The sequence below is a fragment of the Phaenicophaeus curvirostris genome, chromosome 31, assembly GCF_032191515.1.
Source record: "Phaenicophaeus curvirostris isolate KB17595 chromosome 31, BPBGC_Pcur_1.0, whole genome shotgun sequence".
Taxonomy (NCBI): Eukaryota; Metazoa; Chordata; class Aves; order Cuculiformes; family Cuculidae; genus Phaenicophaeus; species Phaenicophaeus curvirostris.
Genome location: NC_091422.1, coordinates 2,851,660 through 2,922,272, shown reverse-complemented (window position 1 = coordinate 2,922,272; position 70,613 = coordinate 2,851,660). Strand labels below are relative to the sequence as shown.

At 47.6% G+C, this 70,613-nt stretch overlaps 2 protein-coding genes across 2 annotated transcripts; one reads left to right on the top strand and one right to left on the bottom strand.

Moving 5' to 3' along the window:
- The first annotated feature begins 13,499 nt into the window (after window positions 1–13,499).
- On the top strand, window positions 13,500–37,033 carry LOC138732434 (AT-rich interactive domain-containing protein 1A-like). The gene is given in 17 exon segments (XM_069879049.1): window positions 13,500–13,657; window positions 14,214–14,236; window positions 20,546–20,713; window positions 21,250–21,565; window positions 22,707–22,852; window positions 22,939–23,048; window positions 24,977–25,186; window positions 26,005–26,212; window positions 29,404–29,536; window positions 29,862–30,032; window positions 30,205–30,357; window positions 30,481–30,609; window positions 30,707–30,803; window positions 32,732–32,984; window positions 34,018–34,039; window positions 36,729–36,900; window positions 36,956–37,033. Coding segments are annotated over 17 exon segments (2,547 nt in total).
- Window positions 37,034–51,895: 14,862 nt separating this feature from the next.
- On the bottom strand, window positions 51,896–62,430 carry LOC138732438 (uncharacterized protein C3orf38 homolog). Its single transcript, XM_069879053.1, has 3 exons — window positions 62,298–62,430; window positions 58,273–58,493; window positions 51,896–54,333 (listed from the first exon to the last, which is right to left on the bottom strand). Exons 1-3 carry the CDS (start codon window positions 62,428–62,430, stop codon window positions 53,776–53,778), a joined length of 912 nt encoding a protein of 303 aa, XP_069735154.1. The 3' UTR covers window positions 51,896–53,775.
- Window positions 62,431–70,613: the final 8,183 nt, after the last annotated feature.

Here is a 70,613-nt window from a genome sequence, read left to right as displayed (position 1 = left end):
AAACATATTTTGTTAAAGCACAATGCTCCGTAATAGTGGTGCAAGAATAAACAATACAAGCAGGTATGCCAAAGTTTGCAACCCAAGTGTTCTCCAGCAGTAAATCAACCTGCTCGTCTCACAGAGACTGTGAGCACAGGCTGCTGAAAGGAAGAACGGCAAAGCCGTGAGCAGTGTCGGATCAATCTAAGACCAAATAGCTTAAGTTTCCACACAGTGTAAATCAAGATGAAGGGCTTTGAGATGCAAGTGGGTTTCACTTCAGGGAAGAATGATAGGCACACAGCTAATACTAGAAAAAAAAAAAACTAAAACCAAACACACAAAAAAAACCCAAACAAAATAACCCCAAACAATAAAAACTCACCAACCCCCATAAAACTACATAACTGAATCCAATTCACAGAAATACATTTTGGAGGAGTAGTAAGGGTACTACTGTAAAAGAAAGGGATTGACAAAGACATTAATTGCCACATTGAAAGAATCTCCCCTCACATCATAAATTCACATTCTGGACTGCAAGGTCCAGAAGAACAGAATTGGAGTTTGCACTTGGATAACGTTATCACGTTACCTCATTCAGACTTGCAGGTGTTAAGACTAGAAAAATTTTGGAGCCTTGTGACAAGAATTACAGAACAGAAGTAAGCAGAGCATCTCTAGGTGGGTATGGGAAGAAAGAAACGTCTCCATCCCATCTGGAGGCAGATTCTGCCAGGCATCATTCCAAATGACTGCACATGCAGGGGAGTGAAAATAAAATATTGTCCGATTAAGATCTGTGCTTCGGGCCAGACTGAGATACAGAGATCTGATGGAAAGGTGGCAGAATCCCATGACGCTATTGAACTCTTTTGGTTTTTCTCAAACTAGCACCTTAAACATATGTGGTTGCTGGACAGCAGGACATGGCATTCAACTTCTTCTCTACAACCCTACCTCCCAAATCAGAGCCAAAAAGCCTAGAACCAGGGCAATAAAGCATTACAACACAAAAAGCAATTTTCTACTCATTTTGTTTTTTAATTCAGTTTTGTCCTTTTCCAGCTAAGTTAGATTCCTTGGAGCAAAACCAGTAATGCTCTAAGGATAATCAGAAGAGAGTCCTGTAGTCCTGGCCATAGAGCTGTGTCAGTACACGAACAGGAGCCCAAGCGCTGCAAGTCCCCCAGCAGGCAGAGTGCTAACCCATGGTCCTAGGGTGGGAACAAGCATGTGTCGGGGTAGGGGCAGAGTTCAGGGCTAGTTTGTTTTCTTGTCAATATCTACACGGCTAAAATAACAGAAAAAACAACCCCAAGCACAAACAAACAAACAAACAAAAACCAAACAAAAGCCCACAAAAAGAATACCTGGAAACAGAACATCTGTTCCAGATTGAAATGTTCAAACTTGCAGTCATGTCCTAAAGTTATTGACAGGCCAGCCGTACAACACAGGTAGATCTTTACTGCCTTTTTGGCAGATGCTGCACTTACGTTCTTCTTAATTTGCACTTGTTACATAGTTCTGACAGCTAAATGCCATTGAAATCTTAAGAGACGTGCACCTTTACATTCTTTTCGCAAGCTTCAGCACAAGGCATAAAACCACCTTCTGCACATGTCCAAACAGCTGGGAACATCCACCCTGAGGAAGACTTTGCTAGCATAGATCCATGTTTAGTTTGAACGATCACAACCTCGAACATGGTTCAAGAAGATAAAAAGCCATTCCTGCCTCAACCTGCTTTCAGTGCAGTTCAGGTCACATTCAGGTTCATCGTGATGGCACCTGAAATCCTGCAGCTACTAAATATCGACAGAAGATGCTGCTGCCCTAAGTGTTCCATCAGAGGAGCAGATGAGTCCCAAGTCCTGACAGGACGTTACTGAAAGCAGACCCTATCAAAATACCCTCTAACCACCCGCATGCTCAAGCTCAGGAATGTCTGTGTGGCAGAAAAGATAAGCCAAGACAAACATCCCTTTTTGCGTCATATTTTAAGGCACATCTGATTATAAAAAAGCATACATTATTTAAGAAAAGGGAAAAAATACATGTGTATGCATACCTGCTGTCAAATACACAAACACAAGTAGAAATACATGCTATGAGATATTTAGATCCAAATCACCCCTTTCCACTCACACTTTTTAAGCAATCGTGTTTTTCCCTCACTTTGTACCCAATGCAACAGAGTCAGAAGTAAAATGTCATGATTGCCGTAACGTGGGTTTTGAAATACTGGAGCCAGCTCCTAACCTTTCTCTGAGGAAATCCTTCCAGCGTCCTGGAGGTCCCAACTGGAAGCTGTGGATACTTTTGAAGAGGACAGGATGCCAGGCAATGGATAAAACACTGACATCTGTTCATCTAATTAATCCAACCCCCCTGACAGTAATCCAGATGGGCAGAACACAGAGTGATTTTGGGGGACAGGAGAATAAAAACCCTAGTACTCCTGAACCACAGATTTCAAACGGCTTTTAGCTTTGCTGCTTTTATACGAGTAAGCTGTTTCCATATGAACCAGCTCGTTAGCAGGTCCCAGCTGCTCCATTAACCAGTACGGGGAGATTTGGTATCACCCTAAGAAAACAATAAACTGCTACAGAAAGAGCTTTCTGGACCAACGGAGCAGCCTCACTGGCCTCTTCCAGAAGGAAACCTACCTCTCAGACTTCTCCGCAGGAAGGTTTAAAGCATTACAAAGTTCACAGCAGAGTTGAATATGTACATAAATACACGTTCAGATGTATTCACTAAAGCAAGAATGACTAAAAATAAGCTTACTACACAGTTGAGGCTGCAGTGGTCAGGCTCTGTTCTAAAACGCAAAAAACCAGTTCCATCTGCAATGCCTTTGATAGTTCACTAATTAATGATCAAAAATGCATGTGCTTCAGCATCATTTTATGCTTTTATATGGATATCTTATTCCATTATAATTATCACAGACCATAGAAGTCTATCAGGGCCAATCATTTCTTAATGCAATTAAATTCCCAGGGGAACAATATGAAGTAGTTTATATTGGGGAAATCTAGGAGAGCTTATAACCAAATGGGAGCCTACTAGTCTACTGCAATTATTCCAAACTAGAAAAGTAAAACGAACTGCATGAATTTTTAACAGATTTTCTGGAATACTTGAATTAAAACAATCAGTAGGTGTCAGAAGTTGCAATATGAGCTCATCTTCAGACTCCTCCTACATCCTCTAGCACTCACCTCTTCAGGGAAAGGATTATGCAGCCGCCTTCTCCTCCTGGATGAAATCCCCCACTCTCAAAAGAGCTCTCGGGACTATTCGTCTGCTTCCCAGTCCTGTTAACACAACACCTTTAACTCTTGCTCTTTCACAACGCCATGACAATTCCTATTAAAACGAGCCTTGAAAACCACTCCTCTACAACGCAAATAATTATTAGTTCTTTCACCCAAAGGTATTAACATGAAGATTGGAGCAGAGAAACAATAAGAAGTCTCTAGGGATGGATTCTATCTACATACATCTTACCCTGTTCTTTTAGTCAGTTTTAGAATACCTCCATCCCGGAGCTGGTAAAACAAATTATTCTCTTTCCCATTCTTTCACTCCCTCTCTGCTGACATCCTGACGGTGATGCTTTTCTTCCTCTGCCCACACAAGAACCTTTCAGGCTTTAGTATGCTCTTTACCCCAAGACCTGCTTAAGAAAAGCGATACATAGCACGCTGATGGGGGCCAGAATGTGATTTATTTCCCATTTCATGGTTTCCCCCGAGGACCCAAGTAATCACTGTGAGAACATCTCGTCGCTGCCACTGTTTTAGTTCCATTTGCTCCCCCTCGTAAGAGCCATGTTTGATTTAACATCTTGCATTTATCCAAGATAATACTGAGGTGTTCTAAAAAATGTTGAATTTTGAGAAATAAATCTTCAGCACATCAATCTACATTGGGCAGCAGTTTGCACAGCTCTTTCCAAACAACACACAGTTCCACTATTCCTTACATCATTTGCTTGTCTAAGCATTTTGTAGTTCCATTGAATAAAGCCCAGTACCTGTTATGACGTACAAGGCTAACTTCATAAAGGAACTTCAAAGACAACTTAGTCCTAAAGAAGATATCTTACCTCTTCTTAACAAACACAGACCTAAGAAAATTGTCTGTAGAAGAAGAAAAGGCAGATTAAGAAAACACCAGCCAGCATTAGCTGAAGTGAATAGCCTCCTTCTCCAGGCACCTACGCCAAGTGCAGAAAGCAGCACACCTCTGCTGGGATATTTTCACCAGGGAAGATTTTATAGCAGGAGTTCAGGAGAGCAGGGGCAGACAGTGGGCACTTGGAGCCAGGAGAGCTTCGCTGCTGTCAGCTGCCAAGCGGGAACAGAGTAGGAGAATCACCAGAGAGGTGGAGCAGAAAAAGGTTGGCTTCAATAGAACTCAGCCTTCTCTGATTGTTCCTATGAATTACAGAAGAGAAATATCATAACAGTAAATCATGACTGGCAGTGAACTATTTTCCTAAGTACACTGAAGAGCACAGGATATAAGAATTTCTTCTTGCATCAATATTCCACGGCAATAGCTTTTCTCCCGAGGCTTAGAGAAATCCTTCCTCCTCTAATCCTGTTTTCCAGTGACAACTTAAGAACTGAAATGGCAACAATTACCCCTTTCTAGTGCTAATTAACAAATTGCAAAGATTTCATGAGTGGCCCCCCCCCGCCCCACAGACCCCCCCTGCCCCATAGATCCCCCCCCCCCAGCCCCACGGATGCCCCCTAAGTGACCGCCCCCCCCCCCTTCTTAGACCTTCAGCCTCCTTCTCACCTTCGTCTTCGCCTTCGATGCCTTCGTCACCTGCTGAGCCAAGATGGCACCCGCCGGGGGGCAGGGTGGGTGTGGGGGGGGATCTATGGGGCAGAGGGAGGGATCTATGGGGCAGAGGGAGGGATCTATGGGGCAGAGGGAGGGATCTATGGGGCAGAGGGAGTGGTCTATGGGGCAGGGAGGGGTCTATGGGGCACAGAGAGGGGTCTATGGGGCACAGAGAGGGGTCTATGGGGCACAGAGAGGGGTCTATGGGGCACACCACCCCCTTTCTCCCCCCAGATGCCGACTCCTCCTGAGGTGACGGCCCTGCCCCACGGCGCTGCCCCATAACCAGCCACCCCCCACCCCCCCGCCCAGCCCCATAAGTGTGGGGCGAGCGTCAAGATCTCAAAGCTTCTCCGCGGTCGTGGTCTGTGTGGGGATCTATGGGGCTGGGGAGGGATCTATGGGGCAGAGGGAGGGATCTATGGGGCAGAGAGGGGGGATCTATGGGGCAGGGGGCTCACAGGCCGCCGTCTGCCCCCCAATTAAGAGCCCGGGAGCCACTTGTGGGGCAGAGGCCTTTATTGGGGGGCGCCTTCCTCCTCCTCCTCCTCCTCGTCCTCTTCTGCTTGGGGGCTGCGGTAGCCCCAGAGGCGCACGGTGCCGTCCCACTGTGGGGCAGAGCCAGAGGGCCTGCCCCACACATCCCAGCCCTGCCCCATAGATCCTCCCCCTGCCCCATAGATCCTCCCCCTGCCCCATAGGGACCCATAGAACCCAATAGAACCCAATGGGGACCCATAGAACTCAATAGGGACCCATAGAACCCAATGGGGACCCCAATAGGGACCCATAGAACCCAATGGGGACCCAATAGAACCCAATGGGGACCCAATAGAACCCAATGGGGTCCCATAGAACCCAATGGGGACCCCATAGAGACCCATAGAACCCAATGGGGATCCCAATAGGGACCCATAGAACCCAATGGGGACCCACAGAACCCAATGGGGACCCAATATAACCCAATGGGGACCCATAGAACCCAATGGGGCCCCCATAGAAACCAACAGAACCCAATGGGGACCCACAGAACCCAATGGGGACCCATAGAGACCCCAATAGGGACCCATAGAACCCAACAGAATTCAATGGGGACCCATAGAACCCAATGGGGACCTCATAGAACCCAATGGGGACCTCATAGAACCCAATGGGGACCTCATAGAACCCAATGGGGACCCAATAGAAACCAATGGGGACCCAATAGAAACCAATGGGGACCCAATAGAAACCAATGGGGACTCAATAGAACCCAATGGGGACCCATAGAAACCAATGGGGACCCAATAGAAACCAATGGGGACCCAATAGAACCCAATGGGGACCCAATAGAACCCAATGGGGACCCAATAGAAACCAATGGGGACCCAATAGAAACCAATGGGGACCAATAGAACCTAATGGGGAACCCATAGAACCCAATGGGGACTCAATGGGGACCCATAGAACCCAATGGGGACCCATAGAACCCAATGGGGACCCCATAGAACCCAATGGGGACCCCATAGAGACCCCAATGGGGACCCATAGAAGCCAATGCGGACCCATAGAGACCCCAATAGGAACCCCATAGAACCCAATGGGGACCCATAGAACCCCATAGAACACAATGGGGACCCAATAAAGACCCATAGAACCCAATGGGGACCCCAATAGGGACCCATAGAAACCAATGGGGACCCATAGAACCCAATGGGGACCCAATAGAACCCAACAGAACCCAATGGGGACCCCATAGAACCCAATGGGGACCCCATAGAACCCAACGGAAAGCACCGGAAGCCGATGGGGCCCCCCGGCTGCCCCATAGCTGCCCCATGGCGCCCCCCCAGGTGCGCACCGAGGCGCTGGCGAGGCGCCAGGGCTGGGGTCCCCAGCAGACGTCGCGCACGCAGCCGCGGTGCCGGCTGAGCCGCCGCAGCACCCGCCCCGTCAGCACGTCGTACACTGCGGGGGGGGGGACGGGGGGGGGAACGAGGGGGTCAGGGGGTGCCCTCTGCCCCATAGATCCACCCCCTGGACCCATAGAGACCCACCCGGACCCATAGAGACACGCCCCCCCCACCCCTCCATTTTATGCCTTTGCTGCGCTGCGGTCACGTCCTCTGCCCCATAGATTCCCTCCCTCTGCCCCATAGATCCCTCCTTCTGCCCCACAGACCCCTCTTCTGCCCCATAGATCCCTCCCTCTGACCCATAGATCCAATCTGTGACCCATAGACCCCCCTCTCTGCCCCACAGATCCCTCTCTCTGCCCCATAGAACCCTCCCTGCCCCATAGAACCCTCTGTCTGCCCCATAGACCCCTCCCTGCCCCATAGACCCCTCTCTGTGCCCCATAGATCCCTCTCTCTGCCCCACAGACCCCTCTCTCTGCCCCACAGACCCCTCCCTCTGCCCCACAGACCCCTCCCTCTGCCCCATAGATCCATCCTTGTGCCCCATAGATTCAATCTCTGCCCCATAGACCCTTCTCTCTGCCCCATAGACCCTCTCTCTGCCCCATAGACCCCTCCTTGTGCCCCATAGACCCTCTCTCTGCCCCATAGATCCCTCCCTCTGCCCCATAGATCCCTCCCTCTGCCCCACAGACCCCTCCCTCTGCCCCACAGACCCCTCCCTGCCCCATAGACCCCTCTCTCTGCCCCATAGACCCCTCCCTGCCCCATAGACCCCTCCCTCTGCCCCATAGACCCCTCCCTCTGCCCCATAGATCCCTCTCTCTGCCCCACAGATCCCTCCCTCTGCCCCATAGACCCCTCCCTGCCCCATAGATCCCTCTCTCTGCCCCACAGACCTCTCTGTCTGCCCCACAGACCCTCTCTCTGCCCCATAGACGCCTCTCTCTGCCCCACAGACCCCTCTCTGCCCCACAGACCCCTCTCTCTGCCCCACAGATCCATCCTTGTGCCCCATAGATTCAATCTCTGCCCCATAGATTCCTCCCTCTGCCCCACAGACCCCTCCCTCTGCCCCATAGATCCCCCCTCAGCCCCTTTTTCCGCGCTTTCCCCTTCCCGCCCACGTCGCTCCCCGATGACGTCAACCCCCCGCGTCGCTCACCGATGACGCCTCCCGAGGCGCACCCCGCCCCCAGCGCGCGCCCCCCGGCGGGCGCCAGGCGGCAGCGCAGCAGCGTGTGCAGCACCACGTGACCCCGGGACGTCTGCAGCGACGGGTCCCCCGGAAGCGCCGCCGCCGTCGCTGGGGGGTGACGTCACCACGTAAAAAAAAAAAGGGGGCGTGGCCACGCACGCGCGCGCGCCCCCCCCCCCCCCCCCCCCGCGCGCGGCCGCCATGGCAACAAAAAGGGCGGGAAAGGCGAGGCGGGAAATGGAGCGTGAGGAGAAGGGGCGTTAATTAAAGGTAATTAAAGGTAATTAAAGGGGAATGGGGCGGTTGTTGAGGTAATTAAAGGGGTAAATAGGGGGATAGAGGCGGGATATGGGGTAATTAGGGGTGATTAAGGGCGAATTGAGAGGTTATGGGGGTAATTGGGGGGGAAAAGGGGTAATAGAGGTTTAATGAAGGGGTAATTAGTGGAAAAATTAGGGCAATTAAGGGATTAGGAGAGTCATTAAGGGATTAGGGGAGTCATTAAGGGATTAGGGGAGTCATTAAGGGATTAGGGGAGTAATTAAGGGTGATTAAGGGAAAATTCAGAGGTTATGGGGGTAATTGGGGGGAAAAGGGGTAATAGAGGTTTAATGAAGGGGTAATTAGTGGTAAATTGAGAGGTTATTGGGGTAATTAAGGGATTAGGGGAGTCATTAAGGGATTAGGGGAGTCATTAAGGGTAATTAACGGCGGATTAAGGGCGAATTCAGAGGTTATGGGGGTAATTAAGGTGTCATCGGGGTAAATAGGGGTGAATCCCAGTCCCCCCTTTCCCCCTCCCAGTTCATCCCAGTTCCCCCTTTCCCCTCCCCAGTGCCTCCCAATCCCCTCCCAGTGCCTCCCAATCCCCCCTTTCCCCTCCCATTCCTTCCCAGTGCCTCCCAGTCCCCTTCCCAGTGCCTCCCAGTCCCCTTCCCAGTGCCTCCCAGTCCCCTTCCCAGTGCCTCCCAGTCCCCCCATTCCCCCTCCCAGTTCATCCCAGTCCCCCTCATTCCCCCCCAGTCCACCCTTTCCCCCTCCCAGTGCCTCCCAATCCCCGCCCAGTGTCTCCCAGTCCCCTCTTTCCCCCTCCCAGTTCATCCCAGTCCCCCCCAATCCCCTCCCAGTCCCCTCCCAGTTCATCCCAGTCCCCCCTTTCCCCCTCCCAGTGCCTCCCAGTCCCCTCCCAGTTCATCCCAGTCCCCCCTTTCCCCCTCCCAGTCCCCTCCCAGTTCATCCCAGTCCCCTCTTTCCCTCTCCCAGTTCATCCCAGTCCCTCCCAGTCCCCCCTTTCCCCCTCCCAGTTCATCCCAATCCCCCCCAATCCCCTCCCAGTGCCTCCCAGTCCCCTCCCAGTTCATCCCAGTCCCCCCTTTCCCCCTCCCGGTGCCTCCCAATCCCCTCCCAGTTCATCCCAGTGCCCCCCAATCCCCTCCCAGTGCCTCCCAATCCCCCCTTTCCCCCTCCCAGTTCATCCCAGTGCCCCCCAATCCCCTCCCAGTGCCTCCCAATCCCTCCCAGTGCTCCCAGTGCGTACGGGGGGGGGCGCCTCCTCCCAGCGATAGTCCCAGCTCTGGGTGGCCACAGCCCTCCTGGCGGCGGCCACGGCCCCGTCCCCCTCCGGGCGCCTCAGGTCCCACAGCTTCGCCGTCTGGTCCTTGGAGTTGGACACCAGGTGCTGCCCGTCGCCCTTGGTGGGGGGGGACACAAACCACTATAAACCAGTACAAACCAGTATAAACCCCCTTCACCCCACCCCCCAGGCCCCAAATCCCAGTCCCGAGCTCCCAGTTGCCTCCCCGAGGCCCCTGAAAACCATCCCACCCCCGCTCCTCCCACCCCAGTTGCCTCCCAGTAGCTCCCAGTTCAGCCCAGTCCCCTCGCTCCCCCCGCCCAGTGCCTCCCAGTCCCTCCATACCCCCTCCCAGTGCCCCCAGTTCCCCTCCCAGTTCATCCCAGCACCCTCCTAGGGCCCCCAGTGTCCCCCTCCCAGTGTCCCCCTCCCAGTGTCCCCCTCCCAGTGTCCCCCTCCCAGTGTCCCCCTCCCAGTGTCCCCCTCCCAGTGTCCCCCTCCCAGTGTCCCCCTCCCAGTGCCCCTCCCAGTGCCCCTCCCAGTGCCCCTCCCAGTGCCCCTCCCAGTGCCCCTCCCAGTCCCTCCCAGTGCCCCTCCCAGTGCCCCTCCCAGTCCCTCCCAGTCCCTCCCAGTCCCTCCCAGTCCCTCCCAGTCCCTCCCAGTGCCCCTCCCAGTGCTCCCAGTGCCCCCATTTCCCCTCCCAATCCTCCTCCCAGTGCTCCCCAATCCCCTCCCAGTGTTACTCCCAGTGCCCCCCCTCACCGGGCTGTGGATGAAGGTGACCCCCCCACGGTGCCCGGCCAGGCGGCAGACGGGGCGGTGGCCGCGGTGGCCAAGGCTCCGTCGGTCCCAGAGCCGCACCAGCCCGTCGTCCCCCCTGCTCAGCACCAGCTGCCCCCCCGCGTCTGCCAGCGCCACCGCGTTCACGTCTGCCTCGTGCACCTCCACCTGACCCCCCCAGTAAGCACCAGTTCACACCAGTTCACCCCAGTCCCCCATAACTACCTCCCAGTCACCCCCAGTCCCCCTCCCAGTGCTCCCAGTAGCTCCTACAGCATCTCCCAGGCTTCTGAAGACCATCCCGCCGTGGGTTCCTCCTCCCTCTCCCCCTCCCAGTAGCTCCCAGTTGCTCCCAGTTCACCCCAGCGCCCCGTAACTACCTCCCAGTCACCCCCAATCCCCCTCCCAGTGCTCCCAGTAGCTCCTACAGCATCTCCCAAGCTTCTGAAGACCATCCCACCACGGGTTCCTCCTCCCTATCTCCCTCCCAGTAGCTCCCAGTTGCTCCCAGTTCACCCCAGTCCACCCCAGTGCCCCATAACTACCTCCCAGTCCCCCTCCCAGCGCTCCCAGTTCCCCCCCCGGCATCTCCAGACCTTCTGGCCACCATCCCAGTTCCACCATCTCCACCTTCTTTGCGTCTTCTCCCCCCCCGAATTCCCAGATTTTGCTTCAAAATTCACCGTTTTCTCCCCGAATTCCCTGATTTTCCCCCCAGTTCCCTGATTTCCCCCCCAAATTCCCCATTTCCCCCCCAAATTCCCCATTTCCCCCCCAAATTCCCCATTTCCCCCCAAATTTCCCATTTCCCCCCCAAATTTCCCCATTTCCCCCCCAAATTTCCCCATTTCCCCCCCAAATTTCCCCATTTCCCCCCCAAATTTCCCCATTTCCCCCCCAAATTTCCCCATTTTCCCCCAAATTTCCCCAATTTCCCCCAAATTTCCCCAATTTCCCCACAAATTTCCCCATTTTCTCCCCAAAATCCCCATTTTCCTCGCAAATTCCCCAATTTTCTCCCCAATTTCCCCATTTTCCCTCCAATTTCCCCATTTTCTCCCCCAGATTTCCCCATTTTCTCCCCCAGATTTCCCCATTTTCTCCCCCAGATTTCCCCATTTTCTCCCCCAGATTTCCCCATTTTCTCCCCCAGATTTCCCCATTTTTCCAAATTCCCCATTTTTCTCCCCAAATCTCCCCATTTCCCCCCAAATTTCCCCATTTCCCCCCAAATTTTCTCCAATTTCATCCCAAATTCCCAAATTTTCCCCCTCAAATATCCCCATTTTCCACCCAAATTCCCCATTTTCCACCCAACTTCCCATTTTCATCCCAAACTCCCCAAATTTCCCCAAATTCCTCAATTTCCCCCCCAAAACTCCCCAAATTTCCCCCCAATTTTGCAATTTTCCCCCTAATTCCCCAAATTTTTCTTGCCAAACCAGAAGGATGGATGCTGACAGGGTTATGGGGGGTCCTGAAAGAGCAAGGTTGTCTTTGAGTTTTTGTTGCGGCGAATGAAGCAAACGGGGGCAGCTTGTATGAAAGTTTTGGAATTCCCACCCCAGAAAGTCCTTAGTTTGTTTTGGCCTGAAGGAGAAACCTCATCCCTTCTCTGGGCAACTTCTTTTCATCTGGCTGTGGAATGGGAATTGTTTTACTCTTGCTATTTTGCACTCTTTGGAAAACGCTTTTGCTTCTCCAGCTGTGTTTCACTTGGGTTCCTCTCTGCTTTCAAGCCTTAAAGTGTCTTGGCAATGGCAGGAAGGGGTATAACCGACTGCAGCCAAATTCCTGATCCAGGTTTAACTTCCAAAGGTGTTCTCGTCTTGGATCTAAACCCATCTAAAATGGGTTTAACGAAACTGGATTTTGTGGGGAGGGGAGAAGGGTGAGGCTGCAGGGTTTGGCTGGTGCAGAAGGAGCCCTCCTGTGCATATCCCCAGCAGCGAGGGGTATTTCTGTGTTTGCTTGCCTCTTCCTTTCTTAAGCCAGGTAGGTTCTGAATTTGGGTACTCAGGAGGCTGTTGGGGGAGCACCGTTTGGATCCTCCATTCTTCCAAAGTGGTCACTTCAGCTTGTGTGCTCTTGGAGTGGAATAAAGTTGAGCTCTGTCAGCTGCGTGCCCTGACCTGGAAATAATCGCTGCAACAGGCAGAAACACAGCAGAGAGCTGAGAGTGCTGCCGAGGGAGGGGCAGCCCAGGAAAGGAACCCTTTCTTGATATTATTTGAGCTCAAAACTGATCATTCTGGCTATCTGTTTTGGGAGAGGGGAAAAGAACCTTTTTGAGTTGAACTTGCTGGTCACTTCAGGCTCCTTTTAACTATTTTTTATTTCCTTTTTCCATGTCGGAATGCTTCTGTTTGGTTTGCATTTTGCCTTTTGAGCTTGTCTTATTGCTTGCCTGGAGAGGGAGTAGAGCTGTGTGCATTTCAGAGCAGGGTGGCTGCACGCTGGGTGCCCGGGCATCACCAGGGATGTGCAGAGAAATGCCCTGGGGAGCCCAGGACCTGGAACACTGGGATTAGCAGGATCAGTGAATGGTGTTTTATGCTGATAGGAAGGTGTTTATCCCAAATTATGCCAATATTGGGAGTTGGAAATATTTTCTTCCTGGCCAAGGCTTCTCTGCCAGCGCTTTTCATTGTATGTGCAATACTGACCATCACTTCTGTGTGGTTGCTTGGGAAGGCTGTGTGTGTGTTTGTTTTAATTCTTAATTTTACTAATAATTTCTCCAGTGGTGAAGGGCTTGGATTGCCACTTGCAAAATGACCCTCACCTTCCAGCCACCCCATTGACGTGTTTCACACTGCAACCTGCTTCTCTGGGTTGCGCAGCTATTTGTCCATGTGGCAATTTTCTCTCCTCCCGCCCCTTCGTCTGGGTTTGAATGGAGCTTAATCCGCCCCGGTGCTCCAGGAGGAAACTCCCCACCCCGTGCCGCAGCTCCTGAGCCCAATCCAGGCTGCGCGGAGCCCTCTGCCTCCGATCAGCATCCCTTTCGAGATGATGCCACGTGGAGCTGCCGATGCAGCCTCGCAGGAGCCTGTGCCGGCAGCGCGTTGCGCTGCGCTCGATGCCGGGCTCGATTCCTGTTTCTATTCTGGTCTCGAGCTGCTCAGCTCTGCTTCCTGCCTGCACGCCTCGCACAGATTCCCCTAACCCCCAGCCTTTCGATTCCTTAGGAGCGATGTCTGATACGGAGACTGCTGAAAAAGAAGACGGCGACCTCCGTGTGGAGGTGGGCAGCAGGGACGCCTGGCAGCTTGCTCGGGAGAGGACAGGCTCGTTTTCTTTTGAGCCTGGCCGGCGTGAGAAGGCGGGTCAGTGTTTAATCAGGAAATTGCTGTAGGGTGACCAGTTCTGGTCTGGGATCCTGAACAACAGCCGTGTGCCCCGTCACACGCATCCCCTGCGCTGCCGCAGCCTGGGAATACGGAGCCACTCCCTGCGCCGTGGCTGCTGAAGCACGCACCTCACTGGTGACCCTCGCTCTTGAGCAGCTCGCTGTTGTAGAGCAGGGAAATCAGTTTGGCCCTTCCTTTTTGCTGCGGACTTGGTGTCATTGGAGACACTTGAAATGGTGCGGAAGCCTCTTGTCAGTCTGTCGGGCACACTAACCTCGACCTCTTCCCTTTCCATTCAAACTTAACCTGCCAGAGGTCCTGCACCATGTGAGGGAGGGAAAGCCCGTGGTGGTGTGACCTTCAGCTACTGCGTGGGGCAGTCGCAGGGGAAAACAAAGGTGTTTAACTTCAGCTGACAGCACTTCATGTGTGTTAAACGCTGCCACAGCTGAGCTTTTGGTTCATGGGAATCATTTTCCTTTTGGCGGGCTGGATTGACTCGTCTTGGAGACGTGCACGATCATAAATGCCCTGGAGAAAACTGCTTCCACATGAAGCTCAAATGTGGGACAGGACAGGGGCCCAGGGCTTGGCTGCTCTGCTCCGTCCTGCAGCGGCTGCGCGGCTCGGATGGGCCGGTGCCTGCGCCCTTGTGGGTCCAAAGTTCATGCCGTGATTTCAAACAAGGCCGGGTAATTGGAGGAGGAGCTGTGTCACTGGGTTTGGTTATGGTTTTGAATAGGATTTTACATGAGAAAATAGAAATGTGTATTGAAAGGAGAAGGGAGCAAGCGGGGCGAAAAAGGAGAAGGGGGAGAAGGGGGCGAAAAAGGAGAAGGGGGAGAAGGGGGCAACTTTTAGGGATTGACTGTTCTGGCACCCTGGCCCAAGGGGTAGCGCTGGGCATACATCAATGTCTGGCATGGGCCAGGTTTCCATGGTTATGCTACCCCTTCCTCTGCGCTGAGGAAGGGTGAAAGGAGAATTCCCTCAGTTCTTTCCTAATGTGTTTGCAGTTTCTCCATGCTCCCTGGGTCAGCAGGTGCATTTTTGCAAGCAGATCCTTGCACACAAATGTTTTTTTCCAGAGCCACCCCAGCTGGCAGTGTCCAGGGTCTCAGCTGTAGCCCCTCAGCTTGCTCCATCACTGCATCCCTGCTTTGGGAGGACTTTGGAAAGGAGCTGCCAGCTTTCAGCTCTCTCCCTAGCAGCTTTTTCCAGCGAAAGGACTGCCAGATCCATCAGGCAGGAGCACTTGGGCCCAGTCTGGGCTGTGCAGAGCCCTCTGCCACTGCCACCAGTTAATTTCTGGTACCTTCGAAACCTTATTCTCTCCTAAAATCTTTCCTCCTTCTGCTTATTTCAGGAATTCTGTCACTCGGTTGTTTCAAAGAGGCAGGTAACAATACCAAAAGCTGAATTGTCTCAAAATCCCAAGCGTTGCACTGAGCAGACGCCTGTCTAAGTTTGTGATTATTCAGCCTCTTGCCTTTGCTCCGGTACTTTGCCCACCCAAGCTGCTGTGGTTGGCATGGTGGCACCATCACATGCCGAGATAACTCAACGCTTTGGAGTCTAAATTGAACATGTTGGAGATGAAAGTGCCTTCCAGAGGAAGCACTGCTGGGGAGTTGGAAGATCCTTATGGCTGGCAGAAAGAGGGGAGCTTCCTGCCTCTTGGGTGATGTAGCATTGCGAAGGGGCTGGAGTTTGTCCTCAGAGTGAAGCGGGGTACTTAAAAACCTTTAGAAGGAAGAGAAAGGCTCTTTAATAAATAAGTGACTGTAGTCTGTCATTTCCAACCCACGCTAGTCCCTCACAGGCACTTTCCTTTCCAAGGCCTGATACCTGAGCAGCCTTCCTGATGGATGCGATCGACTCTTTGATCCTGTTCTCCTCAGGTGTCCCTACCACGCTCCCAAAACATGGTGCTACTGAGGGCACCCAGAGAGTGCAGGGATAGGACAAGGGGGAATGGTTTTCAGCTGGACGAGGGAAAACTGAGGTGAGATCTTAGGAAGAAATATTTTCCTGTGAGGGTGGGGAGGCCCTGGCCCAGGTTATCTGGATAAGTGGTTGCTGCCCCATCCCTGGAGGGGTTCAAGGCCAGGTTGGATGGGGCTTGGAGCCCCTAATCCAGTGGGAGGTGTCCCTGCCCGTGGCAGGGGTTGGAACTGGATGGGCTTTGAAGTCCCTTCCAACTCAAAGCATTCCATGATCTGTGGAAATGTCAGGTCAGCTTTGCCAGGTGCTGCCTTGGATGAGAAGTTTGGTGCGGACAGAGCATGGCAAGATCTCCAGGTCTCTTTGTGTTTATCTCTAAAGTGTTTTGTGAAGCATGAGATGCAAGATTCTGTTTTCTGTGCCTTAGAAGGAGAAACAAGTCTACCCGTTTCCCCAAAATTGCTGCCAGTCAGCTGTGTAATTTGTGATAGAGGAGATTGAGGTATTTTGGGTGTGGAAATAAAGGGGAAGGAAAGGACAAGCTTGTGATTTCCAAGTGTTGATAGTTCTTGAATTAAGTGGAAAAGAAACTGCAGTGAAAATGAAATTGTAATAGAAAGTAGGTGTTTCGATTAGTCAGAGGCAATGAAGCAGCTTTTTTCCCTTTCAGAAAGAATGAGGGAATAAATTTAGCTATTGTTCTCTGGTTTTGCTTGTGAGCGCCTGTATGGAAACAACCGGCCTTATGGAATTTCTAAGCTCTGCCGCATGCTCGTCTCCTGATCATCATTTCCTTGAGTGCTATCTAGTGATCTGACAGCGTCGTCCGGCTCCTTCCCTCGCCATCCACTCTTAGGCTGGAGATCATAGAATCCTAGAATCTACAGGTTGGAAGAGACCCACCGGATGATGGAGTCCAACCATTCCCATCAATCACTAACCCATGTCCCTCAGCACCTTGTCCACCCGTCCCTTAAACCCCTCCAGGGAAGGTGACTCAACCCCCTCCCTGGGCAGCCTCTGCCAGTGCCCAGTGACCCTTTCTGTGAAAAACTTTCCCTAATGTCCAGCCTGACCCTCCCCTGGTGGAGCTTGAGGCCATTCCCTCTCATCCTGTCCCCTGTCCCTTGGGAGAAGAGCCCAGCTCCCTCCTCTCCACAACCTCCTTTCAGGTAGTTGGAGAGAGCAATGAGGTCTCCCCTCAGCCTCCTCTTCTCCAATGAGCAGGGAAGGCTGCAAACCCCAGCGAGGGGATCCCTTTGCTTTCTGGTCAGTCTTCCCACTGTTGAGGCTCGGTGGGCTGGGCTGGAGCGGAGCCTTCAATCCCTTCTCCTCGAAGGTTTTGATGTGAAGTATTTCTTGTTGTTTCATCCCTGTTTAACAAACCAGCTGCTATCACATAGCAAACTGGTGGTTCCTCTTTTCATAGAAAAGAAACGTGGCGGTTTCCAGCATCAGGCTCCCTTGGGCTGGTCATGCCAGGACTTGCAACCCTTTCCCTGAGGCGGAAGAACTCCCTGCCTCCTCCGTTGGGTACCGGATTGTGTGATTCCAGGCATGGTTTTTGTTGTGGTGTGAGCAGGAGGCGTTAGCTGCTGAGTCCCTGTTTGTCAGCAGCACTGACAAACCCGTGCTGGCATCAGCCAGCGCTGGGCAACCAATCGCAGCTGGAACGATTATCGTTTCAGGGTCCCCGTGGGCTTCCGCTATCAGGTCACATCCCAAAGTAACACTGGGCAGTGTTTCAAGGGAAGAAACTCAGGCTTTGGGGCTGCAGCCAGCCGGGAGTGTGAGATTCTGTGTGAAATAGTTGGAATCCCTCCAGCATTTTTGATCTGCAAATGAGCAATAAAATGCATAGAAACCACATTGGAAACACGTGAGGAAATTCTCCAGCCCCTGACGTTTCCTTCAAGTTGGCAGAGTTACCGCTGTGGAGCCTCACCTCCCGGCTCGGCTCGATTGGCTGCGCTGGCGGGAGGAGGGGAGAGGAGAGCCCTTCTCCTGGGGCCACCGTCTAGTTCCAGGTCCCCTCCTGATGCTCTGTGGGAGGCAAATAAAACCTTGCTGGCCCTCTCCTCTTGGGCTCGATCCAGAACCTGCTGCCGGCAGCGGGACTCCATGACTTCAATGAGATTTGCTCTATTTGAAAGGCTTCTCTGTTTCTCTACAGACCATTTTATGGGTAGCCTTGAGTTCTATTTCCCCTCTTGAGTAGATGGGAGCTGGATGGCACCCGTCAGGTTTGGTTAAAAACTCTACTCTGTGCCTTGACGGTCGGCATCCTGGGAAAATTACTTGATAGATGGGGAAAAAAATGACTTGATAGGTTGAAAAGAGTCCCTTATGGATGTGCTGGTTGCTTTTAGGCGTTCCAGTCCTGGCTTCTCACCTTCCCCTTGCATCAGTCTCGCTTCCAAGAAACTTAGTCCTGCTGGATAACACTTGGTAAACGCTGCTGTGCTGGCATCTTTGCTGGGAAATGGCTTTATTGTTTGAATGTGTAAAACTTACTGATCTTTAGAGGTGAAAGTCACTTCACCAGTTGATTTTGATGGTCCTGTTTGTGATCTCAGAGCTGAAAGGCTGGTGTCTTCCTGGGTACGAGGTCCATGATGGTGCGCTAGCAAGGCAGGGATCCCTCGCTTACACGTCTAAAGCAACCCTATATTAACCTGCTTAATTAAAACAGCGTTTTTAAATGACTCGCAGTACTTAGGTTAAGCCTTGATGCATAAGTGAAGTTGACGAGATCAGCTTTAAAGGTCGTTAGCTGGTGGGTTAGGAGGTAATTTTCAAACTGTTTTTAACATTGTTTGGCTTCACATCTTGCAGATCTTTTCCTGGCTGGCGTTACTAAGCTGTATCCCCTCGTTCTGCCTGGTTCATGTATGAATATTCCTGGTTCCAGTGACCCCTCTCAGATCCTGGAGGCAAACCTTCTCCTTTGCCTCTCGGAGAAGCAGGCTGCTCACTCCTGCTAATGGAAGGGGATATTCACGTTTCACCTTGCACCGTTGCTGTGTATCTGTCCTTTCAGGCTTATATTTTCTTTGGTGTACATTTATATTGTGTTTTTTCCTCTGAGCATAGAAATAGCTCATCTCTGTAGCTTTGGGCTCTGCCCCTCTGGGCTTGAGGATTTGATAGCTCTGAAATGCCACGAGCTCTTGGGGTGGGGATTTTAAAATCTCCTGCAAAGGGGTTTGGCCTCCAGCTTTGTTTCAGTGATGATGAAAACCGCATTTGGCGATTCAGACTAAAAATACCTTAATGTGTTTAAGGGAAATACTGTTTTTTACCGTCTCATCTTAGCTTGGACTGAATTGGCTTCTGGACATTCTGATCCCTTCACTACTCAGAGGGGAGCTGAGAGGTGGGTCTCACACCGGAGGCAGAATTAGGTGCAGCGAGTCCCAGGGAGAGGAGCGTTTTGCTCTCGGTTGTTTGTGTTGGTTGATGCTTTTTAATGCAAAATGTTGAAAATACTGTCTTTTTACTCCCACTTCCAGTGGTTTCCACGGGAGGAATGTGGGTTTTGTCAAAGTTGACCAGGAGGAAAAGAAAACAAGGAGCTGCGTAAATGAGCAACGTTTTTGATGTTACAATGGAAGGCAGTGAAAATTGCAAGAGATCTTAGACGCTATTTTTAGGCTTTTTAGGCAGTTTTTTAGCCTTCATTGAAATAAAACAAAGGGTTTTTTTCCAGGAAGGTAATGTTTGAACAAATCTACCTCCAAGATAGCTGTGCAGGAAGTGATCTCTAACAGAGGCAGTAATGGAGAGGAGGAAGGACGGGCGATGTGCTAAGTCACCCCACTGACAGACTGGCATTTTCAGCTCAAACGTAGCATTTGCCGGTGTTTGTAGAAGCATTTTGATCAACTGTTAAAATAGACAAGATGGTTCTGCTGCAGCCAACCACGGAATGTGATGCAGCTGGAACCCCCCCTTTGTCCTTCCCAATGTCACTGTCCAACCTCCCCTCTCCACCAGGGGAGATTTAGGCTGGACATGAGGAAAAAATTCTTCACAGAAAGGGTCATTGGGCACTGGCAGAGGCTGCCCAGGGAGGGGGTTGATTCACCTTCCCTGGAGGTGTTTAAGGCACGGGTGGACGAGGTGCTAAGGTGCATGGTTTAGTGTTTGATAGGAATGGTTGGACTCGATGATCCAGTGGGTCTCTTCCAACCTGGTTATTCTATGATTCTATGATCTTCTAGTGGGGCTGCCTTGTGCAGCTGAGGAGTGAATTACAATGGCCAGTGGGGAGGAATTGACTTAATTGTAAAGCTAGCTGTGTAACTAAAAACTGCCTGGCCTGATAACGTGGATTCTATGGTGAGGTAGCATTTAAAAGCTGCCCCTTTAAAACCTCTGAATGTTTAGGCACCTTGCAGTAAATTGAGCTCATTTTGGTTGGTTGGCCTCTACCGTTCCATCCAGGCTCATAGAGTGGCTTCTAAGATGTTTTCTCTGGCTTCTGACTGGCTTTTCTACAAATGCTGTTTGTCCATGACCTTAAGCTTCAAAATGAGGGGCGTTCACAAAAATATTGCATGTTTTCCCCCTAAGAGAATAAGGTTGATGTGGGGGGAAAGTCAGGTAAAGCTTCAGTTCTCCTGGCTGAAAGTTGTCACCCTGAGGAGGCAAATAAGCAAACGAAAACTAGCGATGACGAGAAGCCCCCAGGATTTAGAGTGGTGCTGTCTGCTCCTGTGACACTAAGGGCTTTTTTTTCTGGATAAACCAGGAAATTGGATCTGTTATCTTAGCAGATAACGCTGTCTCCTTAATAGCAACCGCTGTAAAATGTGTCTCGGCTGCTGCTGAAAGGGGTTTGTGAGTGGCTCCCAGGGGTTGCTGTTCCCTAAGAACGTGTGTGTCCAGAGGCACCTCTGGATACTTTGCACTAATAAGTTTGCTCCTCTCCCCGGGTGACCAGGTTACATGCAGAGGAACCCTCAGATGCCCCAGTACAGCTCACCCCAGCCTGGCTCAGCCTTATCTCCCCGTCAGTCTTCGGGAGGCCAGATGCACGCTGGAATGGGGCCGTACCAGCAGAACTCCATGGGAAGCTATGGAGCCCAGGGTGGGCAGTACGGACCTCAAGGTGAGGCACAGTCAGCTCCTGGCTCTTGTCCTTGATAAACTGGCTTTATTTGTCCCTTCTTCATGTGTGGGTTATACAAAACAGTGTGCTCCTTCCAAGCTGGAAGGAACTGTGCTTCATTTGTGTTGAGACGGATGGAATACAGTGGTTTCAGGGCTAGGTGTAGTTCTAAACCTAGGAGCCTTCCTCCTCGTTTAAAAATAGGTCGTACGTCCGATGTAAAAGATGAGAAGGGCTGGTTTTCTTTGGAGGGGAAGGAAAAGGGTTGAGTGAGCTTTTCAAATCCCCTCCTCCACTCAGTTTTGCTTTGGGAGAGTTTCAGGCAGCTTTTGAATCGATATTGCTGCTTGGCTATGTCAAAACACCTTTTTTTGTGGCTTATATCCAAGTACTTTGACTTTTTGTTGAGGTGTTAACACTCCCCCTCATCTGTTAGTGATCTTTAAATATTTGCTGATAGAAGATTTTTTTTTTTATGGTGATTCATAAACTAACTGGTAGAGCGATGTTGTCGTTCTCTCTTTTTATCTGCTCAGGAGGTTCTCCCAGGCAGCCAAACTACAACGCGATGTCCAATGCCAATTATCCCAGTCCGGGAATGGGAGGAAGCATGAACCCGATGGGAGCAGGGAGCCAGATGCACGGGCAGACGGGTGTGCCGCCGTACAGCGGGCTTCCTCCCGGGAGGATGAGCCACGCGGCCATGGGGAACAGGCCCTACGGACCCAACATGGCAAATATCCCGCCGCAGGTGGGGACAGGGATGTGTCCCCCGCCCGCTGGCATGAATCGCAAAGCACAAGAAGTGGCCGCCACTGCCATGCACGCAGCTGCCAACTCCATCCAGACCAGGTGAGGAACGAGGTTTCTCCTGGTCCCTTTCTTGTGCTGCGTCTCTCTTTCAGAGCTGTGGATGGAATAACCCAAAAGTTGAGTGAGACTTCACATACTTTTCTTGGAAGGTTTGCCCACCTTGGAGACTTGTTCATCAATCTTAAGAGTCTAACGCTTGGACAAGCAGGGTTTTGGAATTCTTCACTAATGATATACTTAGGAAATATTTAATATTCAGGGAGGTTCTTCTCCCTCTGTACTCAGCACTGGTGAGGCCACACCTTGACTCCTGGGTTCAGTTCTGGGCCCCTCACCACAAGAAGGGTGTTGAGGCTCTGGAGTGAGTCCAGAGAAGAGCAACGAAGCTGGTGAGGGGGCTGGAGAACAGGCCTTATGAGGAACGGCTGAGAGAGCTGGGAGTGTTTAGCCTGGAGAAGAGGAGGCTGAGGGGAGACCTCATTGCTCTTTCCAGATACCTGGAAGGAGGTTGTGGAGAGGAGAGAGCTGGGCTCTTCTCCCAAGGGACAGAGGACAGGATGAGAGGGAATGGCCTCAAGCTCCACCAGCGGAGATTTAGGCTGGACATTAGGAAAAAATTCTTCACAGAAAGGGTCATTGGGCAGTGGCAGAGGCTGCCCAGGGAGGGGGTTGATTCACCTTCCCTGGAGGGGTTTAAGGGACGGGTGGACGAGGTGCTAAGGGACATGGTTTAGTGTTTGATAGGAATGGTTGGACTCGATGATCCAGTGGGTCTCTTCCAACCTGGTTATTCTATGATTCTATGATTCTATGATCTCTACAAATAAACTCTTCTCACAGGGCTGAGGTATTTGCAGGTCTGTTCTTCCCTGTAAAGACAACAACTAGAATGAAGTTTGTTTTACGGGTGCAGCAGAACAAGACCGATGGTGAAAAGGTTCAGAATTGAGCTCCCTCTTGCGAGCTAGTTTACATCCCCTTTTCTGTTGAGAATGAGACTCTAGGACAGCTGAACTGTCAGGTAGCACCTGATCTTTGGTCTTTTGCTGGAGAAGGAAGCTGGGGAAAGTCAGTTCTCCACGTCCTTTGTAGACTTCTCTTAGCAAACCTGCTTCTTTTGAGGACAAGGTCTTAATGCTCAGTATTTGGAGTGAATGTCTTTTATCCTTGCTTTCTCTAGGCCTCCTGGTTATCCCAACATGAACCAAGGTGGGATGATGGGCACTGGACCTCCTTACGGACAGGGAATTAACAGTATGGCTGGCATGATGAACCCCCAGGGCCCGCCCTATCCGATGGGTGGGAACATGGCTAATAACTCTGCAGGTAAGCCGGTACCATCTGTCAAATGTTGCATTGATTTCGTTGTCCCATATTGAGAATCGGTGTTAAAGATTCTTCTGACTTCCTAGGGATGGCAGCAAGCCCTGAAATGATAGGCCTTGGGGATGTCAAATTAACACCCGCAACTAAATTGAACAATAAGGCAGATGGGACACCCAAAGCAGAATCCAAGTCAAAGGTAAAATGTTTTCGTTTTTCTAATGACTTCCATCCTTGTCAGCATCCAGGGAGATAAAACCATGACACAGTAACTGGAACAGTGCATCTGTCTAGTGGTGACTGTGGTTCCTGAGAGAACACGATTGGGTTCCTCCTCCTTACCCTGGACAGACTTCTCGCTGTAGAGAAGTTGTCCTTGTAGCGTGTGATCCGATTGCTCCTTGCAACCAGGATTTTAACTTGAGTGTGATGAGTGAGTAGGACACTCATTTCAAAGAAATAATTGTCTTGACAAGTGTGTTTTGGAGAGGGCTCTGCAATAAACCACTAAATCCAGGTGTAATAAGTTCTGTGGAGGAGCCTGAATGGTGAGGCTGCCATACCCACCGACCCTCATTAAGGCCAGGAAAGGGACTTCTCTATCAGAATTCTTGTGTCCTCCCCTCTTTGTGACTCAAGAGTTCAAGCCTCTCTAGAATTCCTGATGGATGCCTGGCACACTTTATTTTTACATTCTCGTTGCACTTTTGGGCCTTTGATAAGTGGGGAGAAGGTACCTGCACAGGTGGACCTGTTGGGTCACCTTTCCCAAGTCCCCGGGTCCTTTGAATACCTAATCAGTGTAGTGTGTGGCTTGAATCCAAAGTGTAAAGGTAAAAACCGCATTGTTGAAGTGCTCAGTGTAGGAAAATTGAATTATACTTGATGTGGCCAGCCCTGGCTGGGCTTGAACTGTACCTAGAACAGATCCATCTTGGAACAGTGGTTCAACAGTGTTTACAAGAGGTTTTTTAGGATTTATGAGGGAACAATTGAGAGGTTTGCTTCTGGATTCATAAACCGTTGAGAAATGAAGAGGAGCATTTCCCAGCCCTTTGGGAGCAATCAATTACACTTGCAAAATGATTCAGTATTAGGAATTATCACCTGCCAGAGTGAAACTGCCAAAAGGAGTGTGAACAACGCGGGGTTTGTTTCTGGTGTAGGCTTGGAGCTACTTGGTTCTCATCTCTCAGCTGGGAGGTGGGACTCTAAAGTGTTACAGTTGTTTCCCAAACAAACCTCTTCCTAATCCTGTATTAAAGCCAGAAGAGGGAGGCAAACAGGTTCTTCAGGGAATGTTTTTCTTTGCATTGCTGCTACCAGTCTCAAAAGAGCCAGCAAAACAAGCAGTTTCTGAGCCCATAGTCTCTACTTGAAGGACAGCAAATGCTCTGGAAGTTTGATACTTGTGCTACCAGCTGCCTGCGAGAACGTTGAGAAGATCTCTCACTTCTGCTCGTGTTATGGCTTCTTAGTATCATAGAATCATGGAATAGTTTGGGTTGGAAGGGACCTCAAAGCCCATCCAGTTCCATCTTGTGCCATGGGCAGGGACACCTCTCACTCAAGACCAGGTTGGATGGAGCTTGGAGCCCCTGATGCAGTGGGAGGTGTCCCTGCCCATGGCAGGGGTGGAACTGGAGGGGCTTTGAGGTCACAGGTGCTTCAAATCTTAGCTTTCCTTTGAGGCATGCATCTCCCTCTTGAGTAGGAGAAGAGGCTGACCAGAGGCAGCTCTCACCCTGGCAGGGTGCAGTAGCCAGGGGGAAACTCCTTTGCAGTTGAATTAAATGTTTTCTCCTGTATTTAGCAAATGAGCCCACAAAGGATGCCTCAAAGAGATGGCTCTCTGCAAAGACTCCTTGAGGTTGGTTTGGTTTCTGTGGCATTCCTGAAACCTTTCACTTTTGAAAACTGTGAATTCCTTGAGTAGCAGCTGATTTTTGAGATACCTTTGTCGAATAATGCCTGCCTGATGTTCGTCTGATACAAGTGTAGGTCTAATATAAAGCTGTTCTTGAGCAGAACTTGGAGCTCTTCCCTGACTGCCTTTTTGAAACCCTCTCTGCTGTAAGCCAGCTGGTTTTGTGCTGCTCAGTGCTGGTATCTCTTTCCTTCTCCTAGAAGTCCAGTTCCTCTACTACAACCGATGAGAAGATCACCAAACTCTACGAGCTGGGTGGTGAGCCCGAGAGGAAGCTCTGGGTCGATCGTTACCTGGCCTTTACTGAAGAGAAGGCCATGGGCATGACAAATCTGCCAGCGGTGGGCAGGAAGTCCTTGGTCCTTTACCGGCTCTGCATCTCAGAGAAGGAGATCAGAGGACTGACTGAGGTGGGTGACCAGGTGTCTGTGGTCAGAGCTGCTTCCTGTCTGGCAGTCACAAGTCAATGGGCCACACGATTCAAAGTAGCTTTGTAGCTCTGGGGTAGCCCTGGCTTCCCACTTACCTGTTTATTTTGCTTTTACTTTTTTAAATAATGCTAATAATAATTTTAAAAATGCTTTTTAATGCTTCCTTAATAGGCTGGGTTGTTCAGCCTGGAGAGAAAAGGCTCCGTGGAGACCTTAGAGCAGCTTCCAGTGCTGAAAGGGGCTCCAGGAAAGCTGGGGAGGGGCTCTTGATCAGGGAGTGCAGAGATAGGACAAGGAGGCATGGTTTTCAGTTGGAAGAGGGGAGATTGAGATGAGATCTTGGAGAAGTGTTTTCCTATGAGGGTGGGGACACCCTTGCCTAGGTTGCCCAGAGCAGTGGTGGCTGCCCCATCGCTGAAGGGGTTGAAGGCCAGGTGGGATGGAGCTTGGAGCCCCTGATCCAGTGGGAGGTGTCCCTGCCCATGGCAGGGGTTGGAACTGGATGGGCTTTGAGGTCCCTTCCAACCTGAACCACCCCATGATTCTATTGACTTTGCATCAGGCTGTCAACTGATCTCATGGCTAATTTGATTTGCAGTCTGTCCCTATTCAAATGATCTCTAGGTGGGGAAGAGAATTTACTAATAGTTCTGAGTTTGAACACAACTGTGTCTGCCTTGCTTAGCCCTTAGAGCGTCCTTTGTTTTAGCTGGGGAGTGTTGCTTTCTTCCTAGAAAATGTATTGGAGGAGAAGGAACTTGGATATTGAGTTTAGAGCCTCTTGGTTGGTTGTGCAGGTCAGCAAAAACAAGAAGTGGTGTGAGTTAGCCGCCAATCTCAACGTGGGCACGTCCAGCAGCGCAGCTAGTTCTTTGAAGAAGCAGTACATCCAGTGTCTCTACGCCTTCAAGTGCAAGATAGAGCGAGGTGAAGACCCCCCTCCGGATATCTTTGCAGCTGCCGATTCAAAGAAATCTCAGACGAAGATCCAGCCTCCGTCTCCAGGTGAGTTCAGACTTGGGTTTAGGGTGTGCAATGGATGCTTGCGCCAGAGGAGACAGTGAGAACTTGGAGGCTTTGTGCCCAGAGAGCTCCACGAGCCTATTACGGGTTGAGTGCTCTAGAATTCAAGCCCTTTCAAATGAACTGCTGTTTCAGATTTGATGGGAGGCTCCGGTTTTGGAATAATTAAGCATAGTGTTCAATGCAGAAGTTAAAGGAGGACGTGAGGTCCGGGCCAACAGTGCCTGCTGTGCATTTTGGTCTTCATGAAGTCTGATCCACTCTGTCTTATTTGCTTTAGGTTCATGACTTGAATCACTGCTGAGCTTGCCAACCCTTTAAGCTTCAGATTTTCCACTTTGTCTTCTAAGTAAAACGTTCAGATGCTTTTTTTTCTGGTCAGGAACCTGTTCCTATACGTGAAGTAAGCTTTATCTGCTGTGAAGTTCCTGTAATTTTTGCAAAAAATGCCTTTTTGGTTCAGAAACCCAGCATTACCTTTGTCTGGCTTCTGAGGAAGGGGAATAATGAACCCTTTTTTGATTGTGCTGCAGTTGGGTTTCAGCCCCGCTAAGCCCTTGATCGACAGCGTGCTTGTCCGAATAATCTGTTGGCAACTACATTTATCTGCTCAGTTAGAGTGGTGGTTTTTATAAAGAACTAAATCGTGTTGTTTCGCTCGTCAGGAAGCCTGTCCTGGTGTAGCTCCAAACCTGGTGTATTTTGTGAGATAAAGCAACTTGTGTGTCATTAGAGCGACCTGTCTAAAGCGGTGTCTGAGTTCTGCTTAAACTAGACTACAGATCCATCCCCACCTCCTTCTAAAAACTTTCTTGCCCTCTGAGATGCCAGGAGGTGAACAAAGATGTTCAGAGCATTTGGAGCCTGGGACTTGTAGGATGTCAGCCAAGATGCCTGTCAGGATGGATGAGGTGGTGCATCATATTTTGTTTTGTTTTCGCCAATACAGGAGTGTGTGAAGGTGGTGACTCTGCCTTCAAGGGCCGTGGTGCAGGTGATCTGTGAACTGTTCCCCCACATCCTATCCCTGCACTCCCTGATCAAGAGCCCCTCCCCAGCTTTCCTGCAGCCCCGTTCAGTACTGGAGGGCTGCTCTGATCCTTTAAGCTGTATCAGTCCATGTTCATCCTCCTCTTCTGCTTCCTTTTTCCTCCTTTCTCTCTCGCTCCTCTGGATCAGCCCAAACAGAGGGTGTAGTACACAACACAAATCGCATTCTCAACTTCATCTCCAGACTCCAAAGCCTTCCCTGTTTGAAAGCCAAGTGGACAGCAGCTGAGGCTCTTAATCAGGGAGTGCAGGTATAGCATGAGGAGAAATGGTTTTCAGCTGAAAGAGGGGAGATTGAGATGAGATCTTAGGAAGAAATGTTTTGCTGTGAGGGTGAGGAGGCCCTGGAACAGGTTGTCCAGAGCAGTGGTGGTTGCCCCATCCCTGGAGGGGTTCAAGGCCAGGTCGGATGGGGCTTGGAGCCCCTGATCCAGCGAGAGGTGTCCCTGCCCATGGCAGGGGTGGAAGTGGTGGGCTTGGAGGTCCCTTCCAACCCAAACTGTTCCATGATTGTGTGATTTTGAAGTCCCGTCACTTGGACAAAGGGCTGAGGCATCCCACGCAGACACCACTTTGTGCTTCTTGCAGACTTTATAATCCATTGGTTTTGATTTTCCTTCGTTCCAGCCTGTTGTGGCCCTTGGAACTTTGTGAATTGAGGATCGCGCGGCATGATTCCACATTGGCCGCTTTTTGAGGCTGCAGAGCATCCAAAGGCCTTGCAGGATAATGCTCTAGGTAGAGGTCTCGGTGCTGGAGCTGTTTTCCATGTAGTGTGCATTCATAACCCTCCAAACCCAAACGTATTCACAGAAGGGCCTTGGCTGGGCCGGGTGGTGCCGCGCAGGCACGTGGCGCGGGTTTCCTGCAGCCCAGCTTGGGTTCCTGCTCACAAACTGCGGCGCGTCCCCGGGGTGCGGAATCAGTCTGCCGTTGGGTTTTAATTCCCAGAGTAATGGAACTGGCCTGGCTCCAAGCGTGTGTGAATTTGTGAGTGGGAGGGACAGCAGGGGGTGGGGACAAGCACCAACTGGCAGCGAGGTGGGGAATGTCTCGAGGCCTCTTCCTGCCGATGCCAGCGTTCCAAACGGTGAATTTCTGGGGGAAGCGAGTGGAGCTGAACGGGAAGGAGAACGGCGGGGAGGGCCCATGAATGAAACTCCCCGCTGAGCTTGCCTCTGCTCCTCCTTCTGCCAAGGCCTCCCCGGGCTGGGAGGGAGCCGTGAAGAAGAGGACAGGGTGCCAGGAAGGTGGGGTGTAAACAAACATGGCCTGGACGTGACCTCGGTGGGTTTTAATGAAGAGCTGAAATGACTCATCAAGCAGCAGGGCTGAAGCCGAGGGATATCGCGTGCTGGGGATGGTAACTAATGGAAACATTAATGAAGAGTTCAGCTCTTGCCAGCTGCGAGGAGTGTATGAACCTGAGAGCTGGCAGTGTCACAGTGATCTGGGGCAGGGAGAGCTCCTCGAGCCGGTGGCACAGCTGGATCACACATGATGGCCTGAGATTTTTTCATGAAAGCTTACTGTAGTGTAAAGCAACCTGTATGGAGCCAGGGAACTTGCTGGACGGGTTTGGTTGTTCAGTGAAAGATCTGGCATCTCCGGCATTCCCTGTTCCAGGAATCCTTGGGAGTGGTGCTTGAATTGACCTGCATGAATTAACCCCTCTGGAAGGGCAGAGCCTTGTTCAGAGTTAACTTGGTGATTTCCGCTTACATCCTGGAGTTTCTATCACTAAAAAGATGGTGAGGCTTCCTGGAGAGGGCTCGCGCTTCCAGGAGAGGGCTCGGGCTTCCAGGAGAGGGCTCAAACCCGCCTTCTTTCTCGACAGAAAGAGAACATGACGGTGCACTGTAGAGCATCAGCCTTTGGAGTGAGATATCCTGGGCAGCACAACATGGTGCCATGGTGGTGGCGCCTTGTGTAAAAGAACGTGGTAAAGAATAAAGTCACAATGAGAGCAAACATGTCCTCTCAGCTTTATGCTACTGCACGTGGTTCTTCTGGGAAGTCTGGCCCAGGTTCTCCTTGCAGCGTTTTGCTCCTTGTACTTCTTTGGCCGTGGTTCATCTCTGTCTCTTGGAGGGCTCTCTGCTCATGCGTTTCTGTTCTTGCAGCGGGTTCAGGCTCCATGCAGGGCCCTCAGGTGCCTCAGTCCACCAGCAGCTCCATGGCAGAAGGAGGAGACTTGAAGCCACCAACTCCAGCGTCTACGCCACACAGCCAGATGCCCCCTTTGCCAGGCATCAGGTATGAAACCATCGCTCCCAGTGTGACTGCAAGGGTGCTGCTGGGTCCCTACCACAGATGGCTCTTGTGGTGGGGCTCCCTGGCTTTGCTCCTTCGTTCATGGCTTACAGCAACACCGTTGGCTCTGGATCTGTGTGAGAATAGTGATTCCTTTGGGTTTGGGGTCAAGGACAGTTTTGTAGAAGGGCAGTTCTTTGTGACTTTGTTGGAGGAGCGTGACTGTGATCCTAGGGGACAGCAACACCTGAGAAAAAACGTGGGGAAAGGTATCCTGAGGAGCATGGTGGACCTCTATAATCCTGTTGTGGTTTTTTTTTTGGATCAGGAGTAACTTGGTGGGCCTTCAGGATGCCTTTGCTGATGGTAGTGATCCTACGTTCCAAAAGCGGAACTCCATGACTCCAAATCCAGGGTACCAGCCCAGCATGAATACCTCTGACATGATGGGTCGCATGTCTTATGAGCCAAATAAAGATCCTTACAGCAGTATGAGGAAAGGTGAGGAGGTCCTCGTGTGCTCCTTTCCCTCATCTTGAGTACTAATCCCTGTCTCTCTATGCTGGAATTAGCTGTAGGAGACCTTCTGCTTGCCCTCCTTCCCCAGGAGACAGGGCCTGTCTACGTCTGCCTTAGAAAGATGTGTTTACTGGTGGTTCTTTCCGTGTTTCGGCTCCAGGAAGCGATCCCTTCATGTCCTCAGGGCAGGGCCCCAACAGTGGTATGGGTGACCCTTACAATCGTGCTGCAGGTCCAGGGATGGGTAATATGGCCATCGGACAGCGGCAACACTATTCCTACGGAGGTCCTTACGACAGAGTGAGGTGGGTGCTTGAACCTCGTGAAACGATCGCTTTCACTTCCCATTGTGACTTTCCTGATCCATTTGAGGAGCGAGGGTGAATTCAAGTTGGACGTGTGCGGTCTTTGTGTTTGCGTCCCTGTAGGACGGAGCCCGGCAGGGGACCTGAGGGCAACTTAGCAAGCGGAACTCCGCAGCCCAACATCATGCCTTCCACCCCGGAATCGGGCATGTATTCTCCCAGCCGCTGCCCGCAGCCGCAGCAGCAACAAAGGTCTGTGCGGGGTGTTCCCAGCAGCAGCTCGGCCCGGTTTGGGAGCTCTGGGATTGTGAGAGTGGTCACACAAGTAATGCATCTGTTTCTTCTCCAGACGTGATTCCTATGGCAATCAATTCTCCGCTCAAGGCACATCCTCCGGCAACCCCTTCCCTTGCCAGCAAACCACCATGTATCAACAGCAGCAGCAGGTGAGTTGTTGGCAAGCTTCTCGTTTGTTGGACTGAGGGACAGAAGAATCTGTGAAATTTCTTAGAATCATAGAATCTTGAAGGTTGGAAAAGACGTCACAGCTCATTCAGTCCAATCGTTACCCCAACCCCGCTGTGCTGACTAAACCATGGCCCAGGTGCCACATCTACGTGCTTTTTGAACCCCACCAGGGATGGAGGGTCCACCACTGCCCTGAGCAGCCTCTGCCAGGTCTTCACCACTCCTTTGGTAAAGAAATCTTCCCTAATATCCAATCTAAACCTTCCCTGGTGCAGCTTGAGGCCATTTTCTCTCATCCCATCGCTTCTTACTTGGGAGAAGAGCCCAGCACCCACCTGGCTCCAACCTCCTTTCCAGGAGCTGTAGAGAGCAATGAGGTCTCCTCTCAGCCTCCTCTTCTCCAGGCTAAACAGTCCCCGGTCCCTCAGCTGCTCCTCATAAGACTTGTTCTCCCGACCCTTCCCCAGCTTCGTTCCCGTCTCTGAACTATACGCCAGCCCCTCAATGTCCAACTCAAATTTGTGTTGAGGGGAGGATGAAAAAGCTTGGGACTCTGTGTTTGCTTTATGAATGTGTAGAACTAAGTACTTTATACAGGAGACACTTTTTCCTAGTTTCCAGATAGTTTAAATAAGCTTTAATTAGCGTTCCCAGTGCTAGCAAAACAACGTTCTGAGAACGGAGGCTGTGCAGTTGGCAGGTGTGCATGTTCTGGTCAGGCAGCAGGAGATCAGGAAGCTTTACTGGGCTTCCCTTCCCCCCTGGAACATCCCAAACTCCATAACGCTTGGGGCCCAAGTGGTGGGATGAGGTTGGAGTCAGTTCTTGATCATTTGGGGGAGCTGTGGGTCATTCTGCACCACAATGCGGAGCTTTTTGTTGTCTTTGCCTTGCTGAACCTGCAGACAGAGGCTCCAGACCTGCCTCCTCTCCTGACTGCCCTGCTGCCTCCTACTCCTTGTTCCCCAAACCAGCAGGTTTGTTTCAGGACAGAGTTCGAATGAACATAAATCTCTTTCAAGAATCCTTACGTATGACTTGCTCTCTGTATCCGTGCCAAGACCCGTAAATGTTTTTCTGATAATTTTGAGTCCTCTGGTTTAGGAGAGCATGGAGAGGGCACTTGCTGAGCTGTGCTAAGAATAATTCCAACTGCTCTGCAGTTTGGCTCTGCAACCAGAGCCACAGGGCTCCAAGCCAAGAGTTCGAGTTACTCTGGCGCTCGGCATCTTTGAAGCCCTAGAGCTCCATCTGAAGCCAGTCATGACCGTGGAGCTTCCAAGGAGACTGTGTAGCAGCTTGGTCGACCCTTGGAGGCAAGAGAGAGCTCAGGTTTTAATTCTATCTCAGCAATTGACTGTTTTCTCCATTTGCACTTAAAAGGAGGAGGAGGGAAGAATCTTTGTGGCTCCTTTCAGGGTTGTGTTTTGAATCTACGGGAAAGGAAGAAGCAGGAAGTGCGAGTGTTTAATACATCTTGGTTAATGCTTCAGCAGAAACCTCTGTTTTCTGGGAAATACAAGAGAAATGAGGTCTGATAAAATTCCAGGATGCGAAAGGAAATCGGGGCCCGTGCACAGTCTGGTTTGTGGTGAACGTATGGTAGAGCTGAGCCTTTCCTACAGGAAAATCCTTTCTGTGGGCAACCTCCTGCCCCCAAGGCTTCCCTGGAGAGTCCGCAAGGGAACTACCAGCCAGCCGCAAGGAATTGCTCTTGGCTTGTGCCACTGAAAGGGGGATCCAGCTTTGCATTGGACATGACTAACGCTGAGACAAGGCTTGCCCTCTCACAGGCCGTGCCGTGGGGCGTATCCTCTGGTTCCTAGCGGCTCTCCCCGCTGAGGTTTGGGTTGCCTGTTTCCAAGCAGACCATCTTATATCTGCGGTGTTTTTCTTCTCCCTGTAGAATTACAAGCGGCCGATGGATGGCAGCTACGGCCCCCCCGCCAAGCGGCACGAGGGGGAGACGTACAACGTCCCGTACAGCGCCGGGCAGGGGCAGACGCCGCAGCAGCTGCCTCCAGCGCAGACCCAGCAGCCGAGCCAGTAGCAAACGGCGCAGCCGTCTCCGCAGCAGGACCTGTACAACCAGTACGGGAGCACCTACCCTGCTGCTGACCGTCGGGCTGCTGGAGGGCCGCAGAACCTCAGAATCCACTGTCTGCCCTGCGCTGTCCTGCTTCTCCCTTGGGGAAAGATCTCCCCCTTCCCTCTCCCTGTCCCCTGCCCTTCAAATTTGTCCTGAATCCCTTATTAAAGGAGACAAAGTTCTGTCTACATAGAAGACTTTTTTTTATTTTAACCAAAGTTACTGTCCTTTACAGTGAGTTTGGGGAAAAAAAAACCAAACGACTTGCCGTGTTATCACATTGACAGGCACCGCTTTCATAACTGTTTTTAATGGTAAACTCTGAAGGACAAAAGTGACTGCTGAACTCGGTGTGGTTTTATCGCTGTACATTCACAGTCTTGCAGGAACCAAGACGTTACCGGTGCTGAACAGACCTTGTCCGAGGGAGGCCTGTGCAGTAGCGTGTAGAACTCCATGTACTGTACACCTTAAAACTGTAAACATACTGTAATAATGTCTCACATGGAAAAAAAACCCCAAACAACAAACCAAAAACCGCTGGATCAGCAGCAAGCTGTAGTTTTTAAAGATGTTTTTAGTTAATGTTGAGGAGAAAAAAAGAAGAAAAAGGCTTTTCCCCCAAAGTATCATGTGTGAACCTACAACACCCTGAGCTCTTTCTCTCCTTCCTCCTTGATTGTGTGAATTACCCTGAGATCACCTCTTAGAACTGGTTTTAACCTTTAGCCGCAGCCCAAGCGCTGCCACGTGTGTATATATATATGACGTTGTACATTGCACATACCCTGAGATCCCCTGCAGTTTTGTCCCCCTCTCCTCCCCCTTTATAGTATGACGAGTTACCGAGTTGATGACCTGCAAAAGCGAGAAACAATTATTTAATCTCTTGCCAGACATCCCTCCCTGGAGGATGCTGTACAGGTCTCTGTGGATAAAGTCATTGGTGTCTCAGCAGCCAATCAACTTATAGTGTATTTTTTTCCTGTTTTTTGTTTTCTTTCTAATCGAGGTGTGAAAAAGTTGTAGGTTCAGCTGAAGTTCCTGATGAAGAAACGCAATTGAGATTTTTCAGTGATGAATTCTGCATATTTGTATTTCAGACGATGTAGCTAAAAACTTGATGTAAATCCCTCCCTTTTTTCCTTTTTTGGCTTAATGAATATCAGTTATTCAGTATGAAATCTTTAAACTATATGTTCTACGTGTTAAGAATAAATGTACATTAAATCTTGGTAAGATGTTTGTAAGCGGTTTTTTTATGAGCAGGACAGGGAGGTGACTTCGGTGCCGGCAGGTCTTGGTGCTGTGATGTTGTAGGTCGGCTCCTTGCACGGAGAACCTTCAAGGTCCTGTGCTTTCCACCAGCAGCTTTGGAGGCTGATAGCGTGTGGTCTGGCTTTGTTTTCTCCCTTTGGCTTGTTTTGGTGATGGAGGCTTTTGGTTTGTGCTGCGTAGGCTCAGGTAGGAGAGGATTTGTAGCAGGAGATGAAGCTGAGGCAGAGATGTGTGGTGTGCAGGGTGGAAAAGGCTCAGAAGGGAGGTGGTTCCCTCTGAGCTCTATAAAATGGACCATTTCATCTCCTTTGCGTTTTCTTAGAAGCTTGGTGTGGACTCTGACTTGAGAGGAGAGGGGGTTTCAGCACAGAGCTAAAGTCCAGGTTCTTCCTGTCCAAATCTGCTCATTTCCATGGGTGTTTCATCGAGTCTGGAGCTTTATCCTCAGATAGTTGTAGGAGCCGGCTGGCTGAGCCGTACCAGGTTCGGTTAAAGAAGAAGGAAAAGCTTTTTTTGAAAGGCAAAGGTAATTTTTGTTCAAGCAATGTCCTTCTTTTATCCTGCTAGTCCTCTCCTAGGAAGCTCTTGGTTCCCAGAACCATCATTTGACTGTGTTCCCTAAACTTCAGGTTCCTAGAAGTCATGGTCTTTTTCTGAAGGGTCAGCTGGAAGTTCTGGAGTTCTTTGCCTGGCAACATGAATTTCTGAAGAGGCAGGAATGGTGCTGGGCTTCCTTAGCTTTAAAAATATTGAAACCAAGTTAGGAGATAGGAAGTCTGTGGGCATGTGCCATTCTGCAACAATGTTGATTTAAGCACAACTTCTCTCATCACTTCAGTCTGTACTCTGCGAGCTCTGGTTGATGTGATAATGTGAAAATCTTGTAGTGTGTTTTTTGGTTTTTGTTGTTTTGGTTTCTTTTTAACAGAACCTCAACACCAAGGCTGGAGAATCACAGGATTGTGGAATGGTTTGGGTTAGAAAGGACCTCAAAGCCCATCCAGTCCCACCCCTGCCCTGGGCAGGGACACCTCCCACTGGATCAGGGGCTCCAAGCCCCATCCAGCCTGGCCTTGAACATCTCCAGGGCTGGGGCAGCCACCACTGCTCTGGGCAACCTGGGCCAGGGCCTCCCCACCCTCACAGCAGAACATATTTCTCCCTAGGATCTCATCTCAATCTCCCCTCTTTCAGTCCCAAACTGCTCCCCCCACCCTATCCCTGCCCTCCCTGATCAAGAGCTCCTCCCCAGCTTTCCTGGAGACCTTTTCAGTGCTGGAGGCTGCTCTGAGGTCTCCCTGGAGTCTTCTCCAGGCTGAACAACCTCAATTCTCTGCCTGTCCTCGTACAGGAGGTTCTCCAGCCCTTGGATCACCCCCATGGCCTCCTCTAGACTCATTCCAACAGCTCCCTGTCCTTCCTGTGCTGAGGACTCCAAAACTAGATGCAGGGCTCCAGATGGGGTCTGACCAGAGCAGAGCAGAGGGTCAAATCCCCTCCCTCCCTGTGGTCCCACAGCTCTGGATGCAGCCCAGGACACGGTTGGTTTCTGGTCTGTGAGTGCCCATTGCCAGTTCGTGTTAAGCTTCTCACCCGCTGGCCCCCCAAGGTCTTTTTTTCTGCAGGGCTGCTCCCAATCTCTTCGGCCCCAGCCTGGATCGACACTGAGGGTTTGCCCTGACCCGGCTGCAGGACCTTATACTTCTGGTTGAACCTCATGAGGTTTGCACAAGCCCATTTCTCCAGCTTGTCACAGTCACGAGGGCCGTGCCCATCTGAAGGAAGCAGCAGAGCCAGCGTGCGGGTCCCCAGCACCTTGGTGGATGTTGGGCTGTGCTTCCCAGAGTGGGATTTGTCGCGGTGCTAGCAAAGGCAGTGACCGCAGCGCATCCTCCCGCTTGGCTCACAGCTCTGTGCTTGGACCTGATCTGGAGCTGATCCTGGGCCTAAGAGAAAGCTGGAGAGGGATTATTCATAAGGCTTGTGGTGATAGGATGAGGGGAAATGGGTATAAACTGGAGAGGGGCAGATTTAGACTAGGTATAAGGAGGAATGTCTTCACCATGAGAGTGGTGAGGCCCTGGAAGTCAAGAGGAGTTGTGGCTGCCCCAGCCCTGGAGGTGTCCAAGGCCAGGTTGGATGGGGCTTGGAGCCCCTGATCCAGTGGGAAGTGTCCCTGCCCATGGCAGTGGGGTTGGAACTGGATGATCTTTAAGATCCAGTCCAACCTATTTATTCTATCATTCTATGGACACCCCAGCTCTGGGGTCTCTATCTCTCTGGCTGTGCTTGGCTCCAGTGTAGGTTTGCTTCACACCCTTGAGCCGTCACAAGGCATGGAAACGTCCCCAGTTCTGCTTAGAAGCATGTGAAGCAGCTGAGACTGGGTGGGAGCAAAAGCAGCTGCGAGTCCGGGTGCTCCTACCCCGTGGGAACAGTGCTGAGCCAGGGGGCTTCCAAAATCCCCACTTCTTTCTTTGGCTTCCTGGTTAGAACAGGTTTTCAGGCATATCTGGAGTATTGAATCTGACAACAGGTTGGAGGAGCGCCAAGAGGTGCCCAACCTGATGCTCTCCAAGTGCCTCTGGGATGCAGAAGGAGCAGGTCTCCGTGAGACTGCGGAGAAGGTGGCTCTTGGGGAAGGGGCCATCGGGCAGCGCCAGTCCCTGATGGAGAAGCGGGAGCAGTCCAGTCAACAGATGTGCCAGGTAATTGTCCCTCGGCCACCCAGATCCGTCTCTCCACACCCCTGTGGGTCCACAGGCTCTTCCCCTGGTGCCGCTGCTGCCCACGCTGTCGCACCCGAGAGAGTGTGACCCGAGGGGGGACGGTTACATCTGATCCGACTCCTGCTTCTTTCTCAGAGACAGACACGGAAGCTGTGCAGAAGGAGGTGTTTTCAGAAGGGAGCAGTGGCTCAGTGTCCATCCCTGCCAAAGGATCGGAGGCGATGCCGGCCTCCAGCACACCAGGGAATTGCTGGCCTCTGGTCACCCAGTGTCACCCACCAGGGAGGAGGGAGAACTGGGATGGGGGAGACTCCCCGCTCTGGGAACGGGTTTTGTTCGTGTCTCTCAAGGAAGCAACTGGCCAGGCAGCCTGACGTGCTCTCTTGGATTCCTGAATATTGGTGAGTGGGACGACCTGTCCAAAGGCTGGGAGCAAACCTCCAGGCACAGCGCTGGGAGGGAACGGAGAATGTCCTGGCCAGACCAAAGGTGCTGCAAGCTCTCCAAAGGGGCACAGGACAGACTGACGTTCCCAATTGCTCCTCCAGGTGTGGCCGGCGGGACAACCCAGGACACCACAGGGGTTACCAGGCCCCAAGACGTGCAAGCATACTGGACAGGTGTAGCAGTAACCCTGGGTTCCCTCGTGCTTGTGATCCTGTTGTGCGGTGTCGGCATCTGGGTGTGGAGGAGCAGAGAAAAGTGAGTTGCTGATTCCCCCCAAGGTTCCTGCAAGGGCTGCTCGTAGCCACGAGGCGTTACTGGTCAGGCTGCTGGGCAGTGGGGAAGGAGGCCTTGGCCAAAACGCTCTGCTGAGCTTTCAGCCGCTGCCGGGTGCTTTAATTGGCCTCTGAACTCCTGGGCCTTCTTCCCGGGAGCCCCCTCTGACCAGAGCCGAGGTCGGCTCAAGCAGATCCTGCCTGGACATGAGTGACCGGCGTGGGCAAAGCCAGGTCAGGATGGGAAAGAGCAGGGGCTGAGCTTCCCCTGGAAAGCGAGACGCGCACCAGTGCCCGCTCCTGACAGGGAACCTGCCTGCAGGAATCCCCCTGCTCGGAGGTGCCATCAGGTGCCGGTGTCCCCCTCGGTCACGCTGTGCCGGCCGCTCTGAGCCTGGGGTGCGGAGCCGAGCCAGCTCCATGCCGTGGAGGAGATTCCACATCCTGACTCTGCAGCTGAGGCCTCAGCCACATTTTCTCTCCCCAGAGCCCTCTCTGTAGCTCCAGGAGCCCAGCTGGAATGCGGCAGCTGCCCCTTTTTGTATAAATACATATATTTGTATGTGTGTGTATATATATATATAAAAAACTTCGTGTCTGTCTGTCTGTCTATCTATCTATCTATCTTTGTATATGTATAAATATATGTTAGTGCTGTAATGTTTAAAATCCTTAAACAGCATTATGATTTTTCACAGTTCATACAAGCAGAAGTATTTCAAATTAATAGGAATTCTGTATATTGCAGACTACAGAAAATGCTACTCTGTAAAACTAAGGTGTCCAGCGGGGCTGGAGAGGTTAAGAACCACTGCCTTGAGCTAAGAGGTCTTGATCCAGGGGGGCTCTATTATTCTTTCCAAAGAAGAGAAATAAGACCCCACAAACATACCATTTAGGAAGATGTGTTTTCCCATCTTTCTCTACCCTCCATGCCAACCCTTCAGGTGCCACTGGGCTGAACCGTTCACACTTATGCTCTAGGAGGATACTGAGCACTGCTGAATGGGTAGAACAGGAAGGAAAAAAAATCTTGGCAATTTGTGAATTAGCACTAGAAAGGGGTAATTGTTGCCATTTCGGTTGTTAAGTTGTCACTGGAAAACAGGATTAGAGGAGGAAGGATTTCTCTAAGCCTCGGGAGAAAAGCTATTGCCGTGGAATATTGATGCAAGAAGAAATTCTTATATTCTGTGCTCTTCAGTGTACTTAGGAAAACAGTTCACTGCCAGTCATGATTTACTGTTATGATATTTCTCTTCTGTAATTCATAGGAACAATCAGAGAAGGCTGAGTTCTATTGAAGCCAACCTTTTTCTGCTCCACCTCTCTGGTGATTCTCCTACTCTGTTCCCGCTTGGCAGCTGACAGCAGCGAAGCTCTCCTGGCTCCAAGTGCCCACTGTCTGCCCCTGCTCTCCTGAACTCCTGCTATAAAATCTTCCCTGGTGAAAATATCCCAGCAGAGGTGTGCTGCTTTCTGCACTTGGCGTAGGTGCCTGGAGAAGGAGGCTATTCACTTCAGCTGATGCTGGCTGGTGTTTTCTTAATCTGCCTTTTCTTCTTCTACAGACAATTTTCTTAGGTCTGTGTTTGTTAAGAAGAGGTAAGATATCTTCTTTAGGACTAAGTTGTCTTTGAAGTTCCTTTATGAAGTTAGCCTTGTACGTCATAACAGGTACTGGGCTTTATTCAATGGAACTACAAAATGCTTAGACAAGCAAATGATGTAAGGAATAGTGGAACTGTGTGTTGTTTGGAAAGAGCTGTGCAAACTGCTGCCCAATGTAGATTGATGTGCTGAAGATTTATTTCTCAAAATTCAACATTTTTTAGAACACCTCAGTATTATCTTGGATAAATGCAAGATGTTAAATCAAACATGGCTCTTACGAGGGGGAGCAAATGGAACTAAAACAGTGGCAGCGACGAGATGTTCTCACAGTGATTACTTGGGTCCTCGGGGGAAACCATGAAATGGGAAATAAATCACATTCTGGCCCCCATCAGCGTGCTATGTATCGCTTTTCTTAAGCAGGTCTTGGGGTAAAGAGCATACTAAAGCCTGAAAGGTTCTTGTGTGGGCAGAGGAAGAAAAGCATCACCGTCAGGATGTCAGCAGAGAGGAAGAAAGAATGGGAAAGAGAATAATTTGTTTTACCAGCTCCGGGATGGAGGTATTCTAAAAATGACTAAAAGAACAGGGTAAGATGTATGTAGATAGAATCCATCCCTAGAGATTTCTTATTGTTTCTCTGCTCCAATCTTCATGTTAATACCTTTGGGTGAAAGAACTAATAATTATTTGTGTTGTAGAGGAGTGGTTTTCAAGGCTCGTTTTAATAGGAATTGTCATGGCGTTGTGAAAGAGCAAGAGTTAAAGGTGTTGTGTTAACAGGACTGGGAAGCAGACGAATAGTCCCGAGAGCTCTTCTGAGAGTGGGGGATTTCATCCAGGAGGAGAAGGCGGCTGCATAATCCTTTCCCCAAAGAGGTGAGTGCTAGAGGATGTAGGAGGAGTCTGAAGATGAGCTCATATTGCAACTTCTGACACCTACTGATTGTTTTAATTCAAGTATTCCAGAAAATCTGTTAAAAATTCATGCAGTTTGTTTTACTTTTCTAGTTTGGAATAATTGCAGTAGACTAGTAGGCTCCCATTTGGTTATAAGCTCTCCTAGATTTCACCAATATAAACTACTTCATATTGTTCCCCTGGGAATTTAATTGCATTAAGAAATGATTGGCCCTGATAGACTTCTATGGTCTATGATAATTATAATGGAATAAGATATCCATATAAAAGCATAAAATGATGCTGAAGCACATGCGTTTTGATCATTAATTAGTGAACTATCAAAGGCATTGCAGATGGAACTGGTTTTTTGCTTTTTAGAACAGAGCCTGACCACTGCAGCCTCAACTGTGTAGTAAGCTTATTTTTAGTCCTTCTTGCTTTAGTGAATACATCTGAACGTGTATTTATGTACATATTCAACTCTGCTGTGAACTTTGTAATGCTTTAAAGCTTCCTGCGGAGAAGTCTGAGAGGTAGGTTTCCTTCTGGAAGAGGCCAGTGAGGCTGCTCCGTTGGTCCAGAAAGCTCTTTCTGTAGCAGTTTATTGTTTTCTTAGGGTGATACCAAATCTCCCCGTACTGGTTAATGGAGCAGCTGGGACCTGCTAACGAGCTGGTTCATATGGAAACAGCTTACTCGTATAAAAGCAGCAAAGCTAAAAGCCGTTTGAAATCTGTGGTTCAGGAGTACTAGGGTTTTTATTCTCCTGTCCCCCAAAATCACTCTGTGTTCTGCCCATCTGGATTACTGTCAGGGGGGTTGGATTAATTAGATGAACAGATGTCAGTGTTTTATCCATTGCCTGGCATCCTGTCATCTTCAAAAGTATCCACAGCTTCCAGTTGGGACCTCCAGGACGCTGGAAGGATTTCCTCAGAGAAAGGCTAGGAGCTGGCTCCAGTATTTCAAAACCCACGTTACGGCAATCATGGCATTTTACTTCTGATTCTGTTGCATTGGGTACAAACTGAGGGAAAAACACGATTGCTTAAAAAGTGTGAGTGGAAAGGGGTGATTTGGATCTAAATATCTCATAGCATGTATTTCTACTTGTGTTTGTGTATTTGACAGCAGGTATGCATACACATGTATTTTTTCCCTTTTCTTAAATAATGTATGCTTTTTTATAATCAGATGTGCCTTAAAATATGACGCAAAAAGGGATGTTTGTCTTGGCTTATCTTTTCTGCCACACAGACATTCCTGAGCTTGAGCATGCGGGTGGTTAGAGGGTATTTTGATACGGTCTGCTTTCAGTAACGTCCTGTCAGGACTTGGGACTCATCTGCTCCTCTGATGGAACACTTAGGGCAGCAGCATCTTCTGTTGATATTTAGTAGCTGCAGGATTTCAGGTGCCATCACGATGAACCTGAATGTGACCTGAACTGCACTGAAAGCAGGTTGAGGTAGGAATGGCTTTTTATCTTCTTGAACCATGTTCGAGGTTGTGATCGTTCAAACTAAACATGGATCTATGCTAGCAAAGTCTTCCTCAGGGTGGATGTTCCCAGCTGTTTGGACATGTGCAGAAGGTGGTTTTATGCCTTGTGCTGAAGCTTGCGAAAAGAATGTAAAGGTGCACGTCTCTTAAGATTTCAATGGCATTTAGCTGTCAGAACTATGTAACAAGTGCAAATTAAGAAGAACGTAAGTGCAGCATCTGCCAAAAAGGCAGTAAAGATCTACCTGTGTTGTACGGCTGGCCTGTCAATAACTTTAGGACATGACCGCAGGTTTGAACATTTCAATCTGGAACAGATGTTCTGTTTCCAGGTATTCTTTTTGTGGGCTTTTGTTTGGTTTTTGTTTGTTTGTTTGTTTGTGCTTGGGGTTGTTTTTTCTGTTATTTTAGCCGTGTAGATATTGACAAGAAAACAAACTAGCCCTGAACTCTGCCCCTACCCCGACACATGCTTGTTCCCACCCTAGGACCGTGGGTTAGCACTCTGCCTGCTGGGGGACTTGCAGCGCTTGGGCTCCTGTTCGTGTGCTGACACAGCTCTATGGCCAGGACTACAGGACTCTCTTCTGATTATCCTTAGAGCGTTACTGGTTTTGCTCCAAGGAATCTAACTTAGCTGGAAAAGGACAAAACTAAATTAGAAAACAAAATGAGTAGAAAATTGCTTTTTGTGTTGTAATGCTTTATTGCCCTGGTTCTAGGCTTTTTGGCTCTGATTTGGGAGGTAGGGTTGTAGAGAAGAAGTTGAATGCCATGTCCTGCTGTCCAGCAACCACATATGTTTAAGGTGCTAGTTTGAGAAAAACCAAAAGAGTTCAATAGCGTCATGGGATTCTGCCACCTTTCCATCAGATCTCTGTATCTCAGTCTGGCCCGAAGCTCAGATCTTAATCTGACAATATTTTATTTTCACTCCCCTGCACGTGCAGTCATTTGGAATGATGCCTGGCAGAATCTGCCTCCAGATGGGATGGAGACGTTTCTTTCTTCCCATACCCACCTAGAGATGCTCTGCTTACTTCTGTTCTGTAATTCTTGTCACAAGGCTCCAAAATTTTTCTAGTCTTAACACCTGCAAGTCTGAATGAGGTAACGTGATAACGTTATCCAAGTGCAAACTCCAATTCTGTTCTTCTGGACCTTGCAGTCCAGAATGTGAATTTATGATGTGAGGGGAGATTCTTTCAATGTGGCAATTAATGTCTTTGTCAATCCCTTTCTTTTACAGTAGTACCCTTACTACTCCTCCAAAATGTATTTCTGTGAATTGGATTCAGTTATGTAGTTTTATGGGGGTTGGTGAGTTTTTATTGTTTGGGGTTATTTTGTTTGGGGTTTTTTTGTGTGTTTGGTTTTGGTTTTTTTTTTTCTAGTATTAGCTGTGTGCCTATCATTCTTCCCTGAAGTGAAACCCACTTGCATCTCAAAGCCCTTCATCTTGATTTACACTGTGTGGAAACTTAAGCTATTTGGTCTTAGATTGATCCGACACTGCTCAAGGCTTTGCCGTTCTTCCTTTCAGCAGCCTGTGCTCACAGTCTCTGTGAGACGAGCAGGTTGATTTACTGCTGGAGAACACTTGGGTTGCAAACTTTGGCATACCTGCTTGTATTGTTTATTCTTGCACCACTATTACGGAGCATTGTGCTTTAACAAAATATGTTTCCTCTAGAATGTGGAGCATTTAAGAGTGTCCAGAGTAATTGGAAACTTAATTGTAAGTAATTGAATGTGGGTAATTAACTATGGACTGTAAAGTGGAAAAAAGAAAGAGGAAATGCCTACTAAAAGCCATTAGTATAGTTCTGCAATAACCTCTGTCCAGTTCTTATAAAATCAATTGTGCACGCATTTAGAAATGGTACTTGTCACGTGAATTAATTATGCGATCTGTTGCCAGGGAATTGTTATCATCGGTGTTCTCCATCTCTGCTGAAATATTATTTAGTATCAGTTTGAGCAACATGGGAAATCCACAACTTATTCTGTGAAACACTTATTTTTTTCTGGAAAAAAAATATAAATATTTAAGATTTAAAAAGAAAACCCCGAACACTGCTTTTATTTCGATGAACAATAAGTTAAGCTTTATTTAAGAGTAAGAAATTTTGAAACTGCTGTTGTCACAATGCGGAAGACGGAGTGGCAGTATCTTTTGTGTTTGACGGGTAACGAATTGATGCAGAACTAAAAGATCTAATTGTCTTTGTTTGGATTTGCATGAAGAGCAGTCTTTGTTACATTTTCCTGCAGAATGTCTTCCTTGCTGGAGTGTGTCTGGGGTGTTGCCGCATGTGGATAACAAGGCAAAACCTGGAGAAAGCAATCGCTGAGTATGCAGCCCTTGTAAGCCCAGGGCTCGGGAAGCGGAGGGTATAGGGACCCGTCTGGACACGCCAGAGCCTCCTCCAGCAGGAAGGGATCGTTCAGAGCCTCATTGCACTGACACGCGCTGTCAGGCCTTGTAGGAGCTGCTGAGCCACAGGGATGGTGCAGAGTCTCTGCTGCCACCAGTTGTGGTCCCAGCTGAGCCCCCAGCACAGCCGCATCCCCAGCGGTGCCGTTTCTGGCCAGAGCCGTTCTGGCAGACGTTGGCACCCGACCGGCAGGAGCTGTGGGTGCTCAGCCCTTGCTGCAGGTCAGCGGAGGGGAGAGCAGCCCTGGGTGGCCGAGAGGACGCGCAGGCAGCTTGAGGGTACTGAGTCTGGCAGGGTTGGCCAGAGCTGGCCAGGATCGGAGCAGCCCCAGCTTCACCAACGGGTCCAGCCCCTCTTCTCCTTGGTGGCTGAGAACTCTGGGTGACACCTCAGGGTCAGGGACAGATGGAAGCTGGACACCCAGCTTGAGGCCGCACAGCTGCCTTGAGGGCAGCGACCATGAAGGGCTGTGGATTTGGTCTCAGGTGGCTTTTCTCTCTGTTCCTGGATGTGATTTACAGAACTGGTTTCCCTCTGGCTTGGGGATCAGTGGGCTCTTGATGGTGAAAGTGCCCAGGACATGGTGACAGAGATGGGGTTCTGTCCACTGCGTGTGTTTGTGACCCCTCCGTGGGATGGAGGTGGCAGGATGGGACGTGCTTCTGCGAAGGGCTCTTTCGCAGCAGAAGTGGCTGCAGTGTCTCCGTGTCCCCTTTGAAGGAAGGTGTTTACTGTCGCCTTGTGCTGGAGCTGTGCTGAGGCTTTGCCTTTCTCGGACTCCTGGCAGTGCTGTCCCAGCCCAGGGAAGCCCACCCTACTGATCAGATTATTCTTTCCAAGAGAATCCAGGTCCTGAGCAGTCTTACAGGGGAGCGTAAGTTGAAGACAAGTCCTGCAAACTGGAGGTGTGGAGCCTGGTGTCTGTCCTGAGATACATCGCCTGCAGAAGATGCCACCTCCCTGAGGGGAACAGTTCCATCTGATCCAACTCCTGCTTTCTTTCTCAAGAGATGGACACAGAGGCTGTTCAGAAGGTTGTCTTTCGAAAAGGGAATAAAAACCTTAGACCCCAAGCTAAATCCAGCATCGGCAGAAATTATGTTGCTTAGAAAACAGATAATAGAGAAAGACAAAAAAATTGAAGCACTGGAGGCTGAGTACAAACTTGCTAAGTTACGTGACTAATTGTAACTGCCCGTCCCTGCCAAAGGAGCAGAGGCGATGCCGGCCACTGGCACGCCCGGTAGCTGCTGTCCCGTAGTGACCCGGTGTCACCCATCAGGGAGGAGGGAGCGTTGGGGTGGCCCTCCCTGCTGCAGGGATGGGATTTGTCCATGTAGCTGAAAGGAAAACTGGACAAGGATCAGCGCTCCCCATGTGCTCTCCTGGCCCCCTGAGTTTTGTTGGGTGGGACAACCTGTCCCAAAGGCTGGGAGCGAACTTCCAGGCACCAGCGCTGGAGGGGAACAGAGAACGTCTTGGCCATGGCAAACGCCCTGTGAGCTCTCCAGAGGGGCACAGGATGGACTGACATTCCCAATTGCTCCTCCAGGTGTGCTCGGCGAGACAACCCCAAGTGTTCTGAAGTCGCAGAGGACCAAGAGTGTCAGAGGGCCCCCAGATGAGCAACTGCACTTGACGATGGGTGCAGTAGGAGCCCTGCATTCCCTCGTGATTGTGATCCTGGTGTGCGGTGTCATGATCTGGGTGCGGAGGAACAGAGCCAGGTGAGTCACTGATTGCCCCCATGGCTTCCTGCAAGGGCTGCTCGTAGCCACAAAGCATTTCTGCTCAGGCTGCTGGGAAATGGCAAATGAGGTCTTGGCCAAAATGCACTGATAAGGTTTTGGTTATTCTCAGGTGCTTAAATTTGCATCTGAACTCCTGGGGCTTCTTTATAGGAGCCCCCTCTGACCAGAGCCGAGGTCGGCTCAAGCAGATCCTGCCTGGACATGCTCCTATCACGTTGTTCCTAAGGGGCAATCAAGGTGGGGGTGTCATTTCCCTCCCCACCAGATCTCCACCATCAGAAGTCGGGAACAAAATGTGCTGTAAGGGCACATCCTGCAAGCAAAGCACAGGTCAGTGTTAATTGGTTTGAAGAGCATCCCCAAGAGTGGAGTTTGGGGACGTCCTGGGACCTGAGGTGTTAATAGTGTAATTACAGAGCTGTGTTTGGCCAGGGGGATTCCCATTCCCTGGATGGCTGCTGGGAGAAAGCTTTTCATCATGTTTCCACTAGTAAAACTCGGTATCTTGGGTTTACAGAAGGTCTCCCCAAAGGCACTGGTGGGGTAAATGTCTGGTGGAGGAAAGGAGCAATGTTTAACAGGGCTGACTTTAAGTTTACAGGAATACCAGGTAGTTAGAAGGTGGTGGCTGAAGCCATTAGAAATTTTCCTGTATTCCTTTTGTATGCGGCATTGATACTGTCAGGTCTTTCTGAGGTCTGGGTGTTAACAGGAGATTAGAAGAATAGAAAGTGTCTTTGGTCAAACTCTGACCCACTGGAAAAAGTCAGAACAGCGAGGCTCCCGCTCAGTGCAGAACTGAAACTGTTGAGCAGAGGGCAGTTATCTGAAGAGTTGGGCAACCAAGAATTTCATCTGTACTGGCCATGGATAATGAAATGACGATGAGGCATCGCCTCTTGGTTGTGAAGCCAGATCTAAGTTCAATTCTAGGATTTGGGGAGTTGAGGGAGGGAATTTTGCTTTCGTGTAGCTTATATCAAAATTGATTTGTCCTCCGAGTTTCCAGAAGGTGTTTGTAACCCTGAAACCAAACCTGTACCATATTCCAAAAGTCAGGTTTTGGAATCTTGAGCTCATGGTGGCGGGGCAGAGCAGCCTGGCCTGTATCTGTGCTGGGGTGCTAGTTTTCTACAGGGATGAGCGCGAGGAAGGTGACTGAGGGGTGCTGAGTGGTCCCACTGCAGGCTCAGTGTATTGTCTTGCATGTGCTGAGGGACCAAAGGAGGCTGGTGGATTTCTCAAGTTTAGAAAAGGAAGGGGAAAAGGCAAAAAGGAAGCACGCATCTCAATGGTGATGTTGTCAGTCACGCTTGTTGAAACTGCCCTGGTGAAATCCTTTGTGTGCATCGGTGTGGTGTTTGCTGTCTGTCTTTTGGGAGCATCTTCATCCAGTACAGGAGGAATTTTTTGTTTTATCTTAACTTTAATTTCCTCTCAGCCTCTTCCACCTCCTTAGAACCAAACCACCATGGGAAGAGAGGCCATAGAGTATGACCTGGAGCTGGCCCTTTAGAGGGCTGTAAAAGGCAGCGGGCTCAGGCTGGGGTGTTGACCTCAGCACAGCCAGTTGCACCTTAAATAGATCAGATGAAAATGTTCCTCGCTGGAGGATGAGCAGTGTTTCCTCGTGAATGAGGATGGTTGTTAGTCTGTGCTTGTTTCTCAGCTTGAACTCTCTAGACTGGTGGCGGAGGAATTGGAACCACTTGTGCGTTGAGTTTTGGGAGATGGAGACGGGCATGGCGAGTGTCTGAAATGCAAACTTGAGGTGTGAGGTAGGCTCTGTGGAGCCTCCTGCGATGCCTGTTGGATGTTGTTGGGTTCTGTGCCCGCCCCCCGAGTACCAGTGCCCGTTACGTAACGGCGTTGCCGTGCTACCCCGAGGTAGCACACGAGGAGAGTGACAGTTGGAGACAGTCTGACAGTTAGAGACAGTCTCAGTTGGTGTGCTCGTGACAGCCAGGCTGGTTTTGGTGCATCTGCGAGGTTTGGTGCCAGTTGAAGCCATGGCTCGTAGGCGCACCAAGTTTGGCTGCGTGTACCCGTGGTGCATCTGTAAGCAGCGCCGCCATGGGCCGACCAAACAAGTGCGGCCAGATACTCTGAGAGCTCGTACCCCGAGAGCTCGTACCCCGAGAGCTCGTCGCCTGATGATTTTCTGGGTCAAGGTACTGGTACCATGATAGCGCAGGCAGCGTAACTCCAGTCGAGCCGTTTGAAGAGGTGGCGGAGGTTTAGTCTAGGGGAGGGCTGAGAGGTGGGAGGTTGAACCTTGTGCCCCTGGAGATAGTGTGGATGCGATGTGGTAGTGGTGCTGGATGTTGGGACTGCCAGGATCTGACCCAGCCTGAGCTCTTGGTAGCTCCAGAGGATGTGGAAGGTACTAGAAACAGCAAAGGTCAGCACAGCGTCTCCACTTTGAGGATTGCTTTTTGGAAGCATTAATGTTTTGTTGATAACGCCTCTTGCAGTCAAGACACCGTCTTTTTTGTGTGTCGTTTTCTGTTTGCCACGACTCCTCTGTAGAGGTTCCCTGCCCTCGACATGGTTGGTGTTTCCCAGCGGGTTGAAAGACGCTGGGAAAGCTGCTGATTTGGCACCCGGGTCCTCTTCCTCACCTGCTGGTGGTGTCACCAGCCTGTTCAACTGCTGCTGCTGTAACCGATTTCTAGTTTGTTGATCTTGATAGAAAGGGCGCAGAGGGATCGGTGAAGCGTGGGTGGTTTTATTCTCTGCCATGTTTGCAATGATTTAAATCCAATATGACCATGATCCTAGCTGAATGGTTCCTTTGCAGCAATGATAGGATGAGAGGACATGGCCTCAGGTTGGTCCAAGGGAGGTTTAGATCGGGTATTAGGAAAAACTTCTTTACTGACAGGGGCTGCCCAGGGCAGTGGTGGAGTCTCCATCCCTCGAGGGGTTCAAAGCACATGTGGACACGGCACTCTGGGTTTAGCAGGCACGGCGGTGTTGTGCTGACAGTTGGACTGGATGAACTTGGAGGTCTTTTCCAACCTTAATGATTACGTAACTCCCTGGCTGTGGGGGCTGTTTGAAGACACAAGGGCAGAGCACTCTCTTCTACCAAGACCTCATTTCTTTACTTCAGTGAGGTCTCATCCAGATTCGGCCTCGTGGGTTAACCTGCCAGAGGTCCTGCACCATGTGAGGGAGGGAAAGCCCGTGGTGGTGTGACCTTCAGCTACTGCGTGGGGCAGTCGCAGGGGAAAACAAAGGTGTTTAACTTCAGCTGACAGCACTTCATGTGTGTTAAACGCTGCCACAGCTGAGCTTTTGGTTCATGGGAATCATTTTCCTTTTGGCGGGCAGATTGACTCGTCTTGGAGACGTGCACGATCATAAATGCCCTGGAGAAAACTGCTTCCACATGAAGCTCGAATGTGGGACAGGACAGGGGCCCAGGGCTTGGCTGCTCTGCTCCGTCCTGCAGCGGCTGCGCGGCTCGGATGGGCCGGTGCCTGCGCCCTTGTGGGTCCAAAGTTCATGCCGTGATTTCAAACAAGGCCGGGTAATTGGAGGAGGAGCTGTGTCACTGGGTTTGGTTATGGTTTTGAATAGGATTTTACATGAGAAAATAGAAATGTGTATTGAAAGGAGAAGGGAGCAAGCGGGGCGAAAAAGGAGAAGGGGGAGAAGGGGGCGAAAAAGGAGAAGGGGGAGAAGGGGGCAAAAAAGGAGAAGGGGGCGAAAAAGGAGAAGGGGAGAAGGGGGCAAAAAAGGAGAAGGGGGAGAAGGGGGTGAAAAAGGAGAAGGGGGAGAAGGGGGCAACTTTTAGGAATTGACTGTTCTGGCACCCTGGCCCAAGGGGTAGCACTGGGCATACATCAATGTCTGGCATGGGCCAGGTTTCCATGGTTATGCTACCCCTTCCTCTGCGCTGAGGAAGGGTGAAAGGAGAATTCCCTCAGTTCTTTCCTAATGTGTTTGCAGTTTCTCCATGCTCCCTGGGTCAGCAGGTGCATTTTTGCAAGCAGATCCTTGCACACAAATGTTTTTTTCCAGAGCCACCCCAGCTGGCAGTGTCCAGGGTCTCAGCTGTAGCCCCTCAGCTTGCTCCATCACTGCATCCCTGCTTTGGGAGGACTTTGGAAAGGAGCTGCCAGCTTTCAGCTCTCTCCCTAGCAGCTTTTTCCAGCGAAAGGACTGCCCGAGCCATCAGGCAGGAGCACTTGGGCCCAGTCTGGGCTGTGCAGAGCCCTCTGCCACTGCCACCAGTTAATTTCTGGTACCTTCGAAACCTTATTCTCTCCTAAAATCTTTCCTCCTTCTGCTTATTTCAGGAATTCTGTCACTCGGTTGTTTCAAAGAGGCAGGTAACAATACCAAAAGCTGAATTGTCTCAAAATCCCAAGCGTTGCACTGAGCAGACGCCTGTCTAAGTTTGTGATTATTCAGCCTCTTGCCTTTGCTCCGGTACTTTGCCCACCCAAGCTGCTGTGGTTGGCATGGTGGCACCATCACATGCCGAGATAACTCAACGCTTTGGAGTCTAAATTGAACATGTTGGAGATGAAAGTGCCTTCCAGAGGAAGCACTGCTGGGGAGTTGGAAGATCCTTATGGCTGGCAGAAAGAGGGGAGCTTCCTGCCTCTTGGGTGATGTAGCATTGCGAAGGGGCTGGAGTTTGTCCTCAGAGTGAAGCGGGGTACTTAAAAACCTTTAGAAGGAAGACCAATCTTCTATGGGTCCCTACTTCCAACAGCGCTGCTTTGAGCGCTTCCACGAGGCCCTAGCACACAAAGGATGCTAAACTTCCATGAGCCATAGGAATAAATATAATATGTTATATGACTATAGCAAGTTATAGCTTGCTTGTTGATTCCGCAAGTCCTGCCCGCTTTGTTGCAAGTCAGTATTTTGCTTACTAACAAATTACTTGGCAGAGATAGATCTAGAAAATATAAATTTAGCTTTTCAGCTTAAGTAGTAGTGATAAGCATAAGAAATTGTACTGAAAATATGTCTTGAGGCTTGACTAAATAGTGATAAGAGAGGAAAATTAACGAAAACAGTTTTAAATAAGTTTTATTTATTTTTGCATAATCTCCTAAATGCAACTAAGATGGCCATTATTTCCAAAGGTAAACCAGCTACAAGTTACTTCAGCTCTGAATGGCAGCATCTAGAGGGAGTGATTAAATCAATTCCATAAATATTTCAAGCTTTTTGGCTGTACTTTATTTAAACAAGTCCTAACTTTTTCCTTAAAGTCAAGGTAAAGCTAAGAGTATCTTCTCATATTTACATGGCACTCAGTGTTTTTCTTCTTAAAAAAAAAAAGGAATTCTGAATGTGACAATTATTTGAAAATTGAATTCTGAATTTCCAGTAAGGACATATATTACAAATAATAATCAGAACGCCTAAAAGTTATCTGTGATATCCTATGGTGCACTACTGCAGACAGGACCTCACATCTCTCACTTGGCACAAAATGAACATGCTACATACACAAAATATGAAGGAGCAGAGGCAGTGCCACCTCTCTGCCCCCCTTACAACCTGACTGCAAACAGCTCTGCCGGTGCTGACTGATCTGGCAGCAGCTTTCAAAACCCAGTTCTTGCCTCCATGCAAGATGGAGAGCCATAAGAACCATTATAGGACTGGAATCCCTTTTTCCAAGTGTAAATAAAACCCATATAGAAGGGAAGAGGATGCTTTTTAAAGAGAGAACGCGGGCCTGGGAGAAAAAGAGGAAGGTGTATCACAGGATAAAAAGTCATACCCATTAGTAACAGTTGCTCACCATCAGCTGACTGTCAGTGCCTACCAAATACTCAGGTGGTGGGATTGTAAGGAACAGACACTGTGCCATTTCCTGCATTTTGCAGCAGCAGCCTGGGATAAGTGCTGCTCAGCAGCAACCATCAACTGCTCATCAACTGCTGCTACCACTTGCTCCTTGGTAACTAGTTTGAAGTAACCCATAAGGACACATCAAAATCAGCTGCCGCAGAAGTCAGTTATCAACAGCTAATGAGCAGTATAATGTATGCAAATTCTTAACAGCCTGACAAAGAGCAACAGCAGCAACTGCACCAACAGGTCATCAGTAAATCGAACAGCACCTACTCAAGTCTGCAGCTGAACAGGGATTTACACAGAGGTCACAAGGCTGTGACAATTTAACGTCTTGTGTACTTTGTTTAGGAGAACTGAACAAGTAAGAACAAGTTCTTAAGTACCAGCCTTAGTAAAAAGCTGATTTACCACAACACTCCTTGCAGTCAGTATTTTGAAGTTATCAGGCATAAACATTTTGAACGTAACAATTAATGAAGGCTGTTATTTGATAACTTGCTTAAGCCCACAGAAATTCAGGTTGTCACCAAAAAAAACCAAATTCTCATCTCTGTTCCTCACACTGACACTAGCACTTGTGTGGCCAGCGTTCCTACAGAGCTGATCAGTCTGAAGCCTTTCTGACAAGGAGTTAGTTTTCATTAGTACCAGTCTCTCTTGTTCAGAGTTAGCGTAAGTAATAATGCCAACACAAGAAGGAAACCAGGACAGGTACCCGAGTGGAGGGAGTGGACCACCCACACCACAGCAACTTACAGCAGTAATGAAAACTACACCCTTAGTCATGTTCATATTTAACACACTAACTAAAGTAATAGCTACGCTGCCACTAGAAAGTACAGTTCTGCCAATGACAAAATATTTAGTTGAACTACAGATGGCCATACTGACTGTTGAAAAGGTACCCATTCAGGCCTTCAGGTAGGCTTTTGTCCTCACCTGAAGAGGAATGCAATTCTCAATACACAGAACGAAACTGCTTCTTCCAAATTTTAAATTCAGGTTGATTTTTATTTATTGTACATCAGTAGCTTAATAAGCTACAACTCAAGCTATTTATTGGGATAGAAAATTCCAACGCAGTATTTGAGATTTTGCTTAGAAATTATTTTAGAATAATATATTTTATTTTTACAGTGAACTCAAGACGTAATGTCAATGTAATAAAACACTTCAACATAGATAAAATTCTGATTTTGAGAAAATATATAAAAATCACATCTTTTATATTAAAATCTGTTTTAGGTATATACAAAATAATTATCAAAGCATTTGGTTCATACAGTGCTGCGGTAGGTCATGAAATCAACTACTTGACACAAGGGTCAGTGAGTCAGTGCTACAAACGGATGCCTGGGCAACCATCTCAAATTTGTCTGCTTGAGGACAAAATACAACAGAGTTTGTCTGTATTCATGACAAAGCTGGAAACATGAGGTAAAAGGAAAGGAACCTATTAACCCTAAGAGAAAGAGACTTGTATGATGCAAAGTTTCTTGCATTGTCCCATTAAACTACTTCTGTTACACAGTGAGGAACCACATTCAGAAGATAAATGGCAGCAGTTTGTATTTGTATTATAATGTCTGTCCTCTCCAAAAACTCCCTACACTAGCAGATGGTTTTCTTGGGATTCACATCTCCATTTAGACACTTGCTAATCCAAATTCCAAAAAGCCAGAAGGAACAACTTCCTGTTACAACTCAGGTAAGAGTTTTAACTGGTGACCTGAAGAGAAGCAACATGAAAACTGTGAACCTGAAGTCATCTAGTTCATGACATACTGCGGCCATCCCATATTTAAACGTAACCATGTTTTGCAGGCAAGAATAACCAAACTAATTCCATTCACAACTACAGTACAAAATATAAAGTCATTCTCTGAAATGTTTGTTGCTCCTGGAAGGGTAACCAAAAGCATCGCTTGTATTAACAGTTTAGACTCTGTACGTCAGTTTGCCATCCAGCAGATCTGACTCAAAAAAGAGACAACATCCCATGGTCCTAACCATTTCAATATTCAGCTATGCACCAAAAGTGGTATGTTCCCCCAGTCATTCAGTTGTGAAAGAGTTGCTCAGAATTTCTGTGGTTCAAACAGTCAGTTCTTTCCCATCATATAACTCTTGCAATTGGTGTGACTCATATTTTAGGGAGGGTTTTTCAATTTGCATCCCAGGACCCATAGTGTTCTGTCCAACTATTTTAAGATTCACAACTTTTATTTTCCAGGTATTCTGCCTAACAGGACAGCTAATAAGTCCAAAAATTTGTTCAAAGATGCCCAAACAAGTGTTGTCCCCATGTATCGTGCCAGCCACAGCTACCAGCACTAACCCATGTGGAGACATGGCACACTTCAGTCCATTGGAATGCAAATTAGGGTTGAATAGAATATATTCTTCTTTAACCAATGAGAGCAGGCGAAGGCTAACCATTTCTGCACCAATATACTCTTCCATGTTTTTTTCTAATGTGTTGTAACACAACTTCATTTTAGCATCCTCCCAAAAGTGCTGTGGTCCCCATCCTTCTTCAGCTTTTACTCCCAAGGGATGTTGAGAATTCAGGAGTTCAAAGAACCATTGACAGAATTCTTCTCCTAGATTGTGAATGTGATCTTGTGGTGGCTTTTGTCTCTCTCCGTGATTCTGCAATCAAGCACATTTTTTTCTTAGAACTATTTAGCTTCAACATGCAAGCTACCACTTAAAACAATATAACTTCATGTAAATCCTTTTCTTTTAAAACACTCTAAACCTTCAAGTGTTCTGAGACAGTCCTGAAGAAAAACTATAGAGTAAAATCTCATTTATTTTTAACATCATGATTATCTTATCTAGAGAATCTGAGTAGGTTCTTTGAAATAGAGTAAGAGTAGTTCTTCAGCTTTGTCTTGGTCTTCAAAACAAGAAGGATACAAATCCAACCTGAAAAGCCGATCTCACATTAAGGTCTATGTCACGGCTTGGCTACTGCTGGCAACAAAGAACCCCATGGCTGCTCACTCACTGTACCTCCCACAAGTGGGACTGGGAGTAGAATCAGGAAAAAAGAAGGGAAAACTCATGGGTTGGGATAAGGACAGTTTAACAGGGCAGCAAAGGAAGAGAAAATAAACCAATAATCACTCACTGCCCAAAATCCAACACCTGACATGCTACCAATCCAGAAATCCAAGCCATGCTCTGCAGCTGCACCCCCGAACCTTGCTGCAAAACTCAGTCGTGATTACCGTGTTGCTAATTGCGCCACAAACCGCATCACCTACCACGCTACGAATCATGTTGCCAGCCCCACCCCCTAGCCAACTACCCCCTTACATTCTGAGCATGATGTCATGGTATCCAATATCCCTTTGGCCAGTTTGGATCAGCTGCCCTAGCTGTACCCCAACTTCTTCTGAAAATTAACTCTATCCCAGGCAAACCCAGGACAATATATCAATTTACTAAAAAGTGCTTATAAATAAGCAATTGTGTTGATGTGTTTCTGCTGTTTCATCTTGCCTTCAGGCTCTTCTTTTTGGTAGCTTTTAATTTGGTGAATTGTGTCAGTCTCTGCATCTTCATGTAACTGATAAGAACAAATAGCACTTGGTGGGAAGACATCTTTTGATTATGTACATCCTAATAGCTGAAGCTGACAGAATACTTTGGATTTATGGGGGTATTTTGCCTACGTCAGTGGAATATGCTTACAGAATGGACAACTAATCCAGGAAGAACAGATATTCAAAGAATTAATGCCTTCCAGAAATTTTTCTCACACATCACATGCCCAAATTTAGCCCTGGCAGTAGTAAGACTGCCAAAACCCATCCAAAAGGTACTTGTTCACTTTTGTGAGTGATGTTTGTAGTCTTCACCGTATTTCTAATAGGAAAAGAGCCCAAATCAAATAAAATCATACCTTTGCTCCTCCAAAATAGACAAAAATCTTATGCAATCTCAGTTATTTTTCAAATTGTACAACTGACCACTTAAAATGGACTGAGACAATAAGACATCAGGATAGGGGGACTGGAGGCATTTTCACAGAGCAGCATAGGCTTACTCCGGGAATAAAGACAATTCTGCTCAGCCTGCCAAAAAAATCTTCCCTTCAGAGTGTTATAATATCCTTTCTTCAACACTGAATGTGCTGAGAAAGTATTTTTAAGTAGTGAGACAAAGTACACATTGTTAGTAGACAGCCAAGCCTTTGTAGAATAGTTTGAAAATGCTCAGTCGAAGATTCTTGTCCTGTCTAGGAGCCTTAGAGAAGAATGGACCAGTGAAAGAAAGCATGAAACTATTCATAACACTTCTTCCACTACTTCCTCATAGGTTATGGACAAGCCACTTGTGCTCTTTTTTTCCTTGTTTAACAGAAAATGACACATACATGCCCTCCAAAAATGCACCTAAGATGTAGAGTGATAAGAAATACTTCAAAATAATTTTTAAGTTTAATGATGGGTTGCTGAAAATGACAACAAAGTGGTGGGTATAAACTTTTGAAGCCAATTCACAGTAAGTAGCAAAAGCAAGTATCAGTGAGGAACCAGTAGTCATGGTCTGAAAACCGTATCAGAAGAGGGGACAAACCACTCCAAGTGCTCTATCACTAAATATATACTGCAACAAAGTAAGCAGTAGAGATTTTTTTAGACACTATTATGGGTCAAGCTGAGAAAAAGATCTATTCCTTGCAGTTGACTTCTTGGTACGCCTACAACTATGTGCAGAAAAACAGTGAAAGTTAAGCACAAACAAGTTGCTTAGCAATTAGATATTTAAGACAGGTTTTAAAGTTGCTTATAAGAATACATTCGGTTTAGAGGATGCTTCTTTGTAAAAGAAGCATCACTGTAAATTGCAATAATCAGATGCTCAAGCAACACTCCTGTGAGCCTACTTAACTTGTGCATACACAGTTTGTTTACCCTCTGCTTTCTTTTACAATAGGTAAGACTTTTTACTTCGGAAAAATAATCCAAACTTTCCAACATAAAGACACATGACCTCCAACTGTAAGGCAAAGCATTTTTTGAACAAGAAATAAACGTACAGTAATTGTGTAGGGCTTCTCAGCATTTGGAACTTGATAACAAGATTTTTAGATGTAAACTAAACATCACAAGTTTGCTAACATCAAAGCCCAGTAAGTACTAAATTAAGTATGTTTTAAGCAAGTATTAAGTGTGAAAAGTTTGGAGACTTCAAAGTAGAAATGTTCTATTTGTTTCACAATAAATTGTACTTAATTTCTAATTCTGTTTCTAGTTCTGAATTTCTAATTCATGCTATCCATCTGTTCAAAACGGTTAGAGCCACCAGAATTAAAAGAAAACAAAGGCAAAGAAAGATGTATGTGATAAATAGCCAGTTGAATTTCTCACTCTTTGTGAATGTGTTTCAACAACTTCGGAGAATTTAATTTACTTACCTTCAATCATAAAACTTTGGTTAATACTTGTGAAGTGTCCCTTCAAGAGCAACCCTTTTTTTTTCCAAAAGATGCACACAAAAAATTGTTTTGAAAACGATTCTCAGCTAAATTATAATTCTTATACGCTAATCCCCGAGAGAAAGCTCAATGCAACAGGTTATCAACATCTACAGAGCTCTAACAGTCCAGCTGGTGGGGCTGTTGCCCAGTAGGTCTCACAAGTACAGCACTTGAAAGAGCAAGGTGGCTAGTTAGAACTACTCGGTAAAGATCCAAGACTAATAAAACGCTTGAAGTTCATTACACCACAAGGATTTGCTAAATGGCAAGATTTTGAACTCCAAAATAATCTATCATTTCCAAAACAAATTTAGTTACACCGTATTAAGTGTTACTAATATCAAGGAAAAAAATGACACAGACCTGGCACTGCTACAAACTTTACATTTCTGTACATTTATATAATTTCACTAAAATCCTTTCTGCACTCTAACTGAAAGACTAAGAAGGAAACCAGCTTACAGACAGCATCACTTTGATTGCACTGTCTCTACACAGTGCAAAGCCACTTAATACAGGCACTTTTCTCTCTGTTCCCTCCCTCCTGCTCAACATTTTAGACCACTATCGACAGACGTGCCCTACCAGTGGTTTCCCTGATGTGGCTGAAGGATGACTGTAAACCCTTGATTTATTCCAAAACTTAAAAAAATTACAAGGGGCTATGCAGGGTTTCTGTATTAACAACAGTGTTTTCAGTTGTCCCTGAATCCACAGAATTAATTGTGCATAACTTCTATTTTAGCTTACAGTATAACTTAAAAACTCCAAGCACTGAGAAGATCCCACACATTAGAATTCAAATGCACTAAGGTACTTCGCAAGACAGAGCAGAAGATTGTGCTCTGCAAGTGATATGTTGGCACAGATATCTTTAAATTATGTACCTAAAAAAAAAAACAAAACCAAAAAAACCACACAAACAAAAAACAAAACACCAAACAAACCAAACCAAATCAAAAAAAGGAAGAGTTAAAGACCTTCAGTACCTTCCTAAACACAATTTGGATATTTGGATGTACATTAGAGCATTTATACTGGATATCTTGCAAAAGCAACACTAAGCATCCTCAAGCATCTCAGAAAGCAGCACTCACCTCTGCATGTGTTTTTTTCTCTTCTGATTCTGAGGCATATGTTGTGAGCTTCCCACTCCAGTATTGCTTTACACAATCAATGAGTTGATGCTTCTCAGAGGAAGGGGGAACTGGAATTTCTTGTGCTGCTAAATACTTAAAAATTATTTCTCGATAGACTTTTCTGCGTTTCAGAAGTTCTTCTGCACTTTGGCTGTAAACCAAAATGGCCTGAATGGCTTCTGCAAGTAAAGAAATTTAAGTTAGCAGTTGCTTTCCTCATGATTAAAATGCAAACCTAAGCCATTTCTTGAACTCGTGACCAGCACCAAACACAAACCAAGACAAATCTAAATGAAATGCAAAGACTTTAAATTTTGTTTGCAAACTAATCATATTAGACACAGAAGATACCTAAGAACATATTTCAAAAAAGTGTTGGTTTTACTGAAGACTTTGCTATCTTGTAATCCCTACTTCCAGCATCCATGACTGCTTAGAATTATGTATTACTTCAGCTTGAAGGATGCAATTTTTACTTCCAAATGAAATTACTAATATTTTTCAAATATTTTCAAGCCATTTAGAAACTTCAAGTGCTTCAAGAAGTACAAAGATTCTTGCGCACGACACATTTTGCCTATACTTCCTGAGATGCAGGAAATAAGTTCCTGTAACATTAAATTATTTAGGTCTTCCGGCTTCGTGTCACCACACAGCACTTTCACTTAGCAAAACCTGAGCTTGGTTTCACTTTCCATTTGAAAAGCTCTAGGATATTCAAAACAAACCATCCACATGTCTTCTTGGAAGCAAGACTACACAGAGAAAGAAGAAACAGACATATATTTTATAGTTCTTCTGAATATGGAATCTGAGTTTTAATTTCTGCATCAAATGGGTAGATCACACAATTCAGTCAGAGCACACACTGTTCTTCTGAAGAAAATGCAAGTTGTCAGGTTTTTTCCATAAACAGAAAATTGAAAGAAATGCAGACAGAGAGATAACTATGGTAAGCTCTGATTCCTTGTATGCTGAACAAGAACTCTAGTATCAGAAGTTTGCATTTTTCTTTGAAAAAATACACAGTAGTGGAAGTGAGTTTCCACCTAGGTTCCTGAAGATACACAGAGATGGAATTAAATCTGTTTCATTTCCACATTAATAAAGTTACTACTCCCAGGTTTGTAAGAAAACACCACGTATTGTCACACAATGATAGTGTGCACTGAAATGTTACATTAAGAAAATCAGCTACAAGGCTCTGTGGCAAAATCAAGAAACATGAAACTGAAATTCATTTCACTTTTGAAGTAGCTGCAGTAGCCATTTCTCACCTGAACTGAGGTTGGGTACTTACCACGATACCTATAAAAATCGTATGTTTAAACAAGAAGAGGCTAATAGCTGAAATTAAAAATTAACATATTTTAAATAAACCTACAATCACTGTGAAAAGCAGATAAAAAAAGAAGCAAAAACTACAGGCATAAGACCTTTTTAAGAAATGTGCTCAGCAAATCCTACAGGTCAGCTTTGTATCACACAAAACACATTCAAGGTTTTTGGATGAGTATATTTCAAGGCAATATGCTGAGTGTCCTGAAGTAATTCAGATACAAAATTAAATGTCATGAAACAAATCACAGAATCCTAGAATGATGTGGGCTGGAAGATCATCCAGTTCCAACTCCTCTCTTTCAGCTGAAACCTGTTATCCCTCATCCAATCACTACACTCCCTGATAAAGAGCCCGTCCCCATCTTTCCTGTAGCCCCCTTTAAGTACTAGAAGGCTGCTATAAGGTCTCCCAGGAGCCTTCTCTTCTGGCTGAACAACCCCAGCTCTCTCAGCTTGTCCTGTATGGAAGGAGCTCCAGCCCTTGGATCATCTTCATGGCCCTCCTCTGGACTTGCTTTAACAGATCTATGTTCCTTCTGTGCTAGAGACCCTAGAATTGACCTCCAGTACTCCAGGTGTGGTCCCACAACAGAGTAGAGAGGCAAAATCAACTCCCCCCTCCCTAGTGGTCTCAACACCTACAAAATGATGGGGGATGGCAACACCTGAAAGTGCTGGGTTCTACAAAATATATTTGATTTGTGATTTAGCCTTTAAAAGCCTGAAATCAAATGTCATTTAATGCAAACAGCAAGAGGCACATGGGTCTTAAATATAATTTTTAAACAATAACAGGGCATAAGAAAGGGCATGACACTGCATGAAGCTCACCAGGGGGAGGGTGAAGGGTGTTCTTCGAGAGAAAAAGACCTGCTTGAGATCTGCCAATTTGCCACAAACTGCAAGCTAGGTCTGAGCACTCTAGGGTCACAGCCTGCATGGACTGGGAGGCTTTACAAGGCTCCCGACAGGACCCAGCAGTCCACAGCAGCCACCCTCAAGTCCTTGGGGACAGCTCAGTGCTCCTGCTGAGGTCAGGCACGTGCTGTTGGCATTAATGGTCTGTGGAAGTCAATGTTGATAGGCCTCAAGCTGTGGTAGCCTCTGCAGTGGTCACTTCAGCTCGACCGGCCGACCTTTGGATATCTGAGGTGCAGCCTCTGTGGCACGGAGCAAATCTCCACTTGGGACAGAGGGAGCTGTTGGACGCCTTGGGAACTTAGACCAAGCAAGTTACACACATCCGCAAAACACAGAAATGTTCTATAAGCTAAAGCTGCTTTTCTACTACATGCAAGGCTTGAAGCTTGTGCTGCTCCTTCACATGGCAGTATTTTCTCTGTCTAGGGCAGAATATTCAATGATGCTCACGTTATAGGTCAGAGATACCTTAAGATACCTAAATTACCTTAAAGATCATACGGTGCCAACCCCCCTGCCATGGGCAGACACCTCCCACCAGACCAGGCTGCTCAAAGCCCCATCCAACCTGGCCTTGAACACCTCCAGGGCATCCACGGCTTCCCTAGTCAACCTGTGCCGGTGCCTCACCACCCTCATTGTGAAGAATTTCTTCCTAATGTCTAGTCTAAATCTAATCTGGCTGATGAGAAGCTCACCATGAGTTGGCAATGTGCTCTTGCAGCTCAGAAGGTCAACCCTACCCTGGGCTGCATCAAAAGAAATGTGGCCAGCAGGTCAAGGGAGGTGATTCTGCCCCTCTATTCCTCTCTCGTGAGACCTCATCTGGAGTACTGTGTCCAGTTCTGGAATCCTTAACGTAAGGACATGGAGCTGTTGGAATGGGTCCAGAGAAGGGCTACAAAGATGATGCGAGGGCTGGAGCGCCTTCCATATGAGGACAGGCTGAGAGAGTTGGGCTTGTTCAGCCTGGAGAAGAGAAGGCTCGGAGGAGATATTATAGTGACTTTCCAGTAACAGAAGGGGGCCTACAAGAAGGCTGGGGAGGGACTGTTTACAAAGTCTTGTAGTGACAGGACAAGGGGCAACGGGCATAAAATGGAGAAGGGAATATTTAGACTAGACATTAGGAAGAATTTCTTCAATGTGAGAGCGTGAGGCACCAGCACAGGTTGCCCAGGGAAGCTGTGGCTGCCCCATCCCTGGAGGTGTTCAAGGCCAGGGTGGATGGGGCCTTGGGCAGCCTGGGCTGGTGGGAGGTGTTCCTGTCCGTGGCAGGGGGCTGGAACTGGATCATCTTTAAGGTCCCTTCCAACCCAAACTATTCTATGAGCCTAATTTAAATTCCTCGGCCCACGCCTCTCCCCGCCGCAGGAGCAGCCTCCCCGCAGCCAGCACCGAGGCAGCCGCGGCTGCGGCCTCCGCGGGGCGAAGGAGCGTCCCCCTCCCCACCCCAACCCCCACCGCGAGCCCAGGGCCGCCCCGGGCAGGGAACGGGGACCCGTGATCTCCGCCGGCACGGGGAGGGGAGCCACGAACGGGAAGAAAGGCGCAGGGAGGAAGGAGCAGAGAATCAGGGAAGCAGAGAAACGGGGGAGGAAAGAGCAGGGATCAGGCTCCAGCGATCCCTGCCGGCAGGGAACAGGGAACGGGGAGCAGGGAGGAGGCTCCCTCGATCCCCGCCGGCGGGGAGCGGGGAGCAGGGCGAGGCTGCCGCGCACCTTGTCGGCTCTCCGGGTGCACCACGCGGTTGGTGACGGTGTCGGCCAGCGCCAGCAGCTCCTCGGTCCGCAGCAGCTCCAGCAGCTCCCGGCACCCGGCGCGCTCCCGCTCGCTCAGCCCCAGCGCCGCCATCGCCCCGAGCGGGAGGCGCCGCCCCGCCCCGCAGCGCCGCCTGCCTGTCCTGCGGCCGCCGCTGGGAGCGCTCTGCGGGTCTGATGGCAGCGTTGGTGTGAACTTCGCAACAGTCACAACTGCTGTTAATTTGGAGCTGGCTCCAGCTCTCTGCCCGGCCTTCAAGATAAGAAAAGGCTGCGAACAGAGCTGAGGGCAGCAGGCACCGCTTCATATATATATATATATATATATGGACTTTATGATGGAGCCAGCAGGTTGAGGGAGGTGATTCTGCCCCTCTGCTCCGCTCTTGTGGGACCCCACCTGGAGCATTGTGTCCAGTTCTGGAGTCCCCAGTATATGAAGGATATGGAACTGTAAGAATGGGTCCAGAGGAGGCCACAGAGATGATCCAAGGGCTGGGGGACCTCTGCTATGAGGAGAGGCTGAGAGGGTTAGGATTGTTCAGCCTGGAGAAGAGAAGGCTCAGAGGACACCCTATAGCGGCCTTCCAGTACCTGAAGGGGGCTACAAGAAGGCTCGAGTGGGACTTTTGAGAAGGGCATGTAGTGGTAGGACAAGGGGGAATGGCTATAAAATTTAGATTAGACATTAGGAAAAATTTCTTCATGATGAGGATGGTGAGACACTGGCACAGGTTGCCCAGGGAAGCTGTGGATGCCCCATCCCTGGAGGTGTTCAAGGCCAGGTTGGATAGGAGGTGTCCTAGCCCGTAGCAGGGGGCGTGGAACTGGATGCTAAAGCTTTAAGGTCCCTTCCTACCCAAACCATTCTATGATTCTGTAATTAAGTATCAGCCTTCCCTTCCTTCATGTGGTGAACACATCACGCTAATTGTGTTCCCCCACTCAAGCCAGCACAGCATTGCTACAGAGTGCTCAGAACCCAGTCTGCTCTCCACCGCTGGCCCCCAGGGTGTACTGCAACTTCCCTGCCTTATCCCTTGCAAAACCAGCTGCAGCTGCAAAGAATCATAGAATTGCTAGTTTGGAAAAGACCTTTTAAATCACCAAGTCCAACCCTACCTGTCCACTGCTAAAGAAGAGCAGAAAGTGGAATTTTCCTACACCTGTTTACTTGAACAATGTATTTTCATCACTGGTGTAGAGTCAGCACATCTAGTCTTACTATTCCCAAGGAGCTCCCTGGGGTCAGAGCATGCTCAGAGAGGAAGGCTTTACACCAACAAGGCTCCCGACAGGTCCCAGCAGTCCACGGCAGCCACCCTCGAGTCCTTGGGGGCAGCTTAGTGCTCCTGCTGAGGTCAGGCACGTGCTGTTGGCATTAATGGTCTGTGGAAGTCAATGTTGATAGGCCTCAAGCTGTGGTAGCCTCTGCAGTGGTCACTTCAGCTTGACCGGCCGACCTTTGGATATCTGAGGTGAGCCTCTGTGGCACAGAGCAAATCTTCCACTTGGGACAGAGGGAGCTGTTGGACGCCTTGGGAACTTAGACCAAGCAAGTTACACACATCCGCAAAACACAGAAATGTTCTATAAGCCAAAGCTGCCTTTCTGCTGCATGCAAGGCTTGAAGCTTGTGCTGCTCCTTCACTTGGCAGTATCTTCTCAGTCACATTATGAGTTAGAGAGAGAAAAGAATAAGGAAAAGATGGAAATGAAAGATGAATGAAAAGCAAAAAGGATGACAGTGGAAGCTTCAGGTGAGCTAAGGTGCATAAGCTACATGAGGGCTGGTGCTGAGAAAAATGCAGGTGCGACAACTCCTTGACCTCACTATGGCACTAAAAGCAGGCACCCTCATCAAACCCATGCTTTAAGGAGGAGCACAACTTTTGGTGCTAAAACTGCCTGTTGTTTCAAAACAGGAAGAACTAGAGTCCGTAAGGATACACTGACCACCACTTGAAGACAGGAGTTAAAATTACTTGGTTCTGTCACTAGGATGTGACAGAACAACTCAACTTTTCCTTATTTTAGGCTCAATTCAGATCTGTTGTAACAAATTCCCACCCTCAAGATCTCATAAACCTAACATAGAACATCTACACGAACACAGAACATGCTCCTACCCACCATGTTACACATACATTTGTTTTATTAGGTTGATGCAAAAACAATTGCCATTTTTGTCACCATAAACTGTGATGCTTATTTTGGATTAAACTTTTATTTAACTGTATTTATGCTAGTGATTTTGTTTTCACAGTTTATTCTTTTTTGTATTATGCTGTCAAATTAAAGATGGGAAAAAAGCAATTTCAAGTAACTTTGTTGTACGAGTTGAAGATGAGAAACTCTACCTCACCTGGCTTACTCACCAGACCTCTCTCCCACCAACCGTCTTAATTTTTTAAGCATCTTGACAACTTCCTGCAAGAGGTTTTCTGCAACCAAGCAGCAGCTCAAAACGCCTTCAAAGAATTCATCGGTTCCATGAGTCCAGAATTCTATGGTACCAGAATACAGACTTTTTTCTTGTTGGCAAAAATGCATAGATTCTAATGGTTCATGTATCAATCAGTAAACTTTATTCTAAGCTGAGATCGGCTGCTTTGAAGCTGGTAGTTACAAATGGCAATTATTTTTGCACCAACCTAATAGATCATTGTTTCCTCTTTAAAGTCTAAAATACTGTCCATGCAGATCTCCCAGGTTCACCAGAAGGAAAACCAATGTACATTCTGCTAGAAAAACAGCTATTCTCTGGAGCTATAACTATGAATGCAAAACAAACCAGGAACAGTTGAACCAATTTTGCTTATGAATTTTAAGTCTAACTTTCAGATAAAAATTCAGTCCTACAGCATTTGGAAAGGTTCAACACAATGTTTGCTGACTGCTGTGCCAAATTTCCCCTCGTGTACAACTAGAGTGCTATGTAACAGCTTCTGTTGACAAGACATATACCTGCCCTTGCCATACAGCTATTAAAAATTCCACAAGGCCAGTTACTTGTGCACTCATGTTAAAGGAGGACTTCTCTACACAACACGCAGCGCAGAATTCTATATATCATTAGTTTACAAAGCAAAATTGGTTCATCAGAAAATGGGACAACCTACCTGCCACCAAGGCAATTTTGCTGCCGAAATCTTGAATTTTTAAAATTAATCCTGCAAGCTTAAAATTAAGGAAATGCATCTGAGAAATACAAATGACCTTTCACTTAAGTTTTGCTTACATTTCAATAAACCTATTTAGATTTGCAGCCTTCACTGAAGTAATAGCTAACTGAATATTCTAGGACTTGAAATAAAAAAAATGCAAGATGCCATTTTTCAAATTAGATTATTTTGAGACATTTACTGAAAAGAGAATGAAACTCTTTTTGGCCAGTTGCCTTAGAGTGGTCACATTCCCATTAATCTTGAGAGAAGAAAAGTGCATTGTCATCACAGTGATTGGAGAGTCTCTTTAATGATCAGATCTCTTCTTATTTTAAATGAAGGCCATCACTTTTAGCAGGTTTACACCTATAATTTTTAAGGGCTTTCCCTTTAGAGGTGGTGATGGGAACAGAGAAAAATCTCTGAAATAGGTTTAATTATCTTGTCTTTCCAATAACTCAGAACAACCTGCACAGTTTTTATTCAAACTTGACTTTGATCATTGTCAAGGAATGTAAACTGGTGTTCCCATAGAGGAATAAATGGGAAAATCATTAGCCTATATAAACAAAAGCTGAATAGAACCCTTGCAACATTAAACTGCAGTTATAATTCAGAAAGTCACTACGAGTGATCCTCTCCTCCATCCTGTCCCTCTCCCCCAACTCAAAATTCTATTTACTGCAAATTATATCCCTAAAAAGTCAACCATCCCTTTTTTTTTTCCCCTATGAGGCAGTGCAGAAGTCAAGCACTGAGACAAAGTACTGGATTTAATGATATTGATACACAGGAATATAGCGTCAGGTAGTGCTAGATAGTGCTCTCAAGTCCCATAGGCACTGCTCTGGCACCAGCAAGACAGGTTATTTGGATTGGCAAGAACTAAACTTCACTGAAATACCAGTTACAGACTTTCCCCCCCGCTTCCTTTGAAAGCTAAGCAAACTCCAGGTAATTCTATTGAGAAATTTTTCCTTCTGCTTGAATTGTTAGCATGTCAAATGAATTACAATAAAGTCCAGGGCGCTAAAGTTTGCAGCTGGTATGTTAAGATATTTCACAGTGAATTTATCAAATGGCTTATGTATACCTCACAGTTCTGGTAACTATTTTGCCTGCTACAATACCAGAGATTTGAGAGCCCTTGCCCTTATACCCGAACTTAACTTTTTTTAGCAAAGACCCTGTCAAAATTATACAAAGCAGAAATTAAATACATGCTTCAAGTTACCAACAACAACAAAAAAAGGCAGCATTCAAAATTTTGTAGAAGACAGTCAAAATCTGAGATCAAAGGACATTAAGAATTTACAGGACTGTGAATAATAAATCTCAATAACCCAGCATTTTCAGATGACAGTATTTAACTTTTTGGCGTGAAAAAAAAAATAAATTGCACTGTCTTTATTTCTGGACTACAGCTTTCAATCAAGGGGACTGAACAAAACAATGGAAAACACACTAGAAGTTACTATCGCTAAGAGCAGCAAGACTGGAAACAAACATAAACTCATGAAATGCCACAACTGAGGCTCAGCTCTCTGCATTTGTGCCAACCAGTCTTCCCAGGAGGGGAGGTTTAAGCCAGCATTTGGTACTTGTAACAGTGCCACTGAAGAATCTTTAACAACTTTATGATGGAGGAAAAACTAGAAGCAGAGATATCTTAAAACTGCTGCATCCAGACTTGTCTGTGGCTCAAAATTCAGCTTTCAAGCCTTACACAATAGCTTCAGAGTGTTGAACTTCACCTGCATTTTGAAGCCACTGCCTCGCACGAATAAATACAATTCAAGACATTAAATCGAACACAGATTTTCTGATTTCTTGAAATACCACATACAACTTTTCCTAGCAAGCTTTAATATATTCCTCCCAAACACTACTGACTCTCTCTGCCCTGCCAACCTTACGATGTTCCCTATATGCATGTTAAAACCCACTCTTCATGAGCCTTTTCTCACCAGATCGGAAACTTGACAGGCCTGCGTTGCCTAGAGATCTGGGCTGAGCAGATTACAATTTCCCCTGGTGATCAATTCTCTTTATCGGGGAGCATATCATCCATATGCTTGTATCCATGATGCTTGTAAATTACTTGGGTATACTTGCAAATTAAGAAGTCTGGTTCTTAAAGCTGCCAGTGTTTTCGAGATTGTTAAAGACAGTCACATCTGAGGAATGGATAGCCTGATGCCAAAGGTTCAAACGCTGATTGATGCTTTTTCAGCATATAGGCAAGTTCTTCATACATCTCAGACTGATGACCAAAAAAGCTATTCCTCTCCCTCACACACAGACATGCTTTGCTCTTCTGCTTGTAAGCAAGTTGTAATAATATTATGACTTTCCAAAGACTTATTTAACAAAGAGGTCCCAAATTTACCAAAGCAGATAGTTAATTAGCTAGAGAGAAGGGGGAGGGGGAGAAAAGACTCAGGAGTTCTGCATTAGTTTTCTTGGTAATCTCAGGCATCCTTGGATATACTTGAATACAATGTCTATTCAAATACAAATATCCACACAGGTGGAACATCAATACCAGATTGCTGTACACCAACCATATGCCTAGGATATCACGATAACTATAAACATTGCAACAGTACTTTCAGAGTCATTCCCCAAAAGACAAGATCAATTTCTATCAACAACAAAGACAATGTTTTATTGAACAAATCTATGTACAGTACACAAAAAGTTTTTAAAATTAAACACTACTGTTGATTTATTGCAGTTTGATGGCTCAGTTTTAATTTGTACTCCATATAAAATGCAAAGTAAAATAATTTAACATTCAACAAGGAAGCACAAAGTTCCTTACTTGCTGAACCTGTAACAGCTTTTACAAATTAACAGAGTCCCAAAATGCATACACTGCATTTAATCAGAAAGGTGTTATACAGTACCAAATAAATTAAGAAAATAGTAACACTACCACCCCCTTTTGAGTCTTTTGTCCACACCACTGGTGTTAAACACTAAAAGAAATGAGTACAGCTGAACCTTCAATGTGATATTAAAATCACAAAGTTTAATGTTATAAATTATCCAAACTATACAATTTATAGTTTTAATGCATATGGCTAATTAACCAAAGTACCAGTGACCTTTCCCCACAGATATGACCACTTTCAATATTTTTTTTTGTGAAAGGTGCCTGCCAAGCAGCAACTCTTTGAAAATAAGAGCTTACATGACCTTTATGGTGAACCATGATCAGGTTAGAGTAGACAGTCTTAAAAAGAAAGCCTAAATCCAAGTTAGAGCCACCTGGAGGAATGTTATTGGAACATGATTATCATCAATGAAATGCACAAACTTTGATCCAAAAAAGCTCCTATGCTCATGTATAACTTCAGGCAGCTTTGAGATATTGGCATGCTTCCATTACACATGTACTTCAGCATTTCTTGAATCAAAGCAATACATCTTAAAGTGTTTCCAATTGTACCCTACAATGCTTAATGCTTGGGAAAAAAACCTTTCAATTCCACTCAATCCAATTCCGAACCTCTTCCAGCCCTAGAAGGATAATACTTAACATGCTAAAGAATCCTTAAAAAGCATGTAGAATTATCCCACACACATTATAAGTATCGTTTTGCTCCAAATTAAAGTTGCTCAATACTGCAACTAGCTGAGAATGCCAACAGGTATGAGAGAGTAGTTTAATGAAAATACAATGTCTTTGGAAATAAAAATCAGTACTTATTGTTACCACCCACTTGCTACTTTAAGTCAATTTAGCATTATTTCTGATAGGTGTTAGGTGATTCTAATGTTCACCTACACAAGAATTCAGTTTTACAGTTGTCCAAAGTATAGATACTGAACACATGGTATAAACAAATGGTGGTGTCCAAGAAAAGCATATTTAAACAAAAATTAGTTTAATGCAGGTACAAAAAATTATGGTCACAGTTTATGCATGTACATAGATGCATTTATCTACACACTTTAAACCAAAGAAAATACAACTCTCAATCATGGTTTTAAAGCATCTTCAAACACACAGAGCTCCAGGAAAAGGCAAAAAAGCACCAAAGATTAAAGGTACATTTAAAAGACTTCACACAAACATTTTTGTTATCCAAGTTTTCAGATTTTAAAAACTGTAATATTTTAAAATTAACCTTTTTTTCCAAATATATTTAAGCAAATTTAACGAGATTAACAATGTAAGCAGAGAAAGGGGAGCCTGGGAACATTCAAGATCATAAGAGAGTCCTTAAAAATTAGTTGGTAACTTGAAAGCAAAAAAAAAAAAAATGTGAAAGTGCATTTGGTTGATAAGGTCCCCACTAATTTTACGTTTAAAACCTTTTTAACGTATTTATATATGTGTAAATAGATAGTGTGTGTATATATATATGTATATATAATGAACGATGCATTTAAATCAGTTTTTTGCTACTGCAAAAAAAATTCTTCGGTGCCTCAAGTGTCGTACAAATCTCTAAAAGTGGGCCAGTCATCATTATTAATGTAATGCACACATACCTGTGATCATAATTTTATAACCTTTTAAGTTAATCTAACTCAAAGTTAAGGCATAAATTTTCTAGAATTCAAAAAGAGTAGGATTTTGAATTTGAGTTCTTTTTACCTCCAGGAAGAGAAAAGGAAGCAAAACTAATGCAAATATCTGTTTAATTTCACAGAGGATTATTACCAGAGGCATTACTGAATAATTAAGTTGAGGTTCCAGAACTACTCAATAGCCTACTTCACAATAAAATCCTTAGTATTGCAAGTGTGAGCCGTTGCTACAATAAACAGATCTTTTATGCACCTCTTGATATTTTGCTCCTTAGTTTTTACGTACCCTTTGATTTAAGCAAGATGGTCATCTTATTATGCCACACACACATTGTGATGAAATATTCAGTAAGCAAACTAGCTAGGCAGGAATAGTTGGTCTTTGCTGTCCAACAGTTCTGTGATGACTCCATCTATACAGATCAGTTTTCATTACTGTATCTCGTGTGCCTACAATAACATTAAAATTTTCAGCTACTCGCACAGAACTGGATCCCAAATAAAGCATTTTTTGGTGGCAAGGCAGTATAAGGTAAATTAGAGGATAAGTTAGCAGAGTAATTAGACA

Excerpts from the sequence above, each read along its gene's own strand:
- LOC138732438 (XM_069879053.1), bottom strand. The coding sequence starts at position 62,430 with ATGGCGGCGCTGGGGCTGAGCGAGCGGGAGCGCGCCGGGTGCCGGGAG. Across the intron at positions 58,494-62,297 it reads GCACCCGGAGAGCCGACAAG|AAGCCATTCAGGCCATTTTG; the intron begins GTGCGCGGCAGC and ends CTTTACTTGCAG. Across the intron at positions 54,334-58,272 it reads AGAAAAAAACACATGCAGAG|AATCACGGAGAGAGACAAAA; the intron begins GTGAGTGCTGCT and ends GCTTGATTGCAG.